The sequence below is a fragment of the Marmota flaviventris genome, chromosome 18 (genome assembly GCF_047511675.1).
Source record: "Marmota flaviventris isolate mMarFla1 chromosome 18, mMarFla1.hap1, whole genome shotgun sequence".
NCBI lineage: Eukaryota > Metazoa > Chordata > Mammalia > Rodentia > Sciuridae > Marmota > Marmota flaviventris.
Window position 1 is genome coordinate 11,125,023 of NC_092515.1, and position 71,568 is coordinate 11,196,590.

At 42.4% G+C, this 71,568-nt stretch overlaps 3 protein-coding genes across 5 annotated transcripts; 1 reads left to right on the forward strand and 2 right to left on the reverse strand.

Moving 5' to 3' along the window:
* Positions 1-1,658: 1,658 nt before the first annotated feature.
* Positions 1,659-12,832, forward strand: LOC114100907 (zinc finger protein 235-like). 2 transcript variants are annotated; one of them, XM_027945743.2, is made up of 5 exons: positions 1,659-1,712; positions 3,119-3,167; positions 5,094-5,220; positions 6,081-6,164; positions 10,140-12,832. In XM_027945743.2, the coding sequence occupies exons 2-5, from the start codon at positions 3,153-3,155 to the stop codon at positions 12,053-12,055; spliced, it is 2,142 nt and encodes a 713-aa protein (XP_027801544.2). In that variant the 5' UTR covers positions 1,659-1,712; positions 3,119-3,152; the 3' UTR covers positions 12,056-12,832. The 2 variants fall into 2 exon arrangements, with proteins under 2 accessions (XP_027801544.2, XP_071460688.1); XM_071604587.1 differs by lacking the exon at positions 5,094-5,220.
* Positions 12,833-19,263: 6,431 nt separating this feature from the next.
* LOC114100912 (zinc finger protein-like) lies at positions 19,264-30,536 on the reverse strand. Of its 2 annotated transcripts, XM_071604592.1 has the most exons (6): positions 30,435-30,536; positions 29,645-29,792; positions 26,919-27,000; positions 25,605-25,731; positions 25,354-25,425; positions 19,264-21,990 (listed from the first exon to the last, which is right to left on the reverse strand). In XM_071604592.1, the coding sequence occupies exons 3-6, from the start codon at positions 26,931-26,933 to the stop codon at positions 20,933-20,935; spliced, it is 1,272 nt and encodes a 423-aa protein (XP_071460693.1). In that variant the 5' UTR covers positions 26,934-27,000; positions 29,645-29,792; positions 30,435-30,536; the 3' UTR covers positions 19,264-20,932. The 2 variants fall into 2 exon arrangements, with proteins under 2 accessions (XP_071460693.1, XP_027801554.1); XM_027945753.2 differs by lacking the exon at positions 25,354-25,425.
* A 22,186-nt stretch (positions 30,537-52,722) lies between these two features.
* Positions 52,723-69,517, reverse strand: Znf233 (zinc finger protein 233). The gene is given in 8 exon segments (XM_027945782.2): positions 52,723-52,760; positions 52,763-53,176; positions 53,179-54,333; positions 55,526-55,621; positions 56,380-56,451; positions 56,454-56,505; positions 67,978-68,039; positions 69,388-69,517. Coding segments are annotated over 8 exon segments (2,019 nt in total).
* Between the last annotated feature and the right edge of the window lie 2,051 nt (positions 69,518-71,568).

A 71,568-nucleotide genomic window follows, 5' to 3' on the forward strand; every position in this document is an offset into this window, starting at 1 on the left:
TCAGTTCAGACTCTGTTTTCCTGGAAACCTATTAGTTCCAGGAGTTTTTTTTTTTTTTTTTTTTTTAATCAATCCTTTGTTATCTTCTCCACAGGCAAACATCTCATTTTTCAAACAAAGTTTGGTTCTTTCTTATGACTAGTGAGTAGCTCAAACTTCCTCCCTTACTTCAGATGCCAGCCACAAGCTCCAGATGGTTTTACCTGTGCTTCTGAATGAACAGCTGCGAACTGGGGTTCCTACAACCCTGCTTGGGTTCAATTAATTTTCTTGAATGACTTACAAAACTTGGAAACACATTTACTGGGTTATTGAAGAGTAAATTATAAATAATAAAAGAGATGCATGTGATGAGGTATCAGGGAAGGACACAGAGCTTCCACGCCCTCTCTGGGGGCACCACCCTCCAGGAATATTCATATGTTCAGATATCTGTAAGCTTCTCAAATGCTGTCCTTTTGGAGTTTATGGAGATTTCATTACAAAGGCACGATTGCTAATAGACTTTGTGGGGAAACCCAGACAGACCTGTATATTCACATTCTTCTTGGCTTTCTGTGGAGCTGCCCTCCTTCTAGGGTAAGGGATAGGACCCCTGTTCCCAACTCATGAATATTCCTTTATCTTAAAATATACATTCTGGTTCACTTTTTTATTTGCTTACATTATTTTTTAATATTTTCCTACTACGAATTATGTGGGCCAAACTCATCCTCAAATACCTACCTGACAAATGATATCTGGGCTCAGGAGAGCGCTAAAATATTAACAGACTGGGCCTTAGATTTCTTGCTCAAAAAAATCTTCCCTATTTCCATCAATCCTGGACTGTATCCTCCAGTTCCTCATGCAATCCTAATCAAATCCCCCACTCAAAAGACCCACCTTAACTCAAAAAATTTTCAATAATTTCTAACCTTACATTGGCAGCTCCGACACTTAGCCCTGTCACAATGCCAATGCTGGGGAGGTGGTGCTCTCTTAATACAGGAGATGATTCCTTGCCGGGTTGTAATGTTGGTCTTTGGGGAGCCGGTATTCAGCACGAGTGTTCTTACCTTCGGTGTCCAGTGCAGCCCAGCCTGCCATTCAAGATTCTCATTCCCGTTTGCTTCCCCTAAAAACCGTGGATTTGAAACTGACTTTCATCATGTGAGCTTTGCTCTTCTCCCTCCCGCTCTCTCTTCCTTCCTCCTCAGTATTAGGGGTGGAATAGGAGCACTCTACTAGCCCTTTCTAGTTTTAACTTTGACAGTCTTGCCCTGCCATCCAGGATGTCCTTGAACTTGCAGTCCTGCCTCAGCTTTGGAGTAGCTGGGATTATAACCTACACACACACACAACTGTTTTCGCATGAGCTTTAAGAAACGGACAACAAAAAGGAATCAGCCAGAGAAGTGAATAACCCCAAACCCAACTCGCTTGAGTCAAACAGATACCCGTAAGGCGCAGCGCTGTCCTGCCAAGGTTCTGGGAAGTATAGTTCTGGAGGAGCGTGATGCCAGGCACTTCCGCTTAGGGATTCTGGAAAGTGTAGTCCCGGAAATACGTTTTCCAAGCACTTCCTTTTAGGGATTCTGGGAAGTGTAGTTCTGGAGGTGTGTGATGCTGGTTGCTTCTGCTTCTGGGAAATGGAGTCCAGGGACTGTGGGCGGGAGGAGGCACTTCCGCTCGCAGAAGGCGAGGTCGGCTCCGCGATTACCCTGGGGGAGGTGAGCCAGCCGCCGGGCCCTGCGACCTCTCCGAGCCGAGCCCTCTCAGTCTGGGCTTGAGGCCAGCGGTGACCTGGTCCGGGGCCTGGATAAAAAAAGCCAGCGGGGAGGGCGGGGTTGCAAAGCGGCGGCGTTTTGCGTCCTCCGGGGCAGAGCTTCCCGTGTTGGGGGTGAGCTTGTGCGTGCATCAGTTTGAGGGTCTTCTGTGCACTCTGCTGCCACAAACCGCCTCACCACACCGCCGGACGTGCTTGTTCCTTGCAGTAAAGTGCTGGGCAAGTTAATCTCGTCTTGTCTCAGTTTCCTTATGGCTTTAAAGGTTAAGAGCCTGCCCAGCGGTGTTTTGCAAGAGTTCAGTGATTTTTTTTTTACGTATATTAAATGCTTAAAAACATTTTCATGTTGCATGCTCTCCCTCTGTTGTAATACTCAGAATGGCACTGGTTTGGAAATTCCTCTGAGTCCAGGATGGAGTGGGAGCTCCACGTGCAGAGCCACTGTTCCCTTTCAGATCCTTGCCAGATATGGGGTTCTGGGTTTTCCGATCTCATTTTAAGAAGGAGTAGCGGATTGCTTCCAGTAGGAGCATGGAGAATGCCCTCTGTGTTTATCGAGACAGAGAAACTGTCATGCTCTGATCTCTGCTTTGCGGGGTGACTCCTTTAATAAGTGTTACAAAACACCATTTCTTAGAGAGTTTTAAGTTTTCGTTGGTCATTACCTTCATGCAGATGAAAAGAGACTTTGGTGAGGTTCTGCCAGCTTAATAATTTGCAAGGAGTTTTACCTATTAGAGGTAAAAAAAAAAAATTGACAATTAATTACTATTATTGATGGAACAAATTGTGAGACAACTGGCCACAATTACAGACTTTTCTGAGGGTAGTGTTTACTCACATGACAGTGATCACTCAATTCTGAGTTTCCTTAAAGATTCACTTTTTGAAAAGCACATTGCCATGGGCAGTTTTATGAAACATAATAGCGCTTGCTTGTCTGAGACTATAGGAAATAGCATCTGAGTATTATTATCCCTATTTACAGGTGACCGAGGTGAGGCACAGAGACATTCATAACTTGCTTAAGCTTTACACTGCTGTCTGTAGAAGATAAGTACAAATGTCAGAATTTGAACCCATTACGTTACCCTGTGTGTCTGCTTCCCATTTTTTGATACCCAGGTTCAGAGGTGCTTAGTGTGCTAGGAACCGCATCTGGGTTAGGACTGTAATATGGATGGTTAATGAGCAAAGGCAACTGTCCGTAGCTGGCTCCTGGCTCCTGTTCTCTTCACTAACCTGTGTGCAACTATGTCGCCTGCAGAAAGGGGCACTTCTTTCTCACATGAAGTGCTTGTGAACTAACTGCACCCCTAGCACTCTCTCATGATGTCTTTCCTTTTGCAGAACTCTGCCTTTTCCCAGAAGGAAGAGGAGAACAATGACCAAGATCCAGGTCAGTGGGGTTGGCCTTTCTGTTTCTTAAAATGACATCTCCTTTCACAAAGATCAGACATACTTTTATCTTGTTTGGGAAGGGTCAGAGAGCACCACACACACTTGAGGGATTGTTATATGCCAGGACCCTGCCTTTTATTTCCAAATATTAGTGTAAAAACTAACAGGTTTTTTTTCAAATGAAAAGCAATTCCTACTGAAGTCCACTCTGAGCCCAGCTGACATGTTCATGGCCTAAGCCAGGTGTTTCAGATGTTCCTTTCTGGTGAATGAAGAACCAGAAGAAATGGGAGTTCTCCCTTCAGGAATCTAAGGCCATACTGCATGTGTGCCTGGCACATCCAAATGGATGAAGGGCTCCAAATGTAGCTTTGTCCTTCACCTGGTCCCCTTTCTTACTGCCTTGCTCAGGTGTCCACTGGTCATTTATTATGTAGGTGCTGAAAATCCCAAAACAAATGCAGAAATAAGCAAAATCTTTAGAAATTTCCATGAAGAAAAGCACTATATACAAAGTCATGGGACAAGTAATAAATAGGGATGGAAATGTGAAATTGTACATGCCTGAAAGAGGTTTAATATTCTTGGTAGGAATCTTCCTGATGCACAATATACTCCAGAATGACTGAGCAAAGTAGATGAATAGACAATATGTGAAGAAGCCTTTTTTTAATTAAATAAATGGAAGTTTTTAAAAAGAACTGTTTTATTACTTACCAAATTACCCAACATTTTAAAATTGAGGTAATGTTCAGTTTGGGCCAGAATTGAGAAGCTGCAGGATTTATGATCTCTTACAGGACAAGTTATTTGGGAAAATTGCTGTTATATTAGCAAAATAAAAGTGCAATTTTTTTTGACAGTGCAGTTACCACTCTTTGGAACTTATTCTAAAGAAATAATCAGACAAGTTTGGCTGAGACCTGTGTAAAAACCTGATTTTGTAGAATCATTTATAGTTTTTAAATTTTAAGTTTTCAAATTGTACATTATCTGGAATGACCAAATACACACAAAGTCATCAGTTTTATGTGCAACAATGAATATGATGAAATGGATGAAAATGATAATACTGATGATTGACATTTGTACATCAGGGACTCCCCTAAGTCCTTCACATGGTTTCACTCATCTCTTCAGGGGCCTAATGATGTAGGTACTGTTCTACAGATGAACAAACTGAAGTATCTCAATACTTTAAAAACTTCTCAAAGTTAGATGACTTGTCCAAGTCACAAAGCAAATAGAGGACAGAGTCTTTGAATGTGAGCTGAGGCAGTTGGTTTCCAGAGCCTGTGCTCTTAATCTTGGTCCTGAATGTAGCTGCAATTGACAGATATAGCCTGTTCCTGGGAAGACAGAACTAGTTACACACCTGCCCCAGAGGGTTACGGAGTGCAGTGATAAGGTTGACTGTCCTTTATCCAAAATGCTTGGGACCAGATTTCAAAGATTTTTGGAATATCTGCATAGATTGCTCTGGTTGAGCGTCTAATAAAAAATCCAGAGTACTCCAATATCTAAAACTTTTTAAGTAATGTTGTTGCTTGGAAAATGTCAGATTTCAGAGCATTTGGGATTGTGGGATGTGGTGTGCTCAACCTGTACTGCCCAGAGAGAGAAGGAAATAGTTCCTATCAGATGCTATTGGTACAAAATATGCACAAACTTTTTGACAAGATTTGGTACTCTCAAATTGTAACACGTAGGAACATCATGATTTAACAAAGGCAGTTATTGTAGGGACTTAACTGTGTGAAGGGCAACAAGTTACATGTACCAGGAGTTTTCTTTTTTACCTGCCAACCCCAAGCCTTTTGGGTATGATTGTGGAAGGAAAATAACAGGAACTTGCTAAAAGTGTTTCTCAGGTCCCAGTGGCCAGTGGGTGTAAGATTGAGGGTACACATGCTTGATGTTGTAGGAGGCAGTGACATTCAAGGACGTGGCTGTGGTCTTCAGCAAGGAGGAGCTGAGGCTGCTGGACTCTGCCCAGAGGAAGCTGTACCGAGATGTGATGCTGGAGAACTTCAGGAACCTGCTCTCAGTGGGTGAGGACAGGTGCCTGTGTAATTGGCATCAACCCTTTGAGCAGGGTTCTCGGTCTTGGCACTGTTGATATTTGGGGCTGGATAATTCTTTGTTGTGGGGGTGAGCCTGTGCACTTTAGGCTATTTAGTAGCATCTCTGACCTCTTCCCATGATAGTTTAAAGAGTAGAACTCCTCAGAACTCAGTTTTCCAGTTCTTTTGGAGAGTAGAGATAAGGTATTGCTGATGTTTGTTCTAAGGCAAACTTATCTTTTATAAATGAATTAGAAATGAGCAGTTGAGCTTAGGCTGCTTCTGGGTCTTCATTTCTTATCGATGGATCATGAAATTTAGTGAGTTGTGTCACATTTGTGTAATGAGAGGGTAACAGTGTTGGAGCTCCTTGGTGAGAATGCAGCGTGTTGTAGCAATAACTGTAGATGCCAGCAGTAGGGGACACAGGGCTGGCAGGGAAGTGATGGAAAGAGGTCCAGGGGCTGGGGTTGTGGCTCAGTGGTAGAGCGCTCGACTAGCACATGTGAGGCCCTGAGTTCGATCCTCAGCACCACATAAAAATAAATAATAAAACAAAGGTATTGGGTACAACCCCAAAAGTAAATATTGAAAAAAAAAAAAAAAAAGAGAGAAAGAGAGAGAAAAAGAAACAGGCACTGGTTAGAAACTGAGCATTAATTCTTTTATCTCAACAGTGTGTATGAAGAATTTCTAATGATGGTAAATATTTCTTACCCTGTGTCATGATAGAAATGTTGGACAGATGCTGCTGGGGTGGGCAGGCAGAGCCTACAGTATGGGATCAGAATCAAAAATTTTCAGAACTTTTTGCCTTAAATATTTTCACTTAAATCATCTTTTCACAGGACATCAGTCCTTCAAACCAGATATGATATCCCAGTTGGAGCGAGAGGAAAAGCTCTGGATGAAGGAGATCCACACTCACACAGGTAGGCTCTCAGATGCGAGCTGCAGTGGAGTCATGGTGGGCCCATGGTCTGCCTCCATTTGGTAGGATTTCTTCTCCACCCTCCACCAGAGAGACCTCAAACCTGTCACACCACACCACTCTCCTCTGCAGACCCCCAAAGGCTCTCATTCCACCAGTAAGATCCAGCCTTTGTAAGGGGCTTGTAAGGCCATGGAAGATTTGTCATTCCCGTTACGTTACTATTCTCCATTTTTCTCCTGTGATCTCCCTCCTTGTTTATCTCTGCTATCCTTGTTGGTTCAGATATGATCATTATGGTTCTGCATCAGAGCCTTTCCTTTTTCTCTGGCTAGAATGTGTTTATCCAATAAACCTCCAACCCCTCTTCCTCTTTCTTTCTCTCTCTCTCTCTGTCTCTCTCTCTCTCCCCCGCTCCTTCCCTCCCTCCCTCCTTCCTTCCCTCCCTCCCTCCTTCCTTCCTCTACTGAGGATTAAACCCAGGGTGCTCCACCACTGAGCTACATCCCCAGCCCTATTTTTATTTTGAGACAGCGACTCCCTATATTGCGCAGGCTGGCCTTTGTGATCTCCTGCTTCAGCCACACGAGTTGCTGGGATTGCAGGCATGTGCCACTAGGCTTAGCTCCAGCCCCTTTCTTATTTCATTGGTATCTGCTCAGAGGTCTTCATGCGAGGCCTGCTCTGATCAGCCTGCTAAAAGTGCTATCTTCCCCTCCTTCTCCATGGCAGCTTGCCTCAGTTTGTGTCTAAGCACTATGCACCAAACTAGCTAACATATTTGTTTTTAGTTGTAAAATATATCACATAATAAGCTTGAGCATTTTAACCATTTTTCAGCATACATTTGCACTAAGTACATTCACATTATTGTGCAGCCATGATAACATCCATCTCCAGAACTTTCCACTGTTCCAGACTGAAATTCTGTACCCATTAAGCAATGACTCCCTGTTCTTCCCATCCCTCCAGCCCCTATTCTGCCTTCTACCTCTGTTAATTTGGCTACTCCAAAGTACTTCATGTAAGTGGAATCATGTATCTGTCCTTCTGTGTCTTATTTCAGTTATATGTTATCCTCAGGGTTCATCTATGTTGTAGTATGCGTTGGAATTTCCTTCTTAAGGCAAAATAACATTCAACTGTGGTCTGTACCACATTTTCTTTTCCCATCCACCTGATGGACATTTGGGTTGTTTTCACCTTTGGTCTCTTGTTGAATAATGCTGCTGTGAACATTGGTATACATGTCTGTTTACCTTCCTGCCTTCCTTTCTTGTGCGTTGATAACCAAGAAGCAGAATTGCTGGGTCTTATAAGTCTGTGTTTGATTGTGAGAAATGGTTACAGTTTTCCCCAACAGCTGCCTCTTTTTACATTTCTACACCAGTGCACAGGGATTCTGATTTCTCCACATCCTTGCCAATACTTGTTTTGTTTTTAAATAATCATCCCGATGGGGTCAAGTGGTATCTCATTGGGGTTTTGAGTTGCATTTCCCTAATGATTACTGATATTGAGCATCTCATGCTTATTGGACTTTTGTGTTTCTTCTTTGGAGAAATGTCTATTCAAGTCCTTTGCCTATTTATTTTTAAATCTTTCTTTTTTTATTGGTGTTAAGTTTAGGAGTTCTCTCTCTGGTTTTTTTTTTTCAATTGAGTTCTATTTATAGACTGGATTTTAATCCCTTATCATATACAAGATTTGCAGATCTTTTCTCTTGTTGTGTTTGTTGCCTTTTTAACTATTTTGGTAGTGTCTTTTGAACAAAAGTTTTAATTTTTGTGGACTCCAGTTTTTTTTCTTTTGTTGACCCTGTGTTTGTTTTCATATCCAAAAAATTGTTTGTAAATCCAAGGTTGTGAGACTATTTCCATGTTTTCTTCTAAGAGTGGTACAGTTTTAAATCTAAATTTAGGTCTTTGCATTTTGAGTTGACTTTTGTACATGGTATAAGATAGGTTTTTTGATTTGTGTTGTTTTGCAAAAGCACTTTACCCCTAGGCCTATCTTCATTTTTCGCATGTGAATTTCCAGTTTATTGCACAACCGATTACTGAATTTGTTGAAAGAAAAAATTGTCCTTTTGCCATTTATTTGTCCTACCAGCTTTATCAAACACCACTTGACCAAAAGTGTGAGGCCTGTTTCTAGGCTCTTATCTCATTAGTTAGTAGGTCTTTTTGTATGTGTGTGGGGGAAGGTATACCAGGGGTGAAACCCAGGGGTGCCTAACCACTGAGCCACATCCCCAGCTCTTTTTATTTTGAGACAGGGTCTTGCTAAGTTACGGAGGCTGGCTTTCAACTTGCGATTCTCCAGCCTCAGTGTCCCAAGCTGCTGGGATTACAGGTGTGCACCACCGTACCTAGCTTGTCTTTATGTACTTATGTCTTTATGCTAGTATTACATTTTGATTATGATAGCTTTGAAACCAGGAAGTATGCATTTTTTTCTTCTTTTTAAAATTGTTTTGCTATTTAGGTTCCTTGAGAGTCCATAAAAAATTTTAGGGTGAGTTTATCTATTTCTGCAGGGAAAAAAATGTGATTTTAGTGAGGATTTTTATAGGGATCTCATGCAATGTGTAGATTACTTTGAGTAGAAGTGATAATATTAAGTCTAATCCATGAAAATGAGAGGTCTTTCCATTTGTTTATGTCTTTCTTAATTTCTTTCATCAAGTAGTTTCTGGTGTACAAGTCTCTTGCCTCCTTAGTTAATTCTTGTGTATTTTATTATTTTTGATGCTATTGTGAGATTTATTTTTTTTGTATAGTTTGTTGTTATAATGTAGAAACAGCTGTTTTGGGGGTGTTTTTGTGTCCTGCTACTTTGTTAAATTGATTTATTCTATCAGCTTGAGCATGTGTGTAATCTTTATGATTTTCTACACATGTCATCTATAAACAGTAAAAATTTTACTTCTTCCTTTCTAATTTAGACGCCTTTTTTGTTTTCTTGCCTAACTGCTCTGGTCATGTTACATTCAATGTAGAAAGCATGCATCCTTGCCTTGTACTGATCCTAGAGGAAAAGCTTTTATTCTTTCAACATTGAATATGTTTGCTGTGGGTTTTTCATTTATAACTTTTTGAGGTGGTTCTGTTCCTAATTTGTTAAATGTTTTTATCATGAAAGGATTTTTAATTTTGTCAAATACTTTTTTCCCACCTCAATTTAGAGGATCATATAGTTTTCCCCCTTTATTCTGTTCATTTTCTATATTATGTTGATTTTCATGTTAAACCATCCTTACATTCCATGAGTAAATCTCATTGTTGTTTCTGGGCATGTGTCGGGACTGAGTGTGTGTGTGTGTGTGTGTGTGTGTGTGTGTGTGTTCATTCTTCCAACTCCTCCACACACTGGGAAATTAGATCTTTAGAACCAGAGTCAGATCCCATGTCAGGGCCTGCAGGGTTCTGTCAACACATCACCTCTCTTCCCTCGCTGGGCCTCTTGGTCCCCCTGCAGCTATCCTGGCCAGTGCTCACTGTGCTTTCTCGTGCATTTTCTCATCCTTAATCTGCATTGGGCCCCAACAGACCAGCCTTCATGTAGCTCACATGGATGTTGGAGGAACTTCTCTGCTCCCTCCAGTTTGGGGGTAGGTACTGGATCCCTGCTTCCTTCATCATGACATACAATAAATAAAAATGCATTGAGAAGTAGCTTCATAAACTGGAAAATGGGAAAGGCACACACAGGTGCAGAGAAACACATGCTCAGAGGAGAGGAATACTCAGGTCCTGGCTGACCATGGATCTCGTGCCGTTTTAAGCGTGGTTCTGTCTTGATTCAGCATTCTCCTTATCTCTGTAGGCCTTTGTTTTCCAGAGCGTCTATAACGTGGCTGCAGCAAGTCTTCAGTGTTTTTAATGTTCACAGAGGGGAAAGAGGGCTCGGAGCTCCCCAGTCCCCATCATTGCTGCTGGCACTTTCTGTCTTTAACTCCTCTTTGCCCTTTCAGGAGGCAGGAATCAAAGCAGGGTGGAGAGTCGTCATGAAGCAGGACTGAAGTGCCTTTCCTTGGGAGAGCTTTCATGCTGGCAAATCAAGAGACATGTTGTGAATAGACTGACTGAAAGTCAAGACTGCGGGGTAGACAGTCAAGGGAGGTGCTCTCAGTTCCCCAAGCAGTGCGGGGGCTCCTGCCACGTGGGAGTGGGAGAGCCCGTCCAGGCAGCTGGGGAGGATGGCTCTCTTGTGAATCTCCTTGGGGATCATCCCATTATTGAAAATCAGGGGTTTCCAAATGGAAGAGCTCAGAGTTCTTGGAGTAAACTATGTTGCAGTGAGACACAGAACCATCAGAAAAGTTGTAAACAGATGAAAAGCAAACTGTGTTTATTTGCCCCCCATGTTGACATTTTCAGTTGCAGTTCACACCACCACAGTGATGCGGGGCAGGACAGAGCGAAGGCTTCCCCTCTGACCGAGCATAGCGTTCACCCAGGGCGGAAAACTCACCAGACTGCTGGACATGAGGAAGCCTCCAGGGACAGTCCCAGTCCTGGGCGTCAGCAGGTTCTCTTTGGAAAGAAGCCTCTGGCACGGAGCCTTCATGGGGCCGACCCCTCGGGTGTTCCTGCACTGCAGACCGTTCACACGGGAAAGAAGCGCTACTGGTGTCATGAGTGTGGCAAGGGTTTCAGCCAGAGCTCCAACCTGCAGACCCATCAGCGAGTCCACACTGGGGAGAAGCCCTACACTTGCCCCGAGTGTGGCAAGAGCTTTAACCAGAGCTCACACCTGTACGCCCATTTGCCTATCCACACGGGAGAGAAGCCCTACCGGTGTGAGAGCTGCGGGAAGGGCTTCAGCCGCAGCACGGACCTCAACATCCACTGCCGGGTCCACACCGGGGAGAAGCCGTACAAGTGTGAGGTGTGCGGGAAGGGCTTCACCCAGAGGTCCCACCTCCAGGCCCACGAGAGGATCCACACAGGGGAGAAGCCATATAAATGCGGGGACTGCGGGAAGCGCTTCAGCTGTAGCTCCAACCTTCACACCCACCAGCGGGTGCACACGGAGGAAAAGCCGTACAGGTGCGAGCAGTGCGGCAAGTGCTTCAGTCTGAGCTTCAATCTCCACAGCCATCAGCGCGTCCACACCGGGGAGAAGCCGTACAAATGCGACGAGTGCGGCAAGGGCTTCAGCTCAGCCTCAAGTTTCCAGAGCCACCAGCGGGTCCACACCGGGGAGAAGCCATTCCGCTGCAACGTGTGTGGGAAGGGCTTCAGCCAGAGCTCCTATTTCCAGGCCCACCAGCGGGTGCACACTGGAGAGAAGCCGTACAAGTGTGAGGTGTGTGGGAAGCGCTTCAACTGGAGCCTGAACCTGCACAATCATCAGCGCGTCCACACCGGAGAGAAGCCCTATAAGTGTGAGGAGTGTGGCAAGGGCTTCAGCCAGGCCTCCAACCTTCAGGCCCACCAGAGCGTGCACACTGGGGAAAAGCCCTTCAAGTGTGTGGCGTGTCAGAAGCGGTTCAGCCAGGCCTCGCACCTGCAGGCCCACCAGAGAGTCCACACTGGAGAGAAGCCCTACAAATGTGACACCTGCGGCAAGGCCTTCAGCCAGAGGTCAAACCTCCAAGTCCACCAGATAATCCACACCGGGGAGAAGCCCTTTAAGTGCGAGGAGTGCGGGAAGGAGTTCAGCTGGAGCGCAGGGCTCAGCGCCCACCAGAGGGTGCACACGGGGGAGAAGCCCTACACCTGCCAACAGTGCGGGAAGGGCTTCAGCCAGGCCTCCCACTTCCACACGCACCAGAGGGTCCACACGGGCGAGAGGCCGTACATCTGCCACGTCTGCTGCAAGGGCTTCAGCCAGAGGTCGCACCTTGTCTACCACCAGAGGGTCCACGCTGGAGGGAGTCTGTAGAGGAGACAAGGTGGTGTAGCCCTCAGGTGGCTCCTTCAGAACAGAAGCTTTCACAGGAAAGCAGCTCTCTAAAATGCCATTTTAAGGACTCAGGCAATAAATTCTTTACAAATATCAGAGTTCGCAGATGAAGAAACACTTCTGTAGATACGAACAGTGTTTAAACCAGCGTTCCAAAGTGTCACCATTTGTGACAAAGAATCTTGATGTTTGATAGTCTTCTAGGAAAGAGATTCATGAATGGATTATGGGTAGGACTTTGATAAAAGAATGATGATTGACAAAATTTGATGTCAACTAAAGTGTAACTTCCACATGGGAAGACCTTCTCCCCAGATCTCTGCCATGCAGAGCTGTGGTTGGCTCCAATAGGAGAAAAATTTATTTGAAAAGTGGGTCCCTGTCCTAAATTCATACTAATTTATATGCATAAGGACTCCTATAAGTAGCCTTAATAACAGTTTCCAGAATTATTGAAGTACAGAGCGTTATTTAATATCACCATCCACAGGACAAATGTAGACAAGCCTCACGAGTGCCCCCCTCCGACACCCAGCCTCAGTTCTTTGTTCAGTGTGTCAGTTTTGTACAATATAAATTTTAGTGTCATTTGTATTTTATAGACTAAAAAATGCTTTTAATTTAATCTAACAACACATGACAATTTACATGATTGGAAGTGTGGGGCACTAATTTATCAAGGTAGAGCTTGACTCTTAACTCCTTGAAAAGTAGTTACTGATGACAAAAAGTTTCTAAATAAACTTGAATTCTTAATTGGCTTCTTCTCATTATTTCCGTCCAGGCTTAGGTCAGTTCCTGTTTCTGTGTAGTTCTTGATCGGGGCCCCGAGGCTTTGGTGGTGGTTTAGTCTCTTCTTTCTGCTCTACAGGATTCCTGAGACTGGGTAATCGATAAGGAGCAGATTCCTTAGAGTTCTGGAGTCTGGGAAATCCAAGATCCAGGGACCAGCATGTGGCGAGGGCTTCTGAGTGCATCCTCTCAGCAGTAGGGAGGGTAGGAGAGGGGATGTGGGTCACTCCCAGGACATAACAGCTTGGGTATGTTTGTGACTCGATCACCTCCTAAAGGCTCCCCTCACCACTTGTATTAGGGATTAAGATTTCAACACAGATTCTAGGGGACATGTTCAAACCATAGCCGGCAAATTTTTATTAAGTGCAATGAGTTCAGTGGATTTCCATTTCCACATTTCCACAGCATTCTGTGTGCACTTGTCACTATGAGTGAACAACGTGGGCTGGGGATGTGGCTCAAGTGGTAGCGCGCTCACCTGAATGAACAACGTAAGCTTTGAAGACTGGGTGGCCAGTATGTACCAGAAAGCCCTTTTTACTAACAGATTGTTCACAAAGATATCCTGAGTTTTTTAAAGTAGGGCAGTAATAAATGGTTTGGATAAATCTTGTGTGTTAGTTGCAGCCGTTAAAGACGAGGACATGAAAAGAACACAGGTTATTAATGGGAAAGGTTACAGCCTCCCTGGTGTGATCCAGTCAGTGGAAATGTGTGTCACTGAAGGTGATTGTGGGTATGAGGAGAATGTGCAGAAGAACATGCATCAACAGGCTAACAGTGGCTTACCCTGGCAGGGGGCAGTGGAATGATTTTTGTTTAACTTCAAAAACTTGTTTACAGTAAACTATTAGCAGTTTTACCAAAGCTGTGAAACCAAATAATGCATAAAGGACAATCTCTTTCAGCAAAATCTTAGTTTTGTTAACTTTACCTCATGGCATGTAAACCTGTGCTACAGGGGTCCATAAGAGAATGTTCACTGTAGGTAACAGCAAACTTTCCATCCATCGATTGGATTGTGCACTCCTGCAGCGGCATACTGTGCACAAGGAAGTCACAGAAGGTAAATTTATGATTACTGACATTGGTAGATACCCAGAATATGTTTAGAAAAATGTTCAGAGACAAGATTTGTATGATCATGTGTATATGGGTATGCACATCTATATACATACACACATATATATATATATATATATGATCTTGATACTTTTAAAGATAATAGTATTTTCTTGTAATTTCTAAATATGCTTTAAAAACCTTTATGAATATAAAAGATTCAAGAATTACACAAAGAATTCCATATATTTTTTGAGTCTAGCATAACTGCAGTCAGACCTGTTGGTCCACATGTCGAGTGTCTGAGCTGAAAGAACTCTTTTTGACGTGGGGGACACAAGACTAAATCAGAGTCACTCCTAGTGAATTTGGGCTGACTAAATAAAGACACTGACACAGAAAGTACCTTTTTCTTTGGGTTCAGTGACCGCTCCTCAGCCACAGCTCCCAAAAGGTGGGCAAGGCAGGCAAGAAAGAGAGGGAGTACGCCTCAAACCCGAGTTTTATTGGGGAGAAGCGATTCAAATGAGGCAAGGGGTACGGTTACAACAAATAGTGGGTGTAATCCAGCCCCATCAGGGGACGCCCACTCCTGGAGTTGCACCTCTCTTATCCGAGTGGAGGTAAGGTCCAATTGCAGAGCAGTGGGTGCAATACCAGTTCAGTACCTCTTTACGCTGGACTTAAAGGTGTGTACAAAGTTCCTGTCCAGAGTGGCTCCCCACATTTTGGTGTTGCATCACACGACTAAACAGGTTAGTGTCACTCCAAGTGAATTTGGGGAATAATAAAGACAGACACAGAAAGTACCTTTTCTTTGGGTTCAGTGACCGCTCCTCAGTTGCAGCTCCCACAAGGGGTGGGGGAGAAGGCAGGCGAGAAAGACCAAGGAGAACCAGCACATGCTAAACCCTTCTATTGGGGAGAAGCCATTCAAATGAGGCAAGGGGTCAGGTTTCAGGGTTGAGTCTAGCTTCAGGAGGTCTTGCTGTCAGCAGGTTGACTGACATCTAGGAAGGCCACAACCATCTCATTAGCTATGTGGGGGTCATGGCAGAACAAGTGAAAAGACCAGAGCAAAGCCCCCAAAACAGAGGGGCAACTTTGTTTCAGTCCACTTTGTGTGCTCTCCTGTGTACTCTTTTCTATAGTTCACACACACACACACACACACACACACACACACACACACACACGGCCCATGGCTGGCTTGCCACAGCCCCACACTCATTGCTCAAAGCTACGGTGCACTCAGTTCCCACGTGGCAGCTCCAGACGTTTTGGTATTTTTCAGAAAGTCTATCATGTGGCATCTGCAGCATTGACTTCACAGTAACTGGACATCACACTGTGGCCCAAAGCCACAAAGCTTTCCTGAGGAAAGCTCACACAAATACTGTGGCCTTTTCTATTTGTCCTTGGAAGATACCCCTTCTGCCTCAGCCAGTGAACTGTGGGGTCATGAAGGCCCACCAAGGCCAAGGAGGAGAAATTCTAAACACATTATAGGGACCACTATGTGTTGATAATATTTCCTATTCTAGTTTATTCAAATTAGACAACTGCCCCATATGTGCACAGCACTGTTTTAGGATCTGATCTAGATTGTCCACATCCTGCAATTTAGTTTACATGGTTTGTCTTTAATCTGGATCAGTACCATAGCTTTTTGGTCTTTCATGAAGTGGACATTGCTGAAGAGTACAGGCTAGTTATTTTGAAGAACATCCCTAAATTTGGGTTTGAGTCTTCATGATTAGATACAAGGTAAGTGTGTGTGGCCCAAGTAATCCATGAATGATGTGTCACAACAGGAAATGTGTTGGCTTCATCGGTGATCCTAGTTTTGATCACTTGAATAAACTGGTGACTGCCAGGTTTCTCCGTTCCTGTTTTGTCTTTGAAAGTAGTATTTTATGGGGAGATCTCTGTATTTTGTAACTACCCCATTAGTTTTTGTCTTAGTGTTTGCTGATTCTTGCCTGAATCAATTATTACTGTGAAGACTACGAGTAGTGACTTTTGTATTCCATCACTTTTTCTGTATTTAGCAATGGCTTCCTATTGTCAGTATGAGCCCTTGTTTTATGGCACAATAAAAAAAAAAATCTTGAATATTCCCTGCCCCAGATTCTGGAGAGATTATCTAGAGAGCTCAATTTCTTTCAGTGAGGACTGGTATAACCAAGCTCTTGGTCTCCTGTGTACTCATCATTGAGATATCAGGGTTATGTGTAAACTACTGATACCTCCAATATCAAATAACTATTGCACAGTTCTTCTTGTCTTCTCCACCTCCATACTGACTTCTATTTTCCAAGGGGCAGAAACGGGTCATCAATATGTTTACTCATTTGTTTAGGCCTCCAGTGTACAGCAGATAGCTTTAGAATCACTAAATATTATTGCAAAATACAAATTTTGGTAGTATTCAAGAATTGTTTGCAGAAATTTTTAAAATCATTAGACCAGCTATGTATGGACAAAGGACCTTGTTATTTAATCTAATTATTTTTATGCTTATATTCTGTGGGAAGCTGTCTTGCTGAATGATTCGCATTCTCCTTCCCGTGATCAGAGAGGCTCTGTCGGTCACTTCTGCAGTGATCTGGACATTGCCCCAATCCTCGAGGTAGAGGATGTGTCTTCAGGCGTAGGTGTGCTGTCCTGCATCCCCCTGGTCAAATTACACTCACCTGTCCTTGTAACCCTGCCCCTCCTGACCCTTTTTGGATGGAACTTTCTAAGAATGAGGGTCCCCCCAATAAAAACTCACTTCCAAAACTGCTCACTCTCTCTTGCCAGCCTCTCTGACTTTCCTCACTCTCCCATTTGGGGAGCTTGAGGCCGAGAGCTTGATTTAAAGGTAAAGTGTGTGTCTGTGTTTTACTTGGTGTCCCAGGAGATTCACACCAGCGACCCTTAGTTCAGCTGCCCACACAGGTTAGGGGCAGCAATATTCATTTTTACATCCTTATATTTAGACAGATTTTTGTTAAATAACTTCATTAGAAGAAATACTGATATCCATCTTCTCTCTCACGCCTTCAGCACGAGGCCTGGAAATGGGATGTCTGTTTTCTCGAAGTCTGCTTCCCTGGCATGGATTTTCATGTCAAACTGCCCACTGCCCACTGCTCTTCTCCATCCAGTCATCAACAATCTGACTCTCCCTTTTCCTCCCTGACAGATTTTCTCTCCACACTCATTCTCTCCCCCTTGCCACTTCTCTTATCACAGGACTTGCAGGGTACAACATCTAAAACCTGGCCTCTCAGTCCTTGGACACCATACACTGTCATCTCACTTTCAAACAAATCAAATTCTGCAACTGCCACTTCCCTCTTGGAGCTCACCTCTTTCATTCTTATTTTTTTAAAAGGCCCCTTTGAACTCAGAAGCATATGGCATCCATCATCTGTCACCTCTTCACACTACCACTGTGTGCCCTCTTGACCAATCTCTCCCCCCCCCCCCCGCCCCAGTAAGCCTGGAAAGGCCAGCAAGTTGCCAGTTGCCCAGAACTTCATCTTACGTGAAACTCTAGCAAGAAGGAAAGCTGGTCATGTATTTTTCCAGTGATTATAGAAAAGGCAGAGAAGAGACAGTTGGGCCAGAGTGTTTGCTGGATGATGCAAGGTATGCTGTGTGGTTCAGATCAGTTGTGGCCTGCACACATTTTGTGCACACTAGTGCCAATACCAGGTCTGTCTGCTTCAGAATGCTACAGGGGTGATGAGAAGGAGGCTACAGTGTAATGGCAACCCTCCTGGGTTTTTAAAAATTTGTAACAATTGATCAAATCTGAAATTTGTCATCTGTGAGACAGTTCATGAATCGGCATGAGATGGTTGGGAAGCCTCTATAAAGAGCAAAAGAGGAGTGTGGTAGAAGCATTTTAAATACTTTTATATGGGGTTCCATTCCTGATATAGTAAGTAATTCCTGATATACTGAAGTTTCAGCAGATACCAACTTTATGTAAACTCTAGACTAAATATTAGAATACTTGATAAGCTTACCTATTTTCTATATTTTAAAATATATGTGTTGGTGTGTATCCAATGGCCCTGGAGAATGAGCAAGTGCAGGCAGATCCCCTGGGTGGTTTCAGCACTGTCAGGAGTGAATGACGGAGTTTTCTGCTTTTTATGGACTGGGAGCAAGTCCCAATTGGCAAAACTGAAGGCAACTAAAACTCTGTGAGGAAATCTGCAGTTTTCCAACTGAAAAAGACTCAGAAGAGTTCAAGCAAATATGATGGAAAGTTTGGTAGTGAGAAGACCCTGGGAAGAGAGAACCAAAGGGAGGAATTCCCAAAATGTGTGTATAAATGCCACCACATATCTAGCTAGCGCATACCTTGGCTAGCAAACAGAACAGACTTTAATAAAAATAATGTGAAGAACCTAATTGAGATTTGAACTGCCACACGTGGGAAGCAGTTTCAGTCTGAGGCCAGCTGATTTAAATGTCAAACATGATTTAAGAACGAAAATCAGTACTCTCTGGAGGAATATTATGGAACTCAGATATCCTCAGTATCTTAATCACAATTTCCAGGCTATGATCCAAAATTACTGACCCAGGGAAAGACAGAAAAACATGACCATTATCAGGGGGAAACAAATCAATGAATATCAACCTTGAGAATCCAGATGGAATTAAGAGGCAAGGATTTTTCTTTAATTTTTGTTTAAAAGAACTGGATTTTTTAAACTTTTGTTTAAAAGACCTGCAGGTCTCAGACTACCCTCAAAAAGGCAGTTGTCCACTGATGCTTTAGCAAAGATTTTTCAAAACTTCCATAACTGTGCTTTACAATGTAAGGGAAAAGATTATTATAATGAAGAAATATTACTGAAGAAATAGAAACCAGTGGCTCAGGAGGTTGAGGGAGGAGGATCACAGGTTCAAAGCCAGCCTCAGTAACTCAGCAAGGCCCTAAGCAACTCAGTGAGACCCTTTCACTAAATAAAATATGAAAATGGGGTGGAAGATAGGGCTCAATAGGGCTTAGTGGTTAAGCACCCTTGGGTTAAATTCTCAGTATCAAAAAATAAATGAATAAATATAATACTTTCTGTGATCACTGCAGCTAAACCCTAAATCCCAGGCACATCCACATTTCCACTAAATGCTCTTCTCTAAATAAATGGTTCTCATTTAGGAAAACCCTACCTGGTTGGTATTGAAGCGTCATTATAACTTCTCATTCTCTGATTTCTGATTATACATTCTGAACATGCTGCTTTCCAAAAGACATAGTTTTACTGCCACAAACAAAGAGCACATAATTTTAATCCTGCCCCAATAAGAAATATATTCGATGAAATTGCCAAACTCCATTTTATTCAGCATGTATTTCACAGGGATAGAGAAAGATATGGGGTAGGGGGTTTGACAAATATCATTCTAATTTTGCATAGTTCTGACCTCAGAAGATGGATTAAAAAAAAAAAAAGCTACAGCACCAGAGACAATCATGCCAAACCCTGCCTAAAAGTGCAGAGAACCACAAGTCATGATCAATTCAGGATTAACGAACTACATCAGAGCCTTTCAAAGTGTTACTGTAAATCTTGAACTAACAGTGCTGAAAATTTAATTGTAAAAATAAGCAGTGGTATGTTATTGCAGTTAACAAAACCCTTCAGGCGTAATATGAAAAAAATTAAAAAGATTCAGAGACTGGGGAGAGGGAAGGAGGCAAGTGTAATAATATCCAAAATAGTGCTCTCAATTGCAGCACTAGTTGCATTCTGCATTTTAATTCATGTTTGTTCTTCAAGTTATTTTCTGCAGGTTTCCTCTTCTTGATACAATTTTCAAATACTGTATGTTTTCTACTTTTGATTTGTTAACAAATAGGTTCTGAACACACCTACCAAGTGCTAATCGATGTTAAAGTTGTGGAGATTCAGTAGCAAAGTCCCTGCCCTCAGGGACATGTCTAGTAGACATGTGAATCATTATACTTTTGTAAATGCCTAACCAACTTATTTTTCCTAAGGGCTATCTTTGAATGGTAACTATAATTGTCAAACTTCTGAATGAAACCCTTACTTCACCACTTAGAAGGGTGCTGTCCTGAGACCACTGGTTGTGGTGAAACATTTCTTAATGAATGGTTTCCCTTGTAAATTTCCTCAGATAACATTTTTCACCAGCATGGATTTTTGATGAAGTATAAGGTATGAATTTAAACTGAGTGCTTATCACCCCCACCCCCATTTATGAGGTTTCTAATGAGACTAGTTATAAAGACTGACTAAAGACTTCACCGCAGGTTGGGGTTGTAGCTCAGTGGTAGAGCACTTGCCTAGCATATGTGAGGCACTGGGTTCAATTCTCAGCACTGTGTAAATAAATAAAATAAAGGTCCACTGACAACTAAAAGTATATATATTAAGAAAACAACAAACAAACAAAACATCACCACACGCATCTCATTTCCAAGGTAATTCTCAGGGGTTGAGGGGTGCTCTAATGCAGTTGAAATCTCAGTGATGACCAAAGCAATTACCTCACTCTCCATACCTGCTTGGCTTCTCTCCTGCTTGGCTTCTCTCTTCCCACAGTCCTTGATTTCTAAGGCATTTATCTACTGTGGACTTTCTCTTGGTCTTTAATGTATGAAGTGTGTCCAAAGCTCTTCCCACAGTCTTCACAATTGCATGGTTCTGCTCTATTGAGGAGTCTCTAATGGGTCAAATGAGTCTATGCCTAGCTGAAGCTCTTCCCACACTCCTCACACTTTCATGACTTTTCTCCATTATGGACTCTCTGATGGAAAGGAAGTTGTGAATTCTGAATAAATCTCTTCCCACACACTCATATTTGAATTGTTTGTCTCTACTGTAGTCTCTGATGTGTCAACAGACTGGAGTCCCAGATATACCTCTTCCCACATTCCTTATTAGCATAGGATCTTTCTCCTGTGTGGAATCTCATATACGTGTCTAGACTACATTTCTAGTTGCAGCACTTACCACACTCCTAACATCGGTAGGGCTTTTCTCTGGAGTGCACCCTCAGATGGCAATGAAGATATGAATTCTGAGTAAAGCTCTTCCCACACTTTTCACACTTAAATGGTTTTTCTCCTCTGTGGACTCGCTGATGGTTCAAAAGGTAGGAGGACCATCTAAACCTCTTCCCACATTCTTCACAATTATAGGGTTTCTCTCCTGTATGAACCATCTGATGCTTATAAAGCTCTCGCCTATCAATGAAATTATTCCCACACTCCTTACATTTGTATTGCTTCTCTCTTGTATGGACCACGTAGTGTCTATTAAGGGCTGATTTCCGACGAAACCTCTTACCACATGTGTCACATCTGAATGGTTTCTCTCCTGTATGCACCAAGAAATGCCTGTGAAGTGTTGATTTAACACAGAAGTTCTTACCACATACGTCACACTTGAATGGTTTTTCCCCAGAGTGGATTCTCTGATGTTCCTGCAGCTGTGAATCATGAATGAAGGCCTGTCCACATTCCTCACATTTGTAAGGTTTCTCTCTTGTGTGTAATTTGCAGTGAACATTAAGCACAGATTTACGACTGAAGCCTTTCCCACACTGCTCACATTTGAATGGTTTCTCTACAGTATGCACATTCTGATGAGTTTGCAGCCAGGAGGATCTCTGACTCAATTCCTTTCCACACTCATCATACTTATAGCAATTCAATCCCATGTGAATTCTCTGATGAATACGAAGGCCTGAGCTACAACTGAAGCTTTTTCCACACTCAAGACATCTATGAGACTTGCCTCCTGAGTATAACCATTGAAGGTCAAAGTTGGAGACATCACTGAGGGACTGCTTACACTCATCATCCAGGTAAACTTTCTTTCTTGTGTCAATTAGAGATAATCCTGGCCCGTCCTGGCACAGTGAGCCACCTTGGCTGGGGAACTGAGAGCTGCGAATACTTGAGTCTTGACTGAAGGTTGAGTCACTTGCAATTTGTTCCCAGATTTGCTGCCAAGATAACTCTTCATGTGGTCCTGCTTCTGGAAAAGTCTCTATTTCAGTTTGGATCCTGCCTCCTATCAGGGCAGAGAATTCAGAAATGTGGACAATGTAAGGCTCTGTTAGAGTTTTCAACATGAAAAAGGACACGAGGCTTTAATGAATACAGGTTTTGTACAGGAAAATGTTGTTTTCATTGTACACCATGGTATCTGGTTGTATGAGACTATTTAAAACACATCAAATCCCAAATGTGACTTACAAGAAAAAATAAAAAGATTTTAATGTGATAAAAATTTTAATGTGATAAAAAGAGTTAACCTATTAATATTTTTTACTGAATTTCCTAGGCAGTCTAGGATCTTAAATTATAAATTATCATAATAAATCATGCATATAATGAAATACTGGTCAACAGAACATTAATAAAAAATGGCATAGTTAATACTTTGTGTCTTTGGATTTATGTTGGATATTCTAGTATATTTTCATGAAGGAAAGAAAGAAACCTTACCAAAAGGAGTCTAGATTTGTTCAGAGAGATAATCGCCAGGCCCTTGTAATACCTAGTTTGGGGAGGATCTTTTATTTATTTATTTATTTATTTATTTGCCTGGGGAGTCATGGGTCACTCTGGAGAGTCTAACAATATGATTTACTATTATGACATATACACATTTGGGTGGGGATGTTCCCATGTCAAAAAGGCTAACAATGTGATTTAAGGTGGGGCTTTAGGTCATGTGGAATCAGCTGACCAGGAGATTGAAATTAATCACATGGGAAGTTATCAAACAGTCAGACTTATATAATGATGCCTATGGAATGGAGCCACAAAAACAACTCTGAATACCAGGTCTCTGTACAATGTCATACTTTAATCCTGGGGAAATAACATGCCTGGACTCTATGGGAAGAGTATGAGGAAAACCACTTATACACAGTACTTCTCTAGACTCTGTGCTATAGGATTTTCCTATAGGCAAATTGTAATACACATCTTTTCCCTGTAAATTTCTGTAACCATGAAAGTAAAACCATTCAGTGAGTTCTGATTCTTTCTACTTCAAATATAGCACTAGTCCCTCTATAAAAATAAAGCAAAGTTGTGTGAATTAGTCAATGTGAAGGTAGTGCTGGGAAACTACAAATTTTAGTTGGTATAAAGTGAGTGCAGTCTTGGTATAAACTGTCTCTCTAAACTTTGTAGTTGGTTAAATTCATGACATTCATAAATATCAAATACATGGGAGTGTTAAAATCTTCAAAGTATTTCTGCACAAGAATTTTATAACATGCATACCTAATCTTATACCAAATTAACATGGACGATAACTTGGTTTTGTAAAATAAGAAAAGGACAGACAAGCCATGCATGGTGGTGCACACCCACAATCCCAGCAACACAGGAAGCTGAGACAGTAGAATCTCAAGTTCTAGGCAGCCTCAGCAACTTAGGAGATCCTGTCTCAAAATAAAAACTGAAAAGTGCTGGGGAAGTAGCTCAGTGGTAGAGTACCCCCTGGTTCAATGCCTAGTAGTACACACATACACACACAGGGCAGAGTGGTGTGTGTGTGAACATATCAGTTGTGACAGGAATCTGAAAGCCCACACCAGATATCTATAAAAAGGTGATGCTCCAAATGAAAAAAACCAAAGGTGGCAAGGATTACCAGGTGTGAAACAAAAGTGTGAGGGGCTATGCCTTGGTTGGTTCTACCAGCAACTACTGCACTCTTTGAAAATAGAGTGTCAAAAATTTAGGATGGAATTATGCCTTTATAACCATTTTCAAACCGAAGACTACAAACCTTTAGGAAGCTATGAAATAAATTTAAAACTTTATAGTAAGGATTTAGAAAAAAGGACTAGAATAGAAACTATCAGAGCTTCGTGACAAGCAAGAAAGTTGTTATTACATGAAATGCCTTCTGAAGTCTCCCAGGTATAGCTACACAAAGAGAAAACATCCATCCTGGTTATGGTGAAAGATGTATTTCTCATGCTCATAAAACACTAAAAACTTTGGTCAGGATAGTACCAAGTCCTGAATTAAGTGTTTCAAATTGAATGTTAACTTCCAATGACAAATCTTGGAAAACATTAACAGGTAAATAGGTAACTACTGATACACATGGGAATGCAGATATATTTAATATACTGTCACTTAGAGAGAGAAGTTTTATGAGTAGAAGGAAGCATCTCTTTCAGGAAGTTTATGTTTTGAGAGAGCAGTTTACCAATTCCTTCCAGGGTATAAAGTTCACCAGTTCAAAATACAAAATTATATCTCTTATATAATAAAGGAAAAATTGTGTGAAATCTATATTCTTTAACATATTAACAACTACATTTGTTTAAAATATTGATTAAATATATATACTGTGTATTTAAGAAATACGCGCAGAAATATAGGCAGCATTCAGCCACGTCCATCAGCTCCCTTTCATGCACAAGGAAGGCAAAACCTGGGTGCAGTGATGGGCCTTTGAGTTTGGAGAAGACAAAGGGCTGCAGAGAGAAAATCATTCAAAGGAGAAAGGTAGCCTGAAAGCTGGGTGTTGTCTGAGACCTCAGGAAATGAAGACTTCTTTTCCCTTGATTAGGGAGCTGCCTCAGAGGTGGATATCAGGAAGGATTTCTTCCTATAAATGAACTATAGCAGGCTCAGGAAAATTCAGAGTAAAGGCGCGTTACTCAATGTGGCCACTGGAAGAATGCTGGGAAGTTTTCCTGGGAAGCAGGTCAAATGCACATAGTACAACACAATCATGTCGAGGAAAACCAAGGAGGCTGAAATTGAATTAGCAGCCAAAGATTGAAAAGATTAAAAAAGAAAAGAAAGAAAAACTCCCCCCAACAGTTCTGATTCATTTGGTTTGTGTAGCACTCCTTAGCTATTTCAATGACCCTGGAGACAGTGAAGTCCCCCCATCCATTAATTCATTCATTGGGTTAAGTGTTTGCCAATACCTGCAATACACCAGAACTATTCTACAAAGTGAGGATACAGGCATAAACAAAAGAGACAAACTTCCCCTTCCTTGAGATTATATAGCAAAAGGGAGAGATAGGAAAACAAAAGTTCAGATGCTCCACAACTTAAAATGGTATTATACCTTGATAAGCCCATGATTAAGTTAAAAAATACATTTAATATACTTACCTAACTCAACTCCAGAGCTTAGCCTAGCCTACCTTAAACATTCTCACAACAACCTATATTAATCTATATCTGGGAAAAATCATCTAACACAAAACTTAGTTCATAAAATACTATCTCACATCCTTTACCCAATATAGTACTGTACAGTATCAGATGTTTACTCTCATGGTTGGATGGATGACCGGGACCTGATTGCTGCTGCCCAGCATCTTAGGAGAGTAAAATAGATGGAAGAGTCAAGTACAAGAACACACATTTGCTTGCTTCATACCTGAATTCCCTTCTCTTTGGGTAGCTGTCTTCATCATCCAAAACTTCTCTTTCCTTATCAAGTGGAATGTATCTTGTTTGAATGGTTGGGAACATGCAGAGACACTCAGGATTAAAACACATGCTAGGTGACATCTAGATAAAATTTACTAGGAATTGAGGTTCTCGTTGCGTACTCAAACTTGAACACCCAAGGATACAAAAATCACTTCTGGGAGCTGAAACGCCATCAGAGTGAGGAACTAAACTCACCCACTGAGAGCAGGTTCCTGAAGTTTTCCAGCATCACATCTTGGTAGAGCTTCCACTGGGCAGAGTCTAGCAGCTCCAGCTCCTCCCCACTGAAGACCACAGCCACATCCTTAAACGTCACTATCTCCTATAACATTAAACACACTTGACCTCAATCTTATCAATGTTTACTGGGAGGCAGAGAGGATGGGTGGGAAACTGTTCTGGATTTTGAAACTTGGTCATCTCAAATTTCCCTCTCATGCCATCTGTACCCCCACAATGACACACACAGATTTTCCTGTGATTCACCAGAAGCGCAGTGATGAAAAAGTCCTATACCTTTACTTCAAACACTCAAGAGTACTACTGAGGAGTAACCATCTAGTGTACAACTGTGCCCAGTTTTGCTGTTTAAGCAACACTTAAAACACAGAATGACACAGCCATGGGGACCACAGAGTGCAGCTCTTCCTGGGTAAAAACCTTCAAGAATATTTGTGTGGAGCAGCAGACACAGCCTATGGTGCAGTTTTTGGATGCTTTATCCATAAAACAGCTAACAAGGTACATGTCCAAATGCCTTTTCAAAACTGAGCTTCAAATTATGCTGCTGAAAAAACAAACAAACAAAAAATACCTGATACACTGTTTTCAATATTGATTTGGGGGGAACAGTCTATATATAGGAAAGTCGCCACTACACTGTTGCTTAAAAAAGTCAAATGCCTAAATCAATTAAATGTGTATAAGCACAATACACCATAAAAGATGAATATCATGTAACATTATGAACATTACAGTGTATAAAAACAGCACAATTAAACTTACAGTAATCCTAATTTACACAATTAAAACTGCCTGTAATCCTAGCAACCTGGGAGGCTGAGACAGGAAGAGAGCAAGTTCCAGGCCTCCCTTAGCAATTTACTGATATCTTCTCTCAAAATAAAAAGTAAAAAGGGTAGGGATTGTAGCTCGGAGGAAGAGTGTCCTTGCATTCAATCCCCAGTAACAGGAAAAAAATATTGCAATTTACAATTCAAGGTGTGTCATCAATAGGAATACAATTGTATATACATATGAAGAAGAGTACACAAAGACAAAAATGGTAAACATGTGAGCATGGAAGTATGAAGTGCAATAATTATCTACTCAAACAAGTTCTTCTACTCTATAAAGTAAATAATATGAAATAAAACAAGAATTAATAACAAGGTCAACTCAGAGTGAACAAAGGAAGTCTATGGCCAACAAATGTCTTCAAAAAAGAAAACCTGACAATATGAGTTGCAAGATGGAACTTTTACAGTGAGAAAAACAAGCCTTACTCACATTGAATGTGGTCATTTTCCCTCCTCCTCCTGGAGTAGGCAGAGTCCTAAGGCACGTCGATCCCAGGAAAGCAGAACTGTGCCTAGAAAGTGCCACAGAAGGCAGAAAACAAGACATGAAAGGGTGGCCAGGGTGCTGCTCACCAACACATTCCAGTTCAGTGGATTAGCATGTGAATGCTCTCAGCAGCATTATTCATAAAGCAAAACCAAAATCAACTAAAATGCCCTCCTGTGGATAAATGGATAAACAAATTAGGGCATACACATACACGGGCATGTTACTCTGAAACTAAAAAGGATGAGGTACTGACATATATAACACAGCTTAACTTGAGGACATTAAACTAAGTGAAAGAAGCCAGTCATGAAGGAGCACATATAGTATGATTCTATGAAATATCTAGAATGGGCAAATGAATGTATAGAAAAGGTAGATTAGAGGTTGCTACAGATTTGGGGTGAGAATAAGGTTTAACTATAAGTGGCATATAGTATATAACTGAGGAAAGAAAACAATCTCAACTAAGTTAGATGATGGTTACTCTACTAACCTCAGGTTCTACTAATCTAAAGTACCTTAGGATCACTGAATTGTACACTTGAAATGGTGATATGTAAAATATAACTCAAAAAGTTGGAAAACAATTATTAACCTACATGTTATTTAAATAGCTGAATTCAGAGTCCACATTGATTGAATATACTTGAATGAATGAATTAAAAAGGGGGAGAGGAGAAGTTTTCTTTACAACAGAATATCCACTAATAAAATATCTCCCCAAAAGTAACTTTATGACAATTTTTTTCCCCTTTTTTGGTACTGGGGATTGAACCCTGGGTGTTAAACCACTGAGACACATCCCATTCTTTTTGAGAGTGTCTCACTAAGTTGTTTAGGGCTTCATTAAGTGCTGAGGCTGGCCCCAACCTTATGATACTCCTGTCTCAGCCTCCCAAGTCATTGGGAAGACAGATGTTTGTCAGCACACCCAGCTCTTAAGATTGTTTTTGTAAAGGGAACTTTATGATGGAAAAATCTGATAGATATTATTTGGCCAAGTAAACCAAATTTAGATTACCAATACAGGAACAAACAAATATCACTCAGTTCCTGGCATGCCACAATAAAAAGGACCCTTCACCACTTCTGTAGCATCCCTGCCAAAAAAATGCATAATCTAAACCTAAAGAGAAAACATGTTAGACACTACAATGAATACCTTTGTCCAAAATGATCTGTCTATATTTTTCAGTTACGTGAAGAAGAAAAAAAGACAAAACCTATCCAATCTTTCCAGTTTAAAGAGCATAAAAACATGGCAACTAAAGTCAATACATTAAACTTTGACCTGAGGGAAAATGTTCTAAGGACTTTATATGAAAACCAGAACAGATTTAAATATGAGACTGCCAATTAGACAACATGCAGTTACATAGCACAATCTAATAGATAACAGAAGTAATTATTAGTAGTCTTTTAATTGATATTAATATTCCATAGATAACATTATCAAGTTTAGTATTTAAAATTATCTAGCATATTATGTGAAACCCTATAACTTGATCTTCCCAAATGCCTCTTATCAAGCATTGATGAATACCTAGACTGTGGGCTTCCTTGCTGGAGAAAGCTAAAAAAATGCACTATCTCTAGAATTCATAGTGAATTTATTTGGCTGAGGAGGATAAACAAACCAAACAGACAAAACGTGGTAAATTTTCCCAAAAGATGAGAGGTGCTTCTTATGGTTTTTCACAAATTTCTATATATTTGAAATGATATAAAATTTCTTAAATATTAGTAAAGTCAAAAGAGTAGTAAGAAAAAGAATAAAAATGAGCATGATAATGTAGCAATTTGCTAGTTTACTCTCTTGGAGATGTTTGGAAATTTCCAGATAAAACAGATAAAAAGGAAAACAAAAAATATGATAACATTTTTCATAAATAACTACTAATGCACACAAGGCACCACTAAAGAAAATGCTTTCAAAGTTTAACAGTTACTATCCTATGCTGGATTCACAGGCAGTCAAAAGCTTTTTCCTCAAACAGGCATGGTGGCGAACACATAGGAAGATCACAAGTTCAAAGCCAGGCATTAAGCAACTAGGCCAGACTCTGTATCAAAATAAAAAATAAAATGGACTAAGGATGTGGCTCAGTGGTTAAGCACCCCTGGGTTCAATCCCTGGAACCAAAAACAAAAAACAAAACTTTTTCCTCCTAATGTTTCTGAATACTCCACAATGATATGATTCCATAAGTATGTAAAACATTAGGGGTAAACTAAGGGAAAAGAGGGTGTTATTAAAAATTCAAGAAAAATCCATGAGCCTTGTTATCACGGTCTCTACTATCGAGTCCCAACTTATTCTCCAATTAATTCCAAAAGTTCTATGGCTCAATGAGAATGTATCCGAGAGGTTATGAACTCAGGCTATAAACCAGGCCTGCCTAAGTTCCAACCCTAACTTTCAGTCTTCCTGGTTGTGTATGATCAAGTAACAAATACTCCCTGCACTTCAATCTCCTCATATTTAAAATAAGAAAAAAAAAAAAAACCTGTACCTCTCCACAGAGCCATAGGGTGGCCTACATGTATTTATTTGTCTAGAGTCCTTAAAATGATGTTAGCAATTAAGGTCAAAATTCAGGCCAGAGCCCATGTCCTATAATAGACTTGCATATCCCTGTAAGAGAAAAAAGTCAGGTGGCACTCACCAGGAGCTTTGCTGTCAGTAGTCAAGAAGCCACTACCTCTACCTCCCCTCAGTCAGGCTGGGGAGAAAAGCGTGCTGTGTCACAGGCTTGGACAAAAAAGTTCAATCACGGCCTCCCTCTGCTCAAGTTGGAGACAACCCCACCCTTCCTAAAAGAGAAGAAAGTAGGCACCAGAATGAACGGAGAGCTCCTGCAGAGCCAGACAGGAGCCAGAACCCCCGCAGCAGGAGCTCTCTGACCCCAGCCCGGGGCCTCCCGCCCATTCAGGGAGGAGAAAAGCCACCATTCACTAGGAGCTCGTAACTGTTTAAGTCTTTGCTTTGAAGGCCCTCTTGCAATTCCAAACCATGCGATTAGGATGGTACATTCTAAAGAACGACAATGAGGCCCCCCGAGATCGGGTAAGTCCCCAACGTGGGCGACAGAGGAAGTGGCCGCGCGAGCGGTGGAGGGGGGCGGATTAGGCGAGCCGAGAGCCCCGGAAACCCTCAAACCAGGCGACACGTGCCCTGACCAGGCCACGAACCCGGGGCTTCCACCACAGAGAGCCCCAAACGCGAGCAGGCTTCGGGGAAAACGGAAACTGCGGCCGTCACCGCCCCAAAGCCCTGCTCTCCGCGGAGGCTTCCTTTCCCCTCAACCGAAGGCAGGTCATGGAGGGTGCCGGGGGTGGGGGCCAGGAAATTCGGAAGGGCTCCCAAGACCCAAGAAACTGATCTTAACTACCACGGAAAAAAAAAAGACGGCGACTTCCCACTCAAGGAGCAGAAATATCTATAACTCAGCCCACCTTCCCGAATACACTTCCCAGAATTCAAGGCCTTCGCCCTTGTAGGCAGAGACACCTGCAGGCCACAGATCGCCTGGACTACATTTCCCAGAATTCCCAAGACCGGCCTGTCAGAGCGGAAGTACATGCGTGTCCACAAGCGTCTGAACTATATTTCCCAGAAGACTTAAAGAAGCCGTTTCCTTTTCAGCTAACTTGGCGGCTATACTGCTCTGAGGCATGGGAATTTATGTGAACTGGTCTCAGTGCTCATGTTTTCCCTCTTCCTCAAAAAAAATTATTCCATGGACGGAGTAAATACCTTCAAGCCTTGCAGGGTTATTAAAACAAATTTGATATGATCTTCAAGGAATTGACAGGGAATGACTATGGGGACTCAGTAGAGAACTGTGTGAAAAGGTGTTTAGCATAATTTACAGAATGGGCGAGGTAGACTGGTATCTAATTGTAGTTTTAACATACATGTTCTGTATTGTAAATGAAACAGGAAACTTTTTGGTTTTCAAAGGTCATTATTACATGTTGGGAGCCGCTTTGGAAATACACACCTTAAGTCCTGAGCAAGAGATACTGAACAATTATTTGCAATAACTTGGCTTTACCTCCGCTCAGATAATGAGGCGTGGCTCCAGGAGTAAGCCTTACCCGGTGGAGTTGAATTATACTCACCTGTTCATTTGTAATCCTACCTTTGCCCCCCCCCCTTTTTTTGGATAGAATATTCTAAGCAGTAGCATCCCCCAATAAAAGCCATCTCCAGAACATACATGGGGCAAGCTCTCTCTCGCTCTCTCTCATCAGCCTCTCCTCTTGCCCCCGCCCCCCATGGGAGCCTGAGGCCGGGAGCCAGGGAAGCTATCCTGAAGCTTATAAAAATGTATTCCATGTCTGCATGGTATTTTGTGTCACCCCAAATTTACATGAATGACTTTCGTTCAGTTGCCCATGCTGGACAGGGGCAGCAATTACATTTTTGATAAATTATCCAAATATTTTGCCCAATTTTATTGGATTTTCCCACCATTTCCCCCTCATCATTTAAGTATTATTCATATACTCATGATTCTTTTTTTCTTGCTAATATTTTCTGCCAGTTTTTTTCTGGTTGTTTTTCTTTTTTTGCCATGAAAAGAAAATTTTTAAGGCTGTGGCTTTTTTTAGCTGTATTTTATGTATTATTTTTATGTGGTGGTGAGGATCTAACTCAGTGCCTTACACATGCTAGAGAAGCACCCACTGAGCCACAATCTCAGCCCATGAAAAATATTTTTAACATAATGTTTAGAAAATATTTTGAGAGGTTGGGGATGTAGCTCAGGGGTAGCATTCTTCCCTAGCATATGCCAGGCTTTGGGTTCATTCCCCATTGCAAAAGAAAAAAAGAAAAATAATATTTTTGATATGTAATTCACAAAATTGGCCTTTTTTAACGTGTACAACAGAAGTGACATTGCTACATTCACCGTGTTGTGAAAGTAACACTTCTTCTTCTACAACATTTCTGGAGGAGTTGGGACCATCAGCCCCACTCTCCTTTGACATCTAGGAAGTGGCAGAGGAGCCACAAATGGAGCTCAGTCAAAGGGTAAATGTCATTAACCACACATACATAGTGAAATTTCCATAAAAATCCCTTTGAGCATTCAAAGTTGGTGAACACAACACTACACCTTGATAGGTGCTGGGAGGGCCATGCAAGGGCAGAGAAACTGCACTGCCTCCCCCTCCCCCAGGTGCCTCACCCTATGCACCTCTTTCTTGTGACTCAAAACGGTTTTATCTGTAGTTATAGATTGGCAAGAGAAAATAAACTCTTTTCCTGAGTTCTGCAAATCATTCTAGGAAATGATTGCATCCAAGGAGCGAGCTAGTCAGTCAGAACTAAAAGAGGCCTGGGACCTCAAGTTTGGACTTGATTAAGAGCAATCATGAAAATGAGCCCTTAATCTGTGGGATCTGGTGCTTGGCATCAGAAATGAAATGAATCATTAGACTGGACCTAAATCTGGAACTCACTGTGGAGTCTGGCTCCCAATCTTTATCACTAGGCTGCTGCCATGACCCACACATCTTGCTCGTGACATGCCCAGCCAAGATAAGCTGTGTCCCCCCACGAGTAGTGAGCTGTCTGTGAAGTACAAGGAAAAAAATCACATGACACAGAAATAATTCTGGAATTGAGGGTGGGATGGCTCTGCGACCTTAAGGGTCCAGCTTCCACACTAGAAGGAGAGGACAAGTGAGCCAATGTTTGGTTTATTTATAACAAGGACATCAAAGGCAGGGATAAGGCCTCAAGGGTGGAGTCTTGCTTGGTGATGTCTTGTGATCTGCAGATTGATTGACATCTTGGCAGGTCACACCCATCTCAGGTGCTGTGGGGGATCTTAGGCAGAGCTTGAGGGGGAGGTTCACCTGCATCAGGCAATCAATCCCTGAGGGGGTACTGCCCCTTACCAGCACGGGCAGCCAAACTAGAGGTCACTTGAGTGAATTTCCTAAGGTATCAAATAAAACTCAGACACACAATTTACCTTTAATTCAAGCCCCGGGATGGCTCCTCTGCCCTTCTCAGAAGAGGATATACAATCAATCAACAAATACATGAAAAAATGCTCACCATCTCTAGCAATCAGAGAAAAGCAAATTAAAACTACTCTAAGATACCATCTCACTCCAATAAGAATGGCAGCCATTATGAAGTCAAACAACAATAAGTGCTGGTGAGGATGTGGGGAAAAATGTACACTCATACATTGCTGGTGGGACTGCAAATTGGTGCAGCCAATTTGGAGAGCAGTATGAAGATTCCTTGGAAAGCTGGGAATGGAACCACCATTTGTCCCAGCTATTTTCCTTCTTGGACTATACCCAAAAGACCTAAAAAGAGCATACTACAGGGACACAGCCACATCAGTGTTTATAGCAGCACAATTCACAATAGCTAGAATGTGGAACCAACCTAGATGCCCTTCAATAGATGAATGGATTAAAAAAATGTGGCATTTGGGTTGGGGATGTGGCTCAAGCAGTAGCGCACTCGCCTGGAATGCGTGCGGATCCTCAGCACCACATACAAACAAAGATGTTGTGTCCGCCGAGAATTAAAAAATAAATATTAAAAAAATGTGGTGTTTATACACAATGGAATATTATTCAGCACTAAAAAATAACAAGATCATGGCATTTGCAGGCAAATGGATGGCATTAGAGCAGATCATGCTAAGTAAAGTTAGCCAATCCCTATAAAACAAATGCTGAATGTCTTCTCCGATATAAGGGGGGGGGTGACTCAAAATGGGATAGGGAGGAAGAGCATGAGAAGAAGACTACCACTAAATAGGGAAGAGAGGTGGGAGGGAAAAAGAGGGAGAAGGGGAGTTGCACCGGAGATGGAAGGAGAACCTCATTGTTATACAGAATACATATATGATGTTGTGATGAGAAAAAGAAAAAAAAAGTGTGTCACATTAGATTGGATAGAGAGAAAGGATTGGAGAGGAGGGGAGGAGTAGGAGGGATAGGAAGGGCAGCAGAATAGAATAGACATTATGATTGATGTATGTACATTCCATGTATGTATTATATGTCAAAATACATTCTGCTGTCATGTATGACTAAAAAAAATAAAAATAAATCGTATGGTTAAAAAAATATATGATTAGCTACAGCCTAGTCAATCCACCAGACACAGGGGTACAGCTTAACTAGCTAGTTGTTTACAGCCTACTCAGTTAACTGGCTGCAGCGTGTTCTGTGACCAGTGAAAGCTCAGTCACTAGGTTTAAGTGTTTTGGGTTTGGCCTGCTGGGCCCAGGGCAGGTGTCCAGTCCAAGTTTAACAGGCCTGATATTCCTAGAGCAGAGGATTTGGGGGCAGTAGTCTCATTTTTCTGAGTCTTTCCTGAGTTCCTCAAGCATCTTCAAGGACATCTGTGGGACATCTTTGAAGATGCTGAATTTCTCCTGTGAAATCTCAAACTTCAGCCCCTGCTCATCCCAGTGCCTGCCTCACAAACTACCTGCCTGCTCTCTCGCCCACGTCCTGTGTGGGAGGCAGAATCGGGGTCCCTCTTCGTGGAGTAGGCTGGCTGCAGAATAAAAGCTAAAAGAAGGAAATGGAAAAAAAAACACATCACAGTACACAGGAACTAATTTTAAAGAGCAGGGACGGACGGCCCTTCAATCTTAGGGATTAAGCTTTCTCACTGGAAAGAGATGGAGCCTTTGCTTGCTTTGTTTATATGGGGGACATCAAAGGTTTTCCATGGAATGTTCTTTGCCAAGTAAGATAGGGGATGGGCTGTCCAGTTCCCAATGGGTTACGCCCAACTGCAGAGCTACAAGAGCTGTCTCACTAGTAGAGCAAAGACAAAGATCTCATACCTTGGGTGGTCTGATACCTCAGGAAAGCCGGGATAGTTCCCAATCATGTATCTCCTGGGTGGCTTCCCCCATGCTCTATAAAAGAAAAGCCCTTTTCTGTTTGAGACACTTGTGTATTTGAGATCAGAGCTTTCTCTTTAATACTCTTTTGAACAAAGTCTCTCCTGATTCTAAATCTGGACTTGTTATTTCACAGTCCAGGCTCACAAGTGAGGACTGCATCCCCTCTATCAGACAGGCTCTGACCCACACTCCAGGCACCCCTCTATACCCTTCCTGACAGGCCAGCCAGGCGCAGTCACACTGTGGATCTTGAAGTGGCCCTTAGGTGCAGCTCCAGTCCCTACAACATGGCTCATCTGTGGTCTGAGAGCCAGTCCTGACCACCCAGGAACTTGGGGGAATCATGCTCATCTGGCCACCAGAGGCAGCCTGCAGAGCTCCGTCTTGACTGGGGAACCTGGACCATCCCTGTAACTCAATTCCACCCCTCTTGGCCATAGTCCAGAGCCAGTGCTGACTGCCAGGGACTTATCCACTGACACAGAAGAAGTCCTTTCAGGGCCCTGGAGGAAGCCCCAACCCATCTGCACACCTGGTAACTGGCCCCCTGTTCATGGTCCCTGAAGTGGACCCTCAACACCAGTGTAGAATACTACTTACCACTGACATGGAATCCTTTGGTGTCACAGGAATCCTTTGGTTGACCCAGGAATCCTTTGGTGTCCCTCACAGGATGTTAAAATCCCTTCATAAGACACATATCCATTATCTGAGAATAGAAAGGTATTTAAGAATGAAAACCCTGTTTACCTGGATTTCATTCAATGTCTCAGGGCAGGATACTGAGTGTAAGGTCAAGCACCAGTGACCAAAAGGAGGCAGGTTAAAAGGCTGCTGAACAAGGCTTTATTGAGATTCACTCCCAGGTGAGACCCTCCAGTCCAATAGAGCAGGTCTGGGGGAGTTGTGTGCAGGGTCAGCTGGATTGGAATTTTTACTGGGCTTATGGCAGGAGGGGAGGGCTTGGGACAGGAAAGGGAGGTTTTTAAGAGTCCCTTGTCCTACTGGGGTTGGTCGGGGCAGCTTGATGAGATCCAGGATTGGTCAGGAGACCCCACTGATTGACAGGTGGTTGTGTCAGCACCTGATTAGTGGTTCTTTCATGCACACAGGTTGCCTGGTGCTTTGTTCTGTTAGCCACCTCAAACAGACCTAACATACTAGTCTTTTTCATGATATAGGCTGCCGATTTACATCTGGCTACTTCCTGTGGCTAGGGGCGCTGAGGGGAAGTGGGTGGCTCGGGTGTCAGTTGGATGGAGAGGCGACTGTAGGGGTGTAGGAGCATCTGGTTGTAGGTCATTCTGGCAGTTTCACCCATGTGCTTTCAGGTGAACGTGAAGTGGGAAGGAGCAATCATTAATAGAAGCCCTATGACTAATATAGGAGTGAGAATGGGAGTCAGCCACCTAGTGAGGGCAGAGTTTAGCCAGCCTGGCCAGGGGTCATTTGATTGTTGCTGTTTAAGACTTTCACCCAGTTGAAAGAATGGAAGTTGTCGACATTCTTTTCAACCAATCCAGTTTTGCTGATATAGTAGCAGCATCCTTCTTTCAGGAATAGACAGGTTCCTCCTTTGTCTGCTGTCAGGAGATCAAGGGCTCCACGGTGCTGTGATGAAACTTGGGCAATGGATGTTATTTGCCTTTGTAGGGAAGTGAGAGAGGTGGCCGATGCCTCTGCCCCTTCCTAAAGTTGTTGTTCAAGCTTCTAAGTAGTGGTTACTGCAGAACCAAGTCCTCCTGCCCCCAGACTGGAGTCAGCGAGTGAGGAGGCCAGGGAGAATCCAACCCTTATGGGTAGAGAGACGGCTCATCTTTCCCTGGAAAGGGAGGTGGTGACAAGCCATGTTAATTCAGCCTCACTGTACAGAGTTAATTGGGGGACCAAGGTGAAAGGAACACAAAAAGTGAAGGGCATTCTGAGGCTTAGATTTTTGTTAGGGTACCATTGCACCAGGAAAAGAACCCCGAGAGAGCAAAGGTTGGGGAAGAAATTCAAATAATCTGGTCACAGGGTGCTGAACCACAGGCAGTGTAGCAGCAGGGGAAATTCTCTGATGAGTTACAAAAAAGAGGGACTTCCTAAAGGCTGGAGAGGGGGGGTCCTTGGGGTCTAGTTGAGGTGTGGAGAGGAAGATCAATGGGAATCACAGTTAACAGAGTACGATCCAAACCTGCGCAGAGGAAACAGTCTGAAATGTTATTAACTTTGAGTAAATTGAGAAGCTGAAGGCCCTGTTGCATTAGGGCTATCCAGAGAAAGGGTCAGCTTTAGGATGGGCAACTGCATCCAGCTGGGGTTGGAGTTCCCTCTCTTGCTCCTGGATGGTTATGGGAATTTGAGTTCTGCAGATTCTGATAGAGGCCAAGGGGAACTTGGCAAAAGCCCAAGAATAAATTTACCATAAACACCAGAAGCCTATTTAGGGTCCCATGGGTCCCAAATGTTAATTTGGTGTATGCTCTTTTCTCATAGCAAGGCTTATCTAGGAAGTGTTTCTTGCATGAATTATAAGGGCACCCACCATAGGTGTCGGGCCAGCACTTACAAGATTCCTCAGTTTGGTCTGATATGAAGCAGAGGGTTGCTGCACATACCTGGGACCAGGTGGCTCCGCTGAATTCAGTAATTTTAAGGGTGATTGCCTGATTGCAGCCAGTGGAAGGGCAATTGCCTTGACCCATAAACAGAGTGTGTGGTGTCATCCTGCTGCCATGTCACTTGGATGTAGAAGTGCCATCAGTGGGTTGGGATAGAAGCTTGAGAGAGATTAATGATTAGTAAAAGAAGAAGAGGGTTGGTGAGACATTTTGAGTTTGGTGGGCCCCAGCGTGGTGGAAGTCCAGAGCTGGACATTTGGAACAAGTGCCTTTTTAAGGCAGGAGACATGGTACCAGGGGCAGTGGCCCAAAATCTTGGCTTCCATTGAAGTGGTAAGTATGACTTATGGGGTCCCATCCAGTGAGGTTCCAATTATTGAGGATGCAGTTCCTGAAGTAAGACTGAGTCACTCGGTTGAAGAGGGTCCAATTTGGTTTGTGGTTGCGCTGGGATTGAGGCAACAGATGGCACAGGAAGGCACTGGTCTGCGTGTTCCCTTAGGAGTTTGTGTAGAAGTGTGAGATAGGGCAGGTAGGACATAAGGGGAGGAGGAGTGACTGGAAAGCTTTGGTTGATTAAGGAAGGGCACCCATGGAGTAGCCCAAAGAGGCTAAGGCCTGAGGGGGCTTAGAGGCTGCCTGAATTCAGGTGAGGGCCAATGGCAGGAGATTGGGCCAGGAGAACCTGAGTTCAATAGCAAGTTTAGTGAGATGATCCTTGAGAATGCCGTTAGCCCTCTCAACCTGACCCAAGGATTAGGGTTGGTAGGAGATGTGGAGTCTCCAGGTGATGATGAGGCCTTTGGAGACTAGTTGAGCAACCTGAGAAGTGAAGGCCGGACTGTTGTCTGACTGGATGGAAGCAGGAAGTCCAAACCTGGGAATGATCTGCTCAATGAGGATGGAGGTGACAGTGTCAGCAGTTTCCCTGGAGGTAGGGAAGGCTCCTATCCAACCTGGAGAAGTATCAACCAAAGTAAGTAGGTAGCACAGCTTTTTGTGCCTAGGCATGTGGGTGAAGTCAATCTACTAGTCTTCGCCTGGCTGGTGGCCCCTCATCTGATATGTGGGAAGTTTAGGTTTGAGGCCCCCTTGTGGGGATACTGTAGAGCAGATAGAACAAGCCGAGTGGACCTGTTGGAGAGTAGTTCTCATTCCTGGGAAGTAAAAGAGGGGTTGTAAAAACTGGAAAAGGGGCTTGAGGCTAATATGAAGAGAGTTATGAATGTCCATCAGTAAACTGTAAGCTTGCTGTTTAGGGGGGGCAATTTGATCCCCCAGAAAGATCCAGCCAGCCTCCTGGAAATGGCCACCTCATATTATTAGGTCCTGTCATTCCTGTGGAGAATAGTTAGGTTTAATTGTGGTGGTTAGAAATAGGATAGAGTCTGCTGAGGATTTGGCCATTAGTTCTCATGCTATGGAGTCTGCTGTATTGTTGCCTATAGCTATAGGGCCAGAGGAATTTTGATGTCCTCTGCAGTGTATGATGGCCACTCATGATGCAGTTGTAGTGTCTCTAAGTGTCAGGAAATCAGAGAGGCATTTACCACTGGTGATCCTTTTGTTGTCAAGAATCCACATTCAGAGGCCCAGAGTGGGCAGGCAAGACAGAATCAGTAGCCCTGGTGTCCACAAGGAAGGTTATGGACTTACCCACTACTTGGAACGTTACCCTGGGCTCAGAGAGGGTGATGGGGGTCCTTGAGTCTGGGCTTCTTCAGTCTTCTGTGAACCCCAATAGTTCAAGAGAAGGGACAACTTGGATGGTCATACCCCCATGTGGAGGTGCTGAGGAAGGGCCAGCCATAGGGCAGTCACTCTTCCAATGTCCTGTCTGCTAACAGGTGGGCACAGCCTGGAGGGGGGACCATGGCTTTGGGCATTGGTGAGCCCCGTGACCTTTGCATCCACATTTGAAGCAAGCCCCTGGTGGAGAGGAATGCTGGGTCCCCCGTGGAGCTCTTGCTGGAGTCATAGGCCTGGGTTTGGAGTGTTACTTTTTTCTGCAATTGAGCCTGCCTGCCTGCCTGCCTGCCTAGCTCAGCCGATTCCTCCTGGGCATTAGATCTCAGATAGGGGTCTGAGGGCACTCCTCAGCCCATTTGGGCTTTTTTTCTAATATCATGGGCCAATGAGGAATGAAATGGGTTGATAACACTGTAGCCCTGGAGGGAGACTCAAGATCCAGCTTAGTATATTTGGTGAGGGCCTCTGTAAGGCGGTTGAGAAATAAGGCTGGATTCTCATCTGGATCCTGGGTGATTTCTCTCAGCTTATCAAAGTTAACCACCTTATTGGAAACCACCTGCATGCCCACTATAAGATTTTGGACCATGTGAGCACAGTGATGGCGACCTCATTGGCCATCCTGGTAGCCCCAGTTTGGTTCGGTTAGGGGAATGGCTATTTCACCTGTTGAGAGAGTTGTATCTGCTAGACAAATTTGATCAGCATGATCTCATGTGGCCTGCTGGATGCAGATTCTCTTATCCTCAGTAAGAGTGGAGGAGAGAACGATATAAACATCATGCCAGGAAAGATGATAAGTCTGAGAGAGGTATTGGAATTCCTTAATATAAGTAGAAGAGTCAGAAGAGAAGGACCCAAGGCACTTTTCAATCTGGAAAAGATCTTGAAGTGAGAAGGGGACATGTACACAGACAATCACTTTGCCACCAGCCACTTCCCTGAGAGGACAAAAAAGCTTTGGGTTAGCTGATAAGAGGGCCTGGAGGGACCAGGTGTGGGCACTAACAGGAGAAGAGAGGAGTGAGTGGGTGGAGGGATCCATTGAGGGGGAAAGGGGAAGGGTTGTATCAGTAGAGGAGGGGGCAGAGGAATCATGACTGCAGGAGAGGAGGAGGGAGAGGAGGGGGAGAAGGAGGGAGGAGGAGGGTCCTGGAGCAGCGGAGGAGGAGCTATGGGGGAGCAGGAGAGGAGGAGCTGTGGTTGCAGGAGGAGGGGGAGGAGAGGAGGGGGAGGAGGGGAGGGGGAGGAGGGGAGGGGGAGGAGAGGAGGGGGAGGATTGGCCTGGGTAGGGAGGGGGAAGACAGGAAGGTGGGGATGAGAGCAGCTGGGGGGGGGATCTGGGAATGAGGAAGAAGATGTAGGAGAACAATGGGAAAGGGATTGGGGATTTTCCCTAGCAAGAAAAACTTGAACAGTAGGACAGGAAGAGCAGAGGGTAGGACAGAAGCAAATCTCAAAAAGTCTGGATGTAAGGGACTTCTGCCCACTTCTCTGTCCAGTGACAGAAATTGTCCAAATCAGTGAGGATTTGAAAATCAAAAGTTCCTTCTGTGGGCCATTTTGATCCATTGTTTAAGTCCTACTGGAGCCGGGCCACAGTGGAGTAAAAGACCAGGCACTTATGGTGTAGGTCTTGAATGAGTTCTAATTTGGCAAAATTGGAATATAGACAACCCAAAGGTGTTTTGGGTCTAAGAAGGACCCATGACCTTCCGGGCACTCTTGGGGGTGAGTGGGAGCAGAAAAAGGTGTCCCAAATTTTGATCACACTCACCCAAGGAATGGATAAGGGCCGGGCGGGGGTTGAGACATCCCTTCAATTCATTGGGGGCCTAAATGGATCAAAATGGCTCACATGAGGACTTAGGCCTCTCCACTGTTCCTGGGGCCTTGAACAGAATGGGTGGGTGTTTATGGCACGTGTGTGGATAGACCCCCCCCCCCCCAGGACAGAGAGGGATTGGAAGGTCAGGGAAACAAGGGAACTTACGCCACTTCTGTCAAACTGGATGAAGGGAGAGGGAAAGAAAGAGCAGCTATGGAATTTCCTGTTTCATTTGAAGGAGAGGGTGGACTCCACCCCAGATGTAAGGTATGTGGAAGGCCCAAAAAGCCCTCCCAGGTTTTGGCACCAGATGTAAGGTCAGGCACCAGAGACCAAAAGGAGGCAGATTAAAAGGCTGCTGAATGAGGCTTTATTGAGATCTGATTTCGGGTGAGACCCCCCAGTCCAACAGTGCGGGTCCCGAGGAGTTGCGTGCAGGCTCATCCAGATTTGAATTTTTATTGGGCTTAGGGCAGGAGAGGAGGGCTTGGGACAGGAAAGGGAGGTTTTTAGAGTCCATTGTCCTACTGGGGTTGGTCAGGGCAGCTTGCTGAGATCCAGGATTGGTCAGGAGACCCCGCTGATTGACAGATGGTTCTCTCAGCACCTGATTGGGGCTTCTGTCACGTGTGGGTTGCCTGGTGCTTTGTTCCCTTAGCCTCCTCAAACCGACCTAACACTGAGAGGGCAGATATGACAGTATATGGATTCAGCTTGATGTGATGGCAGCCATCTTGATTTGTAACCACCATGATTGCCCCAGAGTTATCCTAGTCAGTTTTTCTGCACGGTTTCCCAGAAAACTGGACAAAACAATTCAAGTGGCACGTGGAGCTTTATAACCATAATCTGGCTTTATGCATGTTCCTCTTAAATATTAGTTAGAGATAAACCAGGTACCTTCCAGCCAGGATGAAGTCACCAGCTACCTGCTCCTCCTTCTGACCCAAGTTATTGGAATTCAACTGGTTTTACTGTCACCCACGACAAATCTTCCATCAGTAAGTCCCCCAATAAATCATGCTCTGTGAAATCCGGATCTGCATGTCTTTCTTGGGTCTCAAGACCTTAGAACTGGTCCTCCTACTCTGAGGTCCAGTTGTTCTGGAACAGGCTGAAAAGAAGGAAACCATGATATCAGGCCTGCCAAACCACAATCCTCCTGGACTAGTTGGTCTGGACATCACCTTATAGGAAGTGTAACATTTAACCAGCTGTGGCTATCGGTTCCTCCTTCTATCAACCGGTTACTCACAGTCTCTTTTCCTTGGGAACAAACAAAACAACTTGACCTCTCTTCTCCTAGGAACAGAGGGCTGCTGCAGTCTGGCTGGGCACAATTCAGGAGCCACTTACCAAAAGAAATGAACTTTATTTTTAGAACACACATGACACACACACACACACACACACACGCCAAACCACACAGCTCTTCAGGAAAACCTTCAGAGCCCAACTGCCACCACCGGCTTCCCACAAGCCTCTCAACCTCCCCCACTCCTCCTGCTCTTGAGGCAGATTGGCTGGGTTGAGTGAGCGGAGCCAAAAAAAGTCCCCCAATGAGCAGCTCCATGGTCTGAAAGGGCAGGGAAACAGCCCAATGAGCATCACCGCAGAGGAGCCAATCAATTGGCAGCTAGAAGTTTGCTGGGGCCGCTGTGAGCCAATCATCAGCTGGCAGCTGGAAGTTTGCTGGGGCCCCTTTTGGCTGTGGCTCTCAACATCTCCCCCTCTCTGTTTAAACAACAAGCATGTGGCTTAGGGACCGTGCCTGCCTTAGGTTGTCCAATACTACATATGGTCCTTACCCGTCGTCGGATGAGCTGACCTCAAGGCATCAGCCTCCTGTCCTAGGTTGGTACCATTGCAATTGGATCTTACCCATCATTGACTACCGGTCCAGCATACAGCCACACCTGTGGATAGGTCTTTGTACCAGCGGGGGGGGGGGGGGGTGAGGTTCTTTGCCTCACCTCTGTTGGCCCCCAAATTTTAGCTGAACGACCATCACAAGCAGAAGGGAGGAGGATACACCAAGCCAATTGATGGCTCCTTTTGGAAAAATTGTACCACCGATGACACCATCAGCAAAAATACCCCAACACTACCACAAGTCGCTGCACCAACAGATAATTCACAATGCATACAAGTGATACATAGTCCAGGCAAGTTCTGCAAGCAGTTCAGTGATGGCTATTGCAGAAGCTGTAGATTGGTTTCATCTTTGTCTTCACTGGCACTGGGATGAAGATAGGAATTCTGGCAATAATGGCTGAAGAAAAAAATTATGTAACATTCCAGAAGGCACTAAAAGAAAACAATTTTCTGAACAATTTACATTATCTTGAACAGAATTATTAAATATAATGAAAAGGAAAGGTGAAAGTAAAAAAACAGATCTGTTAACCTCCTTTTTTGTTCACATATTAAAACAATCCTCAACAGCTGTTTACGCAATTTAAATTAAATCATTTAAATCACGTGAATAAAAAAAAATATTTGGATCCATTTTTTCATGAGCACTCATCATATATGATATATGGACATACGTACATACAAACATACAACATAAAACACAAGTGTGCACACAACACATAACATAATAGTAAAGGCCTTATAACTTTTTACAGGTGAAATCTCCATTGCAATGTTTAAAAACTCTATAGTCAAAAAATAGAACTGATCAGCAAAACATTAACCTAGGTCTGTATGAGCTCAAAAAACAAAATAGAACTTCATGATGTGGGAAAGGGTAATAATAAAATAGATATTGAAAAAAGCATCCTGGTTCTGTCGCAGATATAAGGATAGCCAAACTGGAGTTTTGGATATCAGCTGTTATGGATTTGAGCCAAATCATCTTCTTTTTGGTCTGTAGAAATCGCTTTAGTTAATCTCTCTGGAATCCAAATCAGCTGCTGTTCTCCCTGTGGAAACACACAAACAGACCTCTGACTCCAGAAAATTACTGGGTCAGGACCTTTCCATTGTCCTGTTAGAATATCCTTCCAAAGTACCTTGGGCTTACGTACATTTTTTGGACACATATGCCTTTCCGCAGCACTAAGTCCTGATGAATCCAAATTTTAAAAGTTTAGAGTAAAAAGTGTTATTTTAAGTTTATCTTTGGGGAATATATACCCCTTCCCAATTCCTTCTTTTTGCTTTAATAAGTACATTTTAATAGTTTGATGAGCTCTTTCAACTATGCATTGTCCCTGTGGATTGTATGGGATTCCTGTTATATGAGTAATGCCAAATGATGAGCAAAATTGTTTAAAAGAGGTAGAAGTATAATCAGGGGCATAATCTGTTTTTAACTGTTTTGGAATGCCCACAGTGGAAAAATTTTGTAAGCAATGAGCTATAATATCTTTAGTTTTTTCTCCGGCATGAAGGGAACCCATCAAAAATCCAGAAGAAGTATCAACTGTAACATGCAAATATTTTAATTTTCCAAATTCTGGCAAGTGTGTGACGTCCATCTGCCAAATATGGTTAGGTATCAGTCCTCTAGGATTGACTCCAAGATTAACTTGTGGTAAAAAGGTCACACAATTTTGACATTGTTTTATTATTTGTCTAGCTTGTTCCTTAATTATTTTAAAATGCTTTTGTAAAGTATTAGCATTGACATGGAACTTTTTATGAAAATTTGTAGCTTCTTCTAGTGTAGAGAAAATATGTATGTCATGTGTAGTTTTATCTGCTAAATCATTGCCCAAACTAAGGGCTCCAGGCAATCCTGTATGTGCCCTGATATGTCCTATAAAGAATGGATCTTTTCTATACCAGATTAGACTTTGTATAGTGGAAAGCAAAGAGAAAACAGTAGAGGAAGGGGAAATCCTACCAGCATCTTCAAGGGATACTATAGCATTAACTATATACTGACTATTGGAAAATAAATTAAATACAGAATCTTTAAACATCACAAAAGCTTGTAATACTGCATTAAGCTCTACCTTTTGAGCTGATTGTTTGGGTACTAAAAATGTAAAAGTTTGATCAGGTGTAACTATTGCTGCTGTACCATTATTTGACCCATCAGTGAATATATGTGGAGCATTCATGATAGGTGTTTTTCTTGTCATTTTTGGAAAAATTACAGGATGCAATAACCAAAAAGACAATAAAGGATTAGATGGTAAGTGGTTATCAAATGAAACATTAGATTTGCACATGATTATTGCCCAAGTATTTAACTCATTAGCTAACTCATCAATTTGATTCATAGTATATGGAGTAATAATTTTATTGGGAGAAATTCCAAACACTCCCTTTGCTGCTTTTATTCCTTTGAGTATTAATTGTCCTACAGCCTCAGGATACCTAATAAGAATAGTGTTAGGAGAATAAGATAAATGTATCCATAATAATGGACCTTCTTGCCAAAATACTCCTGTAGGAATATTTTTTGTTGGTAGTACAATAAATAATAAAGGCAAACTTATATCTTATATCAATTCTATCCAAATGCATATTTTCCATATATGTTTCAATGATTTTTAATGCCTTTCTTGCTTCAGGCGTTAACATGCGGGGTGAATTTGGATCTGATGGACCTTTTAGGATATCAAATAAAGGTCCCAACTCTCCTGTTGGTATACCTAGATAAGGCCTTATCCAATTTATGTCTCCTAATAACTTCTGAAAGTCGTTAAGTGATTTGAGTTGATCTATTTGTATTTGAATTTTTGGTGGACGGACCACAGTTGAGGATAATAGAACTCCTAAATAATTAATTGGAAAATTTAATTGTACTTTATCTATTGCTATCTCTAGATTATAATTTTTAATAAGTTATATTAATTTTATAATAATTATATTTATAATAATTTGATATTATTGTAATAATAATTTAATATTCAAGGACATGAATTTAATGGGCTAATGGATACAGGTGCAGACCTTAGCATCATCTCTCGTCAAGAATGGCCAAAACATTGGCCATTACAACAAGCCACTCAAATGCTTCGAGGCCTAGGAGTGGCAACTAATCCCCATAGAAGTTTGCTGGGGCCTCTGTGAGCCAATCATCAGCTGGCAGCTGGAAGTTTGCTGGCAGCTGGAAGTTTGCTGGGGCCCCTTTCGGCTGTGGCTCTCAACAGAAGGCCATCCCAGAGCCCCCAGGCCTGGGGGTCACTGCCATCGGTCTCCTGATGCTTTTGAGTCAAAACTCCATGTTCCTTTTCTTTTCTAAGTCCCACAAGTACAGTAAGGCTACCAAGGCACTAATTATCAAAGAAAGAAGATTTCAGACTGAGACTTGGAAAGAAATCTTAGGAAAGATTCTTACTAACAGGGGTACTTCTTTCACTTTCAAAATCAAGACTCTTTTTGGGCTATGTCCTGAAGAGGTCCCCAAATTCACTCTCTCCAGAAAGGATCGTTCCTAGAGCCTGGTTTCGGTGAATATTCACAGGCTTACACAATAAATCTGGGTGTCTGCCTGAAGAAGCCCACAGTCAACCTGAGTGCTGCAGGTTTCAGAAAATAACAGCTTTAGCCACTGTTAATTTGCTTTTAAATACTAGTTACTGTATTTATCAAATCAAGGACTATTTGGTTCTTTTTAGATTTTAAGTTTTTAGTGAAATTCCCCATATTTTCAATGAACATATTAATAGCAGCTATTTTAAATTCATGTCTAGTAACTCCAGATCACCTGGAGCCTGTTGATCTTATTTTTGCTTTTCAGTTAATCTGGGGTTTCCCCCCATTCCTGGAAGGTCTGTTATGTTGTTTTTAGTATCAGATATTGCTTATAAAAATTTGTAAAGGCTCTGTATGGCACCTTTATCTATAGGGGAGTTTTTCTTCTGGTGAGTGAAGAGAATACCATCAGACCCTTTATATCCAGTTTAGGATTTACCCCATTACCCACGAGGGTCAGAGACATATGCAACCTAGGCATATGTTTGGAAGACAGCTGCATATCACTAAGTCTAAAACTAATTATTCTTGGACACAGCACTAATTCTAGTTATTTCTTCCAAGGAAATAATACTACATGAAGATGAATGTCACCATCCTAAATTTTTCATTGAACTGCTGTTCAGAAGACACAATCTGAGCATTCATCAGGATAAACTGGTTAACACTTAATATATCCATATACTGAAATGCTTTGCAATTTAAAAATAGATAAATATTGATAGAAAATGTTTCTAATATTGCCTGAAGAAAAATGTTACAGAATTGTATGCATATTACTGTAAATATGTTTCATAAAATAGAATGTGTCCATATACCCAGATTGATACTCGAAAAAATATTCAATTAAATGTTCAGTTTATGTTAATCTGTGGAGTTTCCACTCATATTGTAGCAATGTTTTTTGGTATTATTTTGCTTGTTTACAAAGTTCAAGCATTATTTTTTTAATTTTAGGAATAAAAATATAATTTTATTCTGGAAGAACTATAGATAGCTTAAGGTTTACTCTCTATGTGTGGCTAAAAGGGCAAACCGTAATTATATATACTTGTGTTTAGACATGGTATACTTAGAAAAAAGTCAAGACTCTAAATAACTAAGAGGGACAAAAGGTTCAGAAAATCGGCTGCATTGGAAGTTGACAGAGCATCTACTCTATCATGAATTGGAGTGAACACATGTGGGAACCCACCAGAAGGGTGGAGATGAGGGAATCACAACTAGTCAAACCTGAGCTGTTTCAGCCAGGCCTGTGCCCTCCCATATCTGTATTCTTTTAAATTATGCATACCAGCAGATCTTCCTTTCCGTTTCATCTGGTTAAGATGGATTTTTTAAATCTCTCAAAATTGAAAACACCCTAACTAATATAAACAACCATGAGCACTGGTGGCCCAGAGTAGCATCTGGTGGTGACAAAGCAGAGTACAGCTGGCCCTGGATTTCAGATGGTAACGTGACACTTGAGGTGCCATGTACCAGCCATTGTCCTGGAAGGTAAGGTCCAGGGAAAAGATGGTGGGAGACTGTCCCACCCGCACTGGACATACACCTGACTGTAAACCCTTCAACTGACAAACCTGAAAACTACTAAAGATCTGAGAAGTATGGAGTGGTGTCTAGAATGCTCCATGGGCTGAAGAGCTTAGTCCAATGTCCAAACTGCATGTTCCATGATTTCCCCTTTCTGCACTCCCTTTCCTCATGAAGCTTATGGAATCAAAAGCCATTTTGTTTCAGTCACATAAGACCTAAAGAGGACAGTGAAATTTATACTACCCAGAATTTACGGTACACTGTACAGAGAATGTCTTAAATGTTAAGATCAAAAACTAGTCCATCACTCTTGAAGCTGAGCAGAGAGCAGGAGCCAATTGTAAAAATCTTATACAAAGAGCAGACTTGGGCTTTTAGGTATTTTATTAAATTATCATTTATCTTGAGTTTATCTTTAAGGCTTTTTATAAGAACTCTTAGCACAATTTACTACAACTAACTGGGGTTGGGTTCACAGTTTTGAAAGTGTTCTCCTTATAATAGGTTTTTCCTCTCTCGTGGTTTGGATATGAGGTGTCCTGTGTTAATGCAGGAGTATTCAGAGGGGAATGATTGTATTATGAGAACTGTGGCCTAATCAGATTATCCTAGTTTGAATGGGCTGACTGGGTGGTGACTGCAGGCAGGTGGGGTGTGGTTGGAGGAGGTGTGTCACTGGGGGCCAGCCCTGAAAGGTGTATCTTCTCTGCCACCCCTTCCCTGAGCGCTCTCTCTCTCTGCTCCTTCACCATCATGAGTGAAGCAGCACTTCTCTGCCACACCCTTTGGCCATGATGCATTGCCCCACCTCAGCCCCAGAGCAATGGAACTGGCCAGCCGAAGACTGAATCTCTAATAGTGAGTTCTGTGGTGAGCCGCTTCTGCCGTTTCTGCAGACTATGGTCGCCATTACGAGATGGCGCTGGCTCCGCTGTGGTCTGTGACAAACAACTCCTTATCTGAGAGAGTTGGCACATGATTTTTCACCACCCTGTGAGAAAGTTCCACGCGGCAGCTTTGCATTGGGGCTTGGGATGCTTTATTAAGGCTGGGAGGGCATCCGAGAAGAGAAGAAGAAGAAAGAATAATAAATATCAAGGGACCTGAATAAACTACTGAGAGAAGATTTCGGAGTTGCGTCTTCCTTGCGGGCAAGGGGTCGCGACAAGTGGTGCCGAGACCCGGGAACCAGAACTTTCAGCAGTCAGGGGTGGTGCACCGGTTAGTCCCAGGTAAGTGGGATCCGCGACCAAAGCGGGGTTAATCCCAGGTAAGTGGGATCCGCGACCAAAGCGGGGTTAGTCCCTAGTAAATGGGATCCGCGACCAAAGCGGGGCAGCTCCTCTGTAAACACAGAGAGAGCCTTACATTTTATTGCAGCTGCACTGTGTACTTTCGCTTTTGTTTTTTGTGCTTCTTTTGTTGTTGTGTCATGGGTGCCGCATCTTTAAGTCAGCTTCTCCTGGCCCTAGATGGCCTGTTACGTTCCAAGGGCCTGGAAGTGAAACATAGTACTTTACAGAGATTTTTACAGAAGATAGATATCGCTGCACCGTGGTTTGCATTTTCGGGCAGCCTTACTGTACCTAGTTGGGATAAATTAGGCAAAGATCTGGACTTTGCTTCTGAGCAGGGCATATTAGAGGGTGGGGTGATACCCCTTTGGAAAATGGTCCTTAGTTGCCTTACAGATGGTAAATGCCAAGAAGCTGTGAGTGAGGGTCAGGCCGTTCTTGAACAACTACATGAGGAAAAATCTGAAGGATCACATAGTGAAGTGGCAGAGAGTATCAAAAGTAACAGTAGTGAGAAGGCAAAAGAGCCTGAAGATAAAAATAGGAGAAGGCTCTACCCAGACTTGACCGAATTCAAAACATCTGAGGACACAAGCGGCTCAGAGTGTTCTGAGGACCTTGATATATTGTTGCAACAACTACGCAAGATAAAAGTAAAAAAGAAGAAAAAGGAGACACAGGGCACGCAGGCCTACTGTAAGAAGGGGAAGGGAAACTCTGAGGAGGAGGAGGTAGAATATTTAGAAGAAGATATGATGCCTGTTGCCCCACCCCCATATGTGGGGGGGAGCCAAGGTTCCGGGAGATCTTTTCATGCGCAAGTTTGGAGGACAGTTAATACAGATATGGGACTTGCGTACCCGGTGTTTCAGGACAATAACAGGGGAAGATATCATGAGCCTTTAGACTTTAAGATAGTTAAAACCTTGGCAGAATCCGTCCGCACTTATGGCATAGATGCCGCTTTCACTCTCACTCAGGTGGAGGGACTTACTAGATTTTGTATCCCTCAGATTGGGCTAGTCTAGTCCGCGCTTGTGTTTCCCCAGGGAAATATTAGGAGTCCAAAGTTGGCTGTTTAATGTTTCTGGCAGTACCCAAGACTCGGAGCGAGGTAGGAGGCTTAAAATTTTTGCAAATAATTCACAATTATCTAATGCTACATTACCCTCCGCAGCAGTCTGTCTCCAATCTCCGTTCCTGTTTCTTTTGGCTAATGTTACATTACAGGGGATGCTTAATTGTTCTAATGTTACTTGCTACTTGTCTGAGTGTTGGAATGGCTCCTGGACTATGGCAGTGATTATGAAAATTCCAACCTTTGTCCCGATCCCAGTTACTGCAGATCCAGAATCCTTTCCTATTGTTGAATTGATTAGAGTCCGCAGAGATTTTGGAATTACGGCAGCTATAGTGACAGCTGTGGCAGTGTCTGCTGCTGCAGCAGTTACAGCTGGAGTAGCCATGGCCAGTCAAGTACAAACTGCTGCCACTATTAATCAAGTTGTTCAACAAACTTCCACTATACTTGAATCCCAAAATTCAATTAATCAACATATTTTGTCAGGGATTTTAGCTGCCAACCAAAGGATAGATTTACTCCAAGCTCAGGTAGAAGAATTGGCTAACTTGGTGCTTTTGGGTTGTGTTGACCAACGTGCACATTTATGTATAACCTCTGTCAGATTTAATGATTCCAGGAATGCCTCCCGCATCATTGGCGAATATTTGGCCGGAAATTGGTCCATGGCAGCGGAAGACATGATCCAGTCTCAACTAACTCAGATTGCTGTTTTGAATAGTACCCGTGTTGAACCAGTGACTTTGGGTCAATTCACCGATTGGATATCTTCTGCTTTTTCCTTCTTCAAAGAGTGGGTGGGAGTAGGCATTTTTGGTGCAATGTGTTGCTTCAGTGTTATACTTTGTTTGTGGTTTCTCTGTCGCCTTAAAACTCGCCATGCACAAGAAAAGGCTATGATCATACAAGCTCTTGCAGCTTTAGAAAATGGCAACTCACCTCAAGTCTGGCTTGCGCATCTTAAACAGTAAACCTTTGACATGGTCGTTGCACCCCAAGTTATTATAACATTGCACTGGGATCGACATGACTTTCCTTGTTATTCTCTTAGTGTTGGAAAGCCCTTGCACTCTGCTGGTCTTGCTGCCATTGCATGCAGATGGGTTTCCACACTAGTGCTTTACTATCGCTTTAAAGTCCGTGCCTTTCTTTCAGGGTGCTGCCAACTTGTTTGTCATTAATACAGCCACAGTTCAGCCTCAGCTATCCCCCTTCGTCCACCATCGTCACGATACAGGATGCGAGGCAGGGCACTGCACTTGAGTGATCCTTGACGTGGACCTCAAGGAGAGCATGTCCTATTGCATGCGGGTTAGACGCGTCCACGCCCCGCCCCACGAAAAAAGGCGTCGGCTGATATGGCCTCGGATCTGGGGAAGGGCCCTCCTTAGGACTGAGCCATACTATGCAGCCACTTCTGCACAGTGGGATAGGACCTCTACTCTCGCCTGTATTGTTTTAATAAAACAGAAAGGGGGAACTGTGGTGAGCCGCTTCTGCCGTTTCTGCAGACTATGGTCGCCATTACGAGATGGCGCTGGCTCCGCTGTGGTCTGTGACAAACAACTCCTTATCTGAGAGAGTTGGCACATGATTTTTCACCACCCTGTGAGAAAGTTCCACGCGGCAGCTTTGCATTGGGGCTTGGGATGCTTTATTAAGGCTGGGAGGGCATCCGAGAAGAGAAGAAGAAGAAAGAATAATAAATATCAAGGGACCTGAATAAACTACTGAGAGAAGATTTCGGAGTTGCGTCTTCCTTGCGGGCAAGGGGTCGCGACAGAGTTCAAATAAACTTTTCTTCTCTAATTTGTTCTGGTGGGGCATTATGGTCACAGCACTAAAAAGCTGACTAACACACCTCTCAAGGTAAACAACTCTAGGACACCGGCTATTCATTGGGCAATGGTTCAAGGTCATGGTCACAGTGTAGTACACATGAACTCACCTTCTAGTGGATGTGGATCTGTTAGTTTCGTCATTTTACTCCTGTTAAAGCCTTGGGCTGACTTTTAATTTTTAAGGTCTCTATTGCCTATGAAGGCTCTGGGAGGAACCTCTCTGGTTCCATCCTTCCAAGGTTTCTCTGCTGTGTGTTCCCTTGAAAACTGACATTTTAGTCTCTGCCTCAGACACTGTATTCATGCAAAAAAAAAACAGATTTTCTCCAATGAAATTTGTAAGACTGTAAAAAATAATTTACTCATGAATTCTTAAAACACATTTAAAAAATACTTTTGCCACAAGGATTTTCTGAGGAAAATGAGAGGTCTAAGTCCTGAAGAACACCTTTCCTGGACTCATCATGTTTACTGCCATTGTGGACTTTCTGATGAATCTGAAGACATGAATTCTTACTAGAGCCCTTCCCACACACAAAGCATCTGTGTGGTTTCTCTCCAGTATGGACTCTCCGATGGGCCTGCAGATGTGAGATCTGGCTGAAGCTCTTCCCACACAGGGTGCATTTATAGGGCTTCTCCCCTGTGTGGATCCTCTGGTGAACTTGGAGATATGAATTCCAGATGAAGCCCTTCCCACACTCCTCACATCTGTAGGGCTTCTCCCCTGTGTGCACTCTCTGATGGGCTTGAAGATGTGAGCTCCAATTGAAGCCCTTCCCACACACCTCACACGTGTAGGGCTTCTCTCCAGTGTGGACTCGCTGGCGGTCTTGGAGGTGTGAACTCTGACTGAAGCCCTTCCCACATGTCTCACACCTGTATGGCTTCTCTCCCGTGTGAACTCTCTGATGGGCCTGAAGTGAGAGATCTGGCTGAAGTCCTTACCGCAGGTGTCACATTTGTAAGGCCTCTCTCCCGTGTGGACTCTCTGATGGGCTTGAAGGTGAGAATTACGGCTGAGGTTCTTGTCACACACATCACATCTGTAGGGTTTCTCTCCAGTGTGGATTTTCTGATGAACTTGAAGGTTTGAGGCCTTACTGAAGCCCTTATGGCATACCCCACACGTATATGGCTTCCCTCCAGTGTGGACTCTCGGATGGAGACCAGGAGCCTGGTTATATCCCCTCTCACATGCCTCCCAACTGCATGTTTTGTCTCTAGGGAGGACTCTCTCACAGGTGTCCAGCTTCTCTCCTGGCTGAGTAAGCTCATGACTTGGAAGAGAGGAGTTCTCATTGAGGCTCTGAGCCCACACCTGACACCTGGAGGGCTCCTCTCCTGGGTGGACACTCTGATGAGTCTGTAAGCAGGAGCTCAGACCAAAGCTCTCACCATTTTCATTCCTGCAGTGTCTTCCACCCAGGTGAGTGCTCGGATGCAAGGTCAGCAACGAGCTATGATGCATGGTCCTCCCACACTCAGTACACGCAAGGGGTTTCTCTCCCAAGGGCAACTGCTGGGGAAGGTCAAGGTCAGAGGCAACACTGAAGCCTTTCCCATCCTCATGGGAGGTTTGCTCTTGTGAGGGTCTTACCCTACGCTGGGGTGATTTCTTCATGAATTCTTTTCTGCCATCATTGGGGCTATAAGCTTCCTCTCTTTTGTGTGCTTCCTGGTCATCACAGTCACATTTACACAGTTTATTTTTTATGTCAGTTTGCTGGAATCTTCTCTGGTAATTCTGGGATTCTTCCACATTCATTTTTCTCCAGAAATCCCAGGTGGTCCTAATTGGAAACTCTTGCCTTTTGACACTATTGGAACTCTCCCTGTGAAGCGTCACTACACAGATCTCATCTCCAGGAACTGGAACAGAGGCTCCTGTCCACACCTGGGCATCACCTTTTTTTGGCAACTCAGAACTCTTGCCTTGAAGACTTAGGATGAAGTCCTGGTTTCTGGTTAATTTACTTGTCAATTGTTCCCATATTTGCCAGCACATAAGGTCTTCATGTAAAAGGTATCTTAACCCTACTTCTTGGAGAGTCTCTGTCTCATTTTGACCCCTGCATCCTGGAAGGATAAAGAGATTTGGAGATGAAAATGAGGATGAATGAGTGTTTGTTCAGAGATTAAAAAAAAAAAAACATTTCACAAGCTGACCACACTGGGAGACCTATTCCCCCACTGGACAAGTGAATGTGACTTTATCCTTGCTCTTTTCATGACTATGGAAATACCAACGTGATCCCATTACCTCCTTAACCATAAGAATAATAACTTAAAAATCCTGTCCTTGGCTGGGGATGCAGTTTGGTAGCAGACTGTTTGTCTAGCAAACCTGAAGCCCTGGGTTTGTTTCTCAGCACCAAACAACAATAAATACAAACTTCCCCCCAACGCAAACATAAACAAAAACCCTGTCCTCTTTTCTGCAGCAGGTGTGTAGGATGGGCAGCATCATGGTTACACTGACAACCTACACATCACATGTGGCAAGTGGGCCCAAGGTGACAAGAGGACCTGAATCTTCTCATGTTCACAGGCAGATTACCTCCTGTTGCCAAAAGTTCCCAAGGAGAGAAAGAGAGGATGTCCTCCATAGAAGTGAAAAGAATTTATCTGCAAAGGGAAATATCTCCTCTGTACTGTCAATAAGTCCGTGAGATGGTGCATTTATTTCCTTCACTTAGCTATTAAACCTACATCTTAAACAAGCTTGATTTGAGAGAATTCCCCTTCATTTTGATGATTCCTGCTATGTGAACTTAACTGGTGAACATTACTTGGGTAAAGCCAGTAGAAAACTGATTCCTAGGGCTGACACAACTATGGCAATAAAGTATTGCCACTTAATTTGGCTAACTTTTGTAGTAAACCTGAATATCCAACATTATCTTCTGGGTTTCACAGGTATGTGTCTGCATATACCTCAGGATAGACACTTGGCAAATCTAAGAAACAGCACCTTCATGCTGCTAGAAGGGACTGAGGAAAGGACAGATTAATGGAGTAAGTGAGTGAGTGGCCAGTCACGCAGGACACAGAAGGCCCTTGACGGATTTTGGATTTAATTGAGTGAGACTTAAGTCATGGGAAGGCCTGGAGCACAGGAATGACCCAACTGCCTGACAGATCTGGCTGTGTGATGGCTGCTGCAGAGATGGAGATGATGCCAAAGGGTGGGCTGGGGTAGTCTCCATGGATGGGTGAGAAGGGAAGACCTGGGCTGCCCCTGGAAGCCTCAGAGCTGTGTGGCTCTCACCTGAACTCCCATCTTCTTTGGTTTCTGCCTCCATCATCCAAAGCTTCTCCTCTCTTCCCAATGGCAACATCATACCCAGTTTGAAGGGTTTATAGCCTGTGAAAAAGAAAGGGCAGGGCTGGGATGGGGCTCAGTGGTTGTCTAGCAAGTATGAGGCCCTGGGTTCCATCCCCAGCACTGCAAAAACTAAAATGAGAAATACCATTCATAAAAGTGAATGTATTAAATGCAAAAAATTTAATTCCAAGATTACAATCCTCATGCACTTTAAGTAGCAATTATTTTTCAAAATTCTATTGTGCCCTATTATTAAAAAGATTTTTACAATCCAGTATAGACATGTGTAAATCACTAAATCAAGTGACCAGTGGATCTGATGCTAACCAACACCCACTTTTATTACCTCTCCTTTCCTATTTCATTCACTATTCTTGAGTACTATATGTGATTCCTAACAAGTTGTATTTCTACTCCACTGCATTTAAAAAAAATGGTGTAACTCACCAATCACTTTTAAAACCCACCAAGATTCTGCAATTGAAATTTGAGAAGAGTAAAGTACAAAGTGTCCCTCAACAATTAGGGAATCCATACTCCCAAGTTCAGAGAAGCATTTCAAGAATCCCAAAGTCTTGGGACTGGGGTTTTGACTCAGCAGTAGGGCACTTGCCTCATGCATGTGGGGCAATGGGTTCAATCCTCAGCACCACATAAAAACAAATAAATAAACAATATAAAGGTATTGTGTCCATTTACAACTAAAAAATTTTGTAAAAAATCCCAAAGTCTTAAATATTTGCAAACAATGTACTCCAGAGGGTTGACTTTTCAGTTCTCAGGACACCTGTCCTCACCCACAGAGAGCAGGTTTCTGAAGTTCTCCAGCATCACTTCTTGGTACAGCTTCCTCTGGGCAGAGTCCAGTACCCCAGCTCCTCCTCATTGAAGACCACAGCCACGTCCTTGACGTTCACAGCCTCCTGCAACAGAGAACACACAAAACCCACATCCACTGGGAGAGGGGCACACTGAGCAGGTAGGAGGACAAGTGGAAAGATGTTCTCAATTTTTTTGTGTGTGATGCTGAGAATAAAACCCAGGGCCTTGTGCATGTGAGGCAAGCACTCTACCAACTGAGCTATATCCCCAGCCTAAAGATGTTCTCAATTTTGATGACTCTGACAACTTTAAATTGCTTCTTCCCCTTCTCTATCCTGAATGCTGATTCCATACACTGGTTTTCTACAAACACAGCAAAAGCATGCAACTAAAGGCAGGTGTTTTGCACACACCAATAATTCCGGCTACTCAGAAGGCTATCCCTTGAAATCTGAGGCAGGAGGATGGCAAGTTGGAGGCCAGCCTCAGCAACTTAGCAAGTCCTTGTCTCAAAAAAGTAAAAGGGCTGGGATGTGGCTCACCCCTGGGTTCAATCCCAGCATAGGGGTTTGTGGGAAGTTCTTGCAAACTAAAAAAATAACCCCTTTATATTTAATGTGGTGCCATTTGGGAGTATTCCAACAGTAAGTGCCCTAAAACTGTAACTGGTGAATCATGGGATATACATATTTTTTAATTTGACTGATACAATTTGAACACCCAAAAATATAAAATCTGAAAAGCTGCAAAACCTAAAACATTTTTAGCACTGACATGATGCCACAAGTGGAAAATTCTGCACCATGAAATTCTTTTCGTGCATAAAATTAGTTAAAATATGGTATAAAATTACCTTCAGGCTATGTGTATAAGTGTATAAGAAACAAATGAATTCTGTATGAGCACCTTGCCAGGGTAATTTTTCCTGTGAAGGAGGGGATAAGCTGCCTGAGAAAATAAAGTCTGAAGTAATTAATGAAGAAATAAAAGACAGTCAGAATTATTGTTTTAAGAGAGTGTCTGATAGGTTCTTCCAGTCCTGGTAGGAGCTGAAACAGAAGACGTAAAAAAAACTGCTCTGATTCTTTATTTAAGGGAGAACATCAAAGGCAGGGATAAGGTTTCAGGGGAGGAGTCTTGCTTCATGATGTCTTGCAGTCAACAGGTTGATTGGCATCTTGGCAGGCCACACCCATCTCAGAGAGGCTGTGTGGCTACAGCAGATCACCCCATCTCTGGTACTGTGTGGAACCTGGCAGAGCTAAATAGAAATTCACATGTATCTGGGCAGTCTTAACCAGCGGAATTGCTGCTGGAAGTTTCCAGACACCAGGGGTACCATGCCAGTTTAGTCCACACATAGACCACAGATAGCTCTCGACAATTGTGTGATTAGACTTGGGTCCCATCCCCAAGATATTTCATTATGTGAATATTACAAAATCCCCCCAAAATCTAAAATCAAAAACACTCCTGGTGCCAAGCATTTTGGATAAGGGACACACCTGTGCTGACAAACTATCTTAGAAGTGTCAGGTCAGTTTAGTCCCAGGGGTCTGACCACTTTCCCCTCCTTTCTCACACATCAACTGAACCTGTGCACTCCTGTTCTGTCACAGTCTAACAAGCACATAGGCCTTCTATGCCCTTCCTGGTACTTGGTGAAGTATTTTAAGCCAAATTTTTAAGAAAATTCACATGTTATAATAGTTAAGACAGCTGCAGAGGCTATAATCATAGAAACAATGAATAAAAGAAAAGTAGCCACTCCAAGGATCATGAGACCAAGAGCTCACTTGGTCTGTTTAACTGGCATGCACCTGTTGTAAAGCGTGAACACCAACTTCAGCCTACCACCTTTCTGAAATGTTAGCTGGCAACAGGACAAAGCCTCCTTTGAGGTGAAGGATGAATGTCCTTTTCCTCTATTATAACTAGTGATACAATTGGTTAAGTTGCATTATTTACAGACTACAAGATATTTATCATACTTTCTGTTAACACTCACATTTCCAATAAACAAAGCATAAGGAGATTAAACATATGCCTGTAGGTCATACAGGAACTTCCTTATAATTCCTGCCTACAAAATCAGGCATAGGTCTGTCAGTTGTGCAAAGATTCTGGGGCAGCAATTAGGCACCAAACATCCTTCTAGATGCCACCTTGCTGAAGGTTAGAATATTACCAATAAAACCTCCAGGTGTCATGGCATCATTGCATAATTGTCTTTGTCAATTCTGGGAGACCAGTCTAAAATATATCCACTATTTCTAGACATTTTGTTGTACTGGCAAGGCATTTGCACAATTCATCCATTTAGGAAAGGTGCCAAATTCTATTGTAGAATGATAAGGACAATAATACATTGATGGATATTCTATGTAAATAACTGACCTGTCTGGAAAAATTTCATCTCAATACTCTTTCTATTTTGAAAACTATCCAGATATATAAGTATAGTCTTAAATTCTAAGTACCAGCATGTTCTGTCTTTTCCTCAAAAGATACCCTTAGCCAGCCAGCATTCTTACCATGGGATCAACATATAGGTAGCTGACCATTATAGTCAATATCATTAAATCTAGGTGGATTTTCCAGTCCACATTGTAAAGTACATTAAGGGCGGAATGGGAATGGATTGGGGAATGGATCCACAGAAGTCTCTTCATAGATTTTTCTTACCTGGCAGCTTGTGAATCTTACATGGCTGTGAAATCTGTGGGTGGAGGTTTACCCTCCTGTGTCAGGTTTTTCAGCCATTCCCATGATGACAGGTTTAGATTCTATCCCTTGAAATCTGATTTAACTTACTGAGCCATGTTCAGCAGAAATTTATCACAAATTAAGAAAAAAATTTTGAAATATTTTCTAAGATATAGTACATACATGTAGGGTACTGTTTCCCCCCCTTTTATTATTTGTTAAAATTTAATAAAAGTTTGGCATAGTATCATAGTATCATTGGTTTTAAGTCATAGACAAATTTTAGTATAGTACAAGTATTTAATAATAAGAAAAGATTTATTATCTTTAATTGGTCATGAAACTTGACAAAAGTTACTTATTAGCTATGTTAAGGTCGACATTATTGAGTTGGAAAGGGACTATGGTAAATAGAAACAATTTTTACTAAATGTATGATTTGATTTTGACTTTAACAGAATTACAAAATGAAGTATATAATAAGTTGTATATAACAATTTGTATTTTGAATTTAGCTCTAGATTAACTTACATAATTATCTTAATTTGAAATGAGTTGAGAGACAGAGTTAACTTAAGAGAGGTAGCCTTTACTAGGAGCATGAGATATATATATATATATATATAGACATCTCTCTAGAATAGGAAGTACATGTTTAATAAGCATAGGAAAGATATTTTGTTTTTTACCACTAATTAAAAATGAAATAGAAAAATGAATAGCCCTATATTTACCAATCTATGAAAAACTGTTAGTATCATTAGTAAACCTAATGTTTATTTAAGTATGGGGAATCAGTACTTCAACAGTGGATGGGTAAAAATAAGTGAACAGTATTGTTTAGGACAGTGGTCTCATTTAGAGTTCATATAACATAGAGTTATCAATGACATCTTAAAGGACTTACGTCAAAATAATTTTTATGTATAAAGAAACAGTTGTATGGACATCTTCAATAACTTGATGAAGCAAGATTAGCTTTAATAATTATGTGGAACTTATGACATTACTTTGTGAAAAAATTACTTCCAGGTCCGTGAGGTCTTTTCGCTGCCAGCCACACCACGCAGAGGGATCCCAATTCCAACACCCATTGTGGGATGTGGGTGGTAGTTGGCTCCTGGACAGGCACTACTCATCATGTGTATTCAAGGTACATAGTGGGTCTGGTTTTCTCTCACAGGAAAATTGCACTTATATTTTTCAGAGTGTTGTGGATTGGTTTTTGAAAGTAGAGAGAAAAGTTAGTTAGTTGTTAAGCATGGGGAATTCTGTGTTTTCAGAAAGGGAGATCTATTTTGCAATTCTGATGATGATAATTAAACAAAGAGTAAAAGATATAAAAAGAGCCCAGCTCGCTCAGTTTTTAGAAATGATTAGGGACATTTGTCCATGGTTTTGTGAGGAGGAATCGCTTGATTTGTATACTTGGGAAAGGCTTGGTAGAAAATTATTTGAAGGTTGCATTTCAGCTGACCTGTCTAAAAGTATGATCAAAAATGTACAAAAAAATTGGACTGCAGGGCTGTCTTAGCGGTAGCACACTTGTCTGGCATGTGTGAGGCACTGGGTTCAATTCTCAGCACCATGTATAAATAAATAAAATAAAGATCAACAACTAAGAAAAAAATTTTTTAAAAATTTGGACTACAATAGAGATGTGTTTATATTCAGTCCAAGATTTTGGTTAGTGGTCTTCAAAAGACTTACTTGCGGGTCTTAGAGATGCAGTCAAAGCCTCAAACCTGGTAGGCAGCCTTTCCCAGCTCTGAGGATTTCTCTGTCTGCAGGTAACCTGACACATCAAAGGCAGGAAGAAAGATTAAGGGCAGAACAAAACCAGGCTGGATTTGTAACTCCTGAAACTCAGAGAGAAAGCCTCCGAGCAGAATCTAAGCCTGTTCCATTCTTAGCAGGTTAAAGTCAAGAAATCCAGCTGCTGGGGCATGAGTCTTTGCTCCAGACCAGTGCTAGGCAGGGAAATGCCCCAGGTCAAATTTCATTAGGAAGGGAGATGCAAGATGATGGGGGAGGAACCGTGCTGGGGGATTTGGAGGAGGATTCACAGTCAGAGGAGGAATCTGGGTTGGAAATAGGCCTCCAGAATTTACATTTAAGTGGTCCTGCTCCATCAATCCGGATCTCCCCTCTCTCTTCAGGAAGGTTGAGGCTTAATCTCTTCAACCTTACAAATCTTTCTCCCCTCCAACTTAGTCTCAGAACTGCAATACAAGAGGGAGAAGATATTTTAGAATTAAATTCGTTCCAATTTTTGAACAGATAAATGAGCAAAACCAACATGTACAAGTTCATGCTGCTGTTCCTTTTTAAAATGTTAAAAGAGTTGAAATTTGCTTGCTCCACATATGGAGCAAACTTAACTTTTGTTCAAAGCCTCATAGAATCCATCTGTAGTGAGGCTCTGCCACCTCATGACTGGGTCATACTAGCTAAAGTGTGTCTTTCTGGAGGTGATTATTTACTGTGGAGATCTAATTGGATAGATCTTTGCTCTAAGCAGTCAGAAACTAACAAAAAACATGGGATTGACATTATGGTAGAGATGTTGACTGGGTCAGAACAATTTACTGATTTGGAACAGCAGTTAAAGTATGATTTACAAGTTTATAATCAGATTAGGGCATGTCCCAGAAGGGCATGGAGGGAATTGCCTAATAAAGGAGGGGAAAAAAGTAGGTTTCAGTCAAATCCAACAGGGACCACAGGAGAGTTTTTGGATTTTGTGGGGCATTTGTGCCAGGCTACAAGCTGCATGGTAGGGGATACAAATGTCTCCAAGGTGTTGATTAAAAATCTAGCTTATGAAAATGTTAATAAAGTCTGTCAAGAAATAATTCAGCCACATTTTAAGAAAGGAATTGTGTCCAAGTTTATCCATCCGTCTTTGTTCCAATGTAGGTCCAAGGCATTTGCAAGGTCTAACTATTGCTACCACATTAAAGCAGGCTCTGCAAACTCTGTCAAAGAAAAGAAATTACCAAAGGCACTGTTGTAATTACCAAAGGCACTGTTTTAATTGCTGGCACTGTTTTAATTGCTGTAAAGTCAGGCACATGGCAAGGGATTGTAGATTGCCACAAAGGCAAGGAAATTCACCAGATTTTTGGCTGCCCTATTAGAGGGGCAACTACAAGGCATGGGGAGGCCACGCCCATAAATGGCCAGCCTCTGATTATGCTGTAGGGAAACTGGAAGTGGGACCACCCTGGCCCCACCAAACAGTAGAGGGCAGAGCCAAAGGCTCCAGGTCATGCTCATCAACTCTAGCCCAGCTTCCTTATGTGCAGGCCCAACATTACAATTCATCAGAGACAGTTTAAGTTCATAGGCCGGAGCTTGGAGCTCTGACCAGCCCTGGAATTCAAAATAAATCCTTAAGGGATTTATGGGTCATTGCCATAAATTGATAGGTTTAATATTGGGAAGAAGCAGCCTAACTCACAAAGGAATTCAAGTGTTACCTGGTGTTATTGATACAAATTTTAATGGGGAAATAAAGATTATGGTTCAAGCAAATTGCATCATTCAGTTTTCTCCAAGGATATAATTGCACAGATAATTTTTCTGCCTTGCTGATCCGCAGGGAAAGGCTTAGCGGATGGTCTGGGTGGAATCCCGGCTTCCAGGTCCCCGGGCCAGGCCTATTTGGCTCAATTGATCAAGCAAGAGCACCATCTATTGGATCGTAAAATCAACCAAATAATTTTAGAGGCATACGAGATACAGGAGCAGATAAATTTGTTATTTCCAGCAGAAATTTGCCCCAAAACTGTCTTTGCATACTGCCCCTGCCTGCTTAGAAAGGACTGGTCAAATCTCTTAGCCTTCTCAGAGCCCAGTCCTCCAATGGGAAGATACAGATGGCAATGCAGGACTTTTTAAAACTTATGTCCTCAATACTTTGCCAGTAAATTTATGGTGGTGAGCTATTCTATGTAACCTAGGTGTATTATTAATAACTCCTGATTCTATGGTGTCACCTCAGATGTTTAATCAAGGTTCTATTTCTCCTAAAGGATTAAAAGGGAATCAGCAAGAGGGTATTTACCTATGACTCAATTTAATTCACCCAATCAAAGTTCTTAATGAGGGAGCTGACTTCCTCCCCAGCCCGGAAAACAGCAGAAAAAAATGATCTAGCTAACAGAAAAGCCCATCGGGGTTAGTCACTGGCCCTTAACAGGGGAGAAACTTTGAATAGCCAATATTTTAGTCCAAGAACAACCTCAAGCTGGCCTTAGAGCCTACTTTTAGTTGCTGGAATACAGCAGTTTTTGTAGTTAAGAAAAAAATCTGGCAAATGGAGACTATTACAAAATCTTAGAGCAATTAATCACATTATAGAACCCATGGGAGCTTTACAGCCTGGGCTTCCTTCTCCTACAGCCATCCCCTTTGATTATCTTTCAATAGTAATAGGTTTAAGATTGTTTTTTCACTACCCCACTGCATCCAGATGATTGTCAGAGATTTGTTTTTACCATTCCGGCTATAAGTTTCAAAGAACCAGTTAAAAGACATTGCTGGAGGGCTGGGGTTGTGGCTCAGTGGTAGAACGATTGTCTAGCATGTACAATGCACTGGGTTTAATTCTCAGCATTGCGTATAAATAAGTAAATAAAATGAGTGTCCATGAACAACTAATAAAAATATATTTTTTTAAAAAAAGATATTGCTGGACAGTTTTGCCTCAAAGTATGTGTAACAGCCCAATGCTTTGTCAGAACTTTGTAGCTCAGGCTAGTGCTCCTGTAAGAAAAGAATTCCCCGATGTATATATTATCCATTACATGGATGATATTCTTTTGGATCATGCTAGTCCAGATGTAATTTTGAAAATTTTTGCTCAATTAGAAAATTCACTTACTGCAATTGGTTTATGCATAGCACCTGAAAAGGTACAAAAGACCTCTCCTTCTTAATATTTAGGTAATGTAATTGAAGGACACATAATTTGTCCACAAAATCTACAAATAAGAGTTAATGGTTTACATACTCTTAATGACTTTCAAAAGTTACTAGGATGTCTTGAGCCATCCATGGGCGGTATGTGTGAGCTATGCGCATTGTAGATAAATGAGGGCACAGGTCTGGGGTGCTCACTGATTGGGCTGTGTGATGCAAGTGCGCCTTCTCCTCTCACTCTGCCTGTGATCCCACACAGCACCTGAAATGGGTGTGGCTTGCCAAAATGTCAATTTGCTGACCACAAGATATCACAAAGCAAGACTCCACCTTTGAAACCTTATTCCCTGCCTTATTTGGTGTAGAATATTCTATTGAAATCCTTTATTGTCTTTTCCCTATAAATAAAGCAATTCAGGTGCACTTGCTCTCTTGCCTTCCAACATGGAAGAGGACCCTTAAGGTCACAGAGCAGTCCCACCCTCAATATGAAAATTACTTCTGTGTCCTGTGCTTTTTTTTGCCATTTTCTTAGTTTAATGTTGCCACCAAGCTCTTTTAAACCCAGCCCATCTCGTCATCATGGGACACTGGTGAGACTAGGTGATATCAATTGCCTGAGACCAAGTTTAAAACTAACCACTGCAGATTTGAGTCCTCTGATTGAGATCTTCAATGGGATCCTTCTCCAACTTCTCCTCATCAACTTACAGCAAAAGCAAGGATTGCCTTTTAAAAGGTTGAATCTGCTATTAAGACTGCACATCTTACCAGAATTAATCCACAGGAGCCTATATACTTGCTAGCATTTCTCACTGTTCATACTCCTACAGGAGGAATATGGCAATCATTGGGAATTATTGAATGGCTCCACCTAGATCATTCTCCTCAAAAGTCATTGACACTATTCCATGACTTTATTGCTGTTAGTTATTAAAGGAAGAACATGAGTTGTGCAGACAGTTGGGTCAGAACCCAATCACACTGGCCCCTGGGACTCAAATCCATATGTTAGAACAGTTATTAAAATGGGACTGTCTCATAACAAGCCAGTCATTTCCACAGAACATCCGCCAATACCTCACTGTCCTAACCTTTGTGCAATGGAATTTGGCACTTTTCCTAAATGGATGGATTGTGCAAATGCCTTGGGGTACAACATAAAGTTTCTAGAAATAGTGGGTACATTTTAGACTGGTCTCTTAGAATTGACAAAGACAATTATGTAAGAATCCATGAACCCTGAAGTCTTTGTTGGTAATATCCTAACCTTCAGTGAAGGCTGCTTCTAGAAGGATGTTTGGCGCTTAATTACAGCCTCAGATTTCCTGCACTATTCCTGATTTCATAGGCAGGAACTGAACGGAGGGTTCCTGCTTTGGCCTTCAAGCCTGTGTTCAATCTCCTTATGCTCTAATTATTGGAAATGCGAGAATTTAGAGAAAGGATGATGAATATCTTATATCTTGTAAAAAGTGCAATTTAACTAATTGCATTACTAGATATAACAGAGGGAAAGGAACATTGATCCTTCACCAGCCCTCTTTTGTCTTATTACCAGCCAACATTTTAGAACAATGGTATGCTGATGCTGGTGTCCAGGTTTTACAACAGATGCATGCTCAGTTAGTGAGCTCTTGGTCTCATAACCCTTGGAGTGTCTGTTTTAATTTCATTCATTGCTTCTATGGTTACAGCCTCTGTGGCTATATCTCAAAACATTCAACATGCAAATGTTCTTACAATGTGGCTCAAAATACTTCCAAAGCCCTCCATAATCGGATAATATTGATGAAAAGATTGAAACTAAATTGAATGCTCTAGAAGCCACTGTCATAAATATTGGTAATGAGCTTTCTGTTCTCAAGTTTAGGAAAGGCTTAAGTGCCATGCTGATTATAAATGTATCTGTGTTACTGCAGCCAAGTACAATACTTCCCAATGGGATTGGAAAAAGGTTAAAAATCATCTAATGAGTATTTGGCAGAGCAATAATAATAGCTAGCCTGGATCTTTTGGAGTTACATCACCATATCCAGGATATTCAAAAAAGTAAAACTGATCTTTTGGATCCTACCTCTCTAGCTGACCATATACTTCAAGAATTAAATGGCTTTAATCCTGGAAACATGCTTAAACATTCTCCATGGTATATTATTGCAATGTTATCTATGCTATTAGTTCTCTTTTGTATTGTGATGATAGGATGTTGTGCCCTCAGAACAAGAATCCAGGAACTTGAGATAATGGCTCATCATTTACTCTTCCAAAGTAAAAAGGGGGAATATGTGGGTAGCTGCCCATGAGCTGTTTAGAATTCTCTCTCAGCCTTGAGCCTCTGCCCATGAGCTGTTTAGAATTCTCTCTCAGCCTTGAGCCAAGGGGGTGTTGGTCTGCCATTGCATGCTGTGGACTGCATGATACAGGTGGCCTCCACCTTCACTCAGCGAAGAAATAAGTCTGTTTTCTCATATCTCTGGACCTGGGCATTACCCACTGGGGCTAGGTCAGCCCATCCCTGCCTTATTTGAAAAACATTTATCAAAAATTCTTTGTTAATTTCCCTATAAATAAAGGGATTTTGGGTGCACACTCTCTCTTGCTCTCTTGCCTTCCAGTGTGACAGCAGGACTCTTAAGGTTGCAGAGACATCTTACCCCCGCTTTGTGAAAAAATTACTTTTGTGTCCGTGTGGTCTTTTTACCACCAGCCCACACCATTCAGAGGGATCCTGATTCCATCACCCAAGTGGGATGTGGGTGATACACGTGACATGAAAATACAACCATTTGCACATTGACACTTTTACATGGAACAATTTAAGTTGCAAAAAGCCTTGCTCTTCAAAAGAATCATGTTTATTCTTCAAAAGGATAAACTGCTACATACTTATAATATATAATACAATTCAGGAATTAGAACAATTGATACATGCAATGACACTGTACTAAGTAAAGAACATCAGACAAAAACATGACTGTATTACACAATTCCACTAAGTATGTCAAGTTTGATAACAAGGAAATATACATGATGATGTATCAGAGCAGGGGTAGCCTCTGGGGAGTAAGGAAGTGCCTGTAATGAGACTCAAATGAAGTTTTTATTTTTAAAATTTTTTAAATTTGTCTATGGGCCTTTATTGTTATTTATTTATATGTGGTGCTGAGAATCAAACCCAGTGCCTCACACATGCTAGGTAAGTGCTCTACCACTGAGCTACAACTCTAGCCCTCGAAGGAAGTTTTGGGGGAAAGACAGATGTCTGTATCTTGTTTTGGGTGATGGTCTAATGCAATAACACAGCTGTCAAACGGGTGTATGATTGTCGCTTTCTTATGATCTGTGTGACTTTTGTAATTATATTTCATTTCAAAGAGTCCCATGTGAAATTCTTACAAATCAAAAACAAATTTATTTAGATGCATGCAGTGTATGTTTGTTGGTAGTCTCTGAAAGATTACATTAAAAATGGAAAGTTTTGGAGACAGGTACATAAAAAAATGCTGGATCATAACAAACTCAAGTGATGCTATTTTAAAAAAAATTGAAAACTACATACACTGTAACTTAATTACATAAAATTTATTTTTAAAAGCATACATATATAAAACATAGGATCTATAAAGGTATGCAAATAGTATGGAGAATAGAGATGATTTGTAACTAATATAGTAATGTGTATTTCCCCCTATTTTTTGATATCTATGAGTTTCTGCACTATTATTTGCAGAATAAAGATGATAAAACAATTAAAACTAAAAAGTAAACAAAAGCTAAATACAAAAATTTAAAGAATTGACCCCCCAGAAAAACCCAAGTAACTGGAAGGTCACAAATATATCTTCCTCCTTTGTCCTTCCCAAGGCAGAAAAAAAAGACGTTTCATCTTTGAGAAGAGAGATGTCATTTTAAGAGATGAAAATCCCAACTCCACTCACCTGAAACTTGGTCATCTTCTCCTGCTCCTTCTGGGGAAGGGCAGAGTCCTGGGAAGTCAGAACTGGGAAAGAGGAAAGAAGCCATGAGACAGGCCCCAACACATTTGCTGCTCTGTGGGAATTTCTAAATGGAGAGTAGCACATACCACTGGCCCCGCATCCTGGGGCCCTTGCACGATGAACAATCTACTCTACTCTCAGCAGCAAGCCTCCCTGGACAGTCCTTGTGGCTCTCAAGGTTTTTGCCATTCTCTCCCTGGGTGTTGTTGGAAACAAAAGATAGTGGAATGTACCAAACTCTGGAGCCAAAGGATCTGTAGTAAAATCTTGGAGCTGCTGATTTGGTCAAGATAATTACCTCCCTTTCCCCCAAACTTGTAACCTGTAAAACTGAGAAAAATAGTACTTCCCTCACGGGATTTGAGTATGAGTAGATGGAAAAGTTTACACCTGATTTTCTTGCTACTGCAGCACAGCAGCAGTGTGCATCCTAAAACTGTCCCTGAGAATGTCTCTTGTCATGTCCAATGAAGGAGTCTATCATCACACCCAGATTTCATAGACTGTGCAATGCTGTGTCCTCTGAAATTCCTTTAGTCTTTGCCTTCAGTCTGTGAGTCCCATTGGCTATGTTACTTAGTACTGTGTTGTTGTGTAGTAATATTTAATTGACATCAGTTTGTGGTTTTATAAAAGGTACAAATACTTCTCAATTTTCTTTGTGTAGTTAGGAGGGTCTCAGTGGTACAGCCTCTTCCTCCTACACTCTCTGTGATCAAGAAAAACTACAACTAGGACTGTTGATTTTTTTTCATTTTAAACAAATGTTCAGCAGTCACTTTTCAAAACTGTACAGCAGTTACTTTTTAAAAAAAGCATTCTTTTTTTAGTGTTATTTATTTATTTTTATGTGGTGCTGAGGATCAAACCCAGTTCCTCACACAAGCTAGGAAGTGCTCTACCACTGAGCCACCACACCAGCTCCAGCAGTCTCATTTAAATGAACAGTACTGTAGGAGTAATGACAGATCCTAAGTGACAGAGGTGCTTTCGGTGTTTGGGTGTTCAGTGAGCTGATCAGCAGCCTTGGCTATGCAAATCCATGACACAGGGTCTGAGTTGCTGCCAGAGGCTGGGGGAAGGTAGTAAAGCATAAGATCTGTAAGTTTTGGTTTTTTTTGGTGTGATGAAAGTATTCTGGAAACGGGTAGTGGTGATGGTTGAACATCCCGAAGACCACTAAATTTCACACTTTAAAGAAGTGGATTATATGTGTGTGAATTACAACTTGATTTTTAAAATAGGAGAAAAAAAATCTTGTCTCAGTGCCTGCCATAGTATACAAACTCTCAAGAAGGGATGTTCCCATTTAATGGATGAGGAAACTGAGGAGTGGTGCGATTACCTCACCCAGGGTGACAGAGCTGGTGAGGAGAGACTGCATCTGAACCCAGCTGACTTCATTTTCCTCTCTAATCTTTAAGTCTGAAGAGATGACTGGGGTGTCTTTCAGATCAGAAAAAGGGGAGCTGGAGGACATGGACTCTGCTGAGAGATGCTGAAGCCAGATCATCAGAATCCTAACACTGACCCCTGACTCATTAGCTCTTTGTGACTGTTTCCATCACCACATCTACAAAACGGGCATGGCGACAAAGTCAACTTCAGAAAGTTGTTAAGATGCACTCAATACAGGAGAATGGATGTTGTTCCTGGGTCTTTCTGCTTCAAGCAGCATCACACTAGTAGGCACAAAAGCAATGTGGACACTTCTCAAAAGCTTGGGGAAACTATCCCATCATAACATCCAGTTCCCTTTGTCCTGGCCCTCATTCATCTGCACCTTCCTGCTTTGCTTGGTAGCAGGGTTTTGAAGGAGACCTGACATCACACAGCAGTTATGAGAGAAAAGCAAGAGGGCCTGGCTCCATCCTGTGCTGAGAGCCACGGAGGAGTCTGTATGGCCCCTGGCATTTTGCCAACAATATTGATTGACAGGCGAGGTATTACTATCTGCTTCTGCCGCAACTTTTGAGTTCCCGCACTATTTTGGAGTTCTCGTGGGGATTTCCGGGGATTCCCCGAGAGTTCCCATTGGTCGGGGAAGTGCAGGAGGAGGGATTTCCGGGAGAGATATTTCCGGCTGGGGGTTCCTGGACAAGCAGCGTGGCGTTCGGGAGGATTCCCCGGGAGCTGTGTGAAGTGTTTTCCTGCAGTTCAAAAATAAAGTTTGTTCGTGCTTCAGTGGCTCGTGATTTGTGCCCAGCCAGACTGCGGCAATTGGCTGCCCGTGAGGGGAACAGACGGGGTAAGTGAAATTGCTTGCCCCTAAGGGAAGGCGAGAGAATGGGTGACCATTTTAAAAAACAATGTGTTCTTGTTTTGATTTGTTTTGTATTTGTTTCAAGCTGCCTATCCCTAGAATTTTCTCAGGCAGATTGGGAAAAATGGTTTGCTCAAGGTTTGAAGTTGTTCGCCCCTGAGGAAGAGATAGAAATAGACCACAAATGCACATGTCAAGAAAATAGGAAAATTGATACAACGATTTTTTGTTCTGTTTTTGTTTCATTCTGTTCCGGTTTTGTTTTGTGTTATCTTATTGGGTTGCGTTATCTTTATAACAGATTAGAAATTAGTAAAAAACAAACTGAAAGAGTGTTAAGTAAATTGTTAGAGGTTCAGACCATGGAGAAAGACATTTTAGATCAAGCAAAAGAGAAGGTCTCTCAAGCTAGTCAGACAGAGGAAGAAAATTTAAAGGAAGAAAGCTTAGAGGAGAAACAGCTATTAGGGAAAAAGCTACAACAGGAGGCTGCTACTAACACCGTTCTATCACCAGAGGGCGTAATTCAACCAACAGCTCCCCCTATGGAGATAGCTGAGTGGCCCTCAAACCCCGTAGTTGATAGATGGGATCCTGAGACAGGACCTCAAAGATTAGCATTCGCCGTACTTGAGCAGGCAGGAGGGCAGCGAATTCACTGAGCTTTAGATTTCAAAACAGTGAAGCAGTTAAAGGAGGCTGTAACAACCTATGGTCCTCAAGCACCGTTCACTGTAAGCATGGTCGAATCCATTACCAACTTGGACATGACGCCAGCAGATTGGGCTAGTATGTGTAAATCTGTGCTAAATGGAGGACAATATTTGTTATGGAAGGTTGCCAATGAGGAATTTTGCAGAGAGACAGCTAGGCGAAATGCAGCAGCCGGTTACCCTCAAAGAAATCTAGATATGTTGTTAGGAAAAGGACCTTATGAGGGTCAACGGCAACAAATTGAATATGATCCTGGCATATACGCACAAATTGCTGTAGATGCGGTTAGGGCATGGAAAACTTTACAGGGGCATGGAGATTTACAAGGTCAATTGTGGTGAGCCGCTTCTGCCATTTCTGCAGACTATGGTCGCCATTACAAGATGGCGCTGGCTCCGCTGTGGTCTGTGACAAACAACTCCTTATTTGGGAGAGTTGGCACATGATTTTTCACCACCCTATGAGAAAGCTCCACGTGGCAGCTTTGCATTGGGGCTTGAGATGCTTTATTAAGGCTGGGAGGGGCATCCGAGAGAGAGAAGAAGAAATATCAA

What these genes read in the sequence shown, in the direction of transcription:
- LOC114100912 (XM_071604592.1), bottom strand. An exon ending in CAGGAACCTGCTCTCAGTGG is followed by an intron (nt 25,426 to 25,604) that starts GTGAGTTTAGTT and finishes CATTCAAACAAG; the next exon opens with ATACATTCCACTTGATAAGG. An exon ending in CCAAAGAGAAGGGAATTCAG is followed by an intron (nt 21,991 to 25,353) that starts GTATGAAGCAAG and finishes CTGCCCTGATAG; the next exon opens with GAGGCAGGATCCAAACTGAA.
- LOC114100907 (XM_027945743.2), top strand. An exon ending in CAGGAACCTGCTCTCAGTGG is followed by an intron (nt 5,221 to 6,080) that starts GTGAGGACAGGT and finishes ATCTTTTCACAG; the next exon opens with GACATCAGTCCTTCAAACCA. An exon ending in GGAGATCCACACTCACACAG is followed by an intron (nt 6,165 to 10,139) that starts GTAGGCTCTCAG and finishes TTGCCCTTTCAG; the next exon opens with GAGGCAGGAATCAAAGCAGG.